The sequence below is a fragment of the Hyperolius riggenbachi genome, chromosome 11 (assembly GCF_040937935.1).
Source record: "Hyperolius riggenbachi isolate aHypRig1 chromosome 11, aHypRig1.pri, whole genome shotgun sequence".
Lineage (NCBI taxonomy): Eukaryota > Metazoa > Chordata > Amphibia > Anura > Hyperoliidae > Hyperolius > Hyperolius riggenbachi.
Window position 1 is genome coordinate 246943112 of NC_090656.1, and position 71777 is coordinate 247014888.

Consider the following 71777-nt stretch of genomic DNA (forward strand, 5'->3'; position numbering starts at 1 on the left):
CCTGTCACTACCTCTGGCTGCAGCTGTGCCGTCACTCCTCTCCTGTCACTACTTCTGGCTGCAGGTGTGCTGTCACTCCTCTCCTGTCACTACCTCTGGCTGCAGGTGTGCTGTCACTCCTCTCCTGTCACTATATCTGGCTACAGCTGTGCATTCACTCCTCTCCTGTCACTACCTCTGGCTGCAGGTGTGCTGTCACTCCTCTCCTGTCTCTACCTCTTGCTGCAGGTGTGCTATCACTCCTCTCCTGTCAGTACCTCTGGCTGCAGCTGTGCCGTCACTGCTCTCCTGTGACTACCTCTGGCTGCAGCTGTGCTGTCACACCTCTGTCACTACCTCTGGCTGCAGCTGTGCTGTCATTCCTCTCCTGTCACTACATCTGGCTGCAGCTTTGCTGTCACTCCTCTCCTGTCACTACTTCTGGCTGCAGCTGTGCCGTCACTCCTCTCCTGTCACTACTTCTGGCTGCAGGTGTGCTGTCACTCCTCTCCTGTCAATATATCTGGCTACAGCTGTGCTGTCACTCCTCTCCTGTCACTACCTCTGGCTGCAGGTGTGCTGTCACTCCTCTCCTGTCTCTACCTCTGGCTGCAGGTGTGCCTTCACTCCTCTCCTGTCAGTACCTCTGGCTGCAGCTGTGCCGTCACTCCTCTCCTGTCACTACCCCTGGCTGCAGCTGTGCTGTCACTCCTCTGTCACTACCTCTGGCTGCAGCTGTGCTGTCACTCCTCTCCTGTCACTACCTCTGGCTGCAGGTGTGCTGTCACTCCTCTCCTGTCTCTACCTCTGGCTGCAGGCGTGCCTTCACTCCTACCCTGTCAGTACCTCTGGCTGCAGCTGTGCCGTCACTCCTCTCCTGTCACAACCCCTGGCTGCAGCTGTGCTGTCACTCCTCTCCTGTCACTACCTCTGGCTGCAGCTGTGCTGTCACTCCTCTCCTGTCACTACTTCTGGCTGCAGCTGTGCCGTCACTCCTCTCATGTCACTACTTCTGGCTGCAGGTGTGCTGTCACTCCTCTCCTGTCACTATATCTGGCTACAGCTGTGCTGTCACTCCTCTCCTGTCACTACCTCTGGCTGCAGGTGTGCTGTCATTCCTCTCCTGTCAGTACCTCTGGCTGCAGCTGTGCTGTCACTCCTCTCCTGTCAGTACCTCTGGCTGCAGGTGTGCCTTCACTCCTCTCCTGTCAGTACCTCTGGCTGCAGCTGTGCTGTCACTCCTCTGTCACTACCTCTGGCTGCAGCTGTGCTGTCACTCCTCTCCTGTCACTACCTCTGGCTTCAGCTTTGCTCTCACTCCTCTCCTGTCACTACTTCTGGCTGGAGCTGTGCCATCACTCCTCTCCTGTCACTACCTCTGGCTGCAGGTGTGCTTTCACTCCTCTCCTGTCACTACCTCTAGCTGTAGGTGTGCTGTCACTCCTCTCCTGTCACTACTTCTGGCTGCAGCTGTGCCGTCACTCCTCTCCTGTCACTACTTCTGGCTGCAGGTGTGCTGTCACTCCTCTCCTGTCAATATATCTGGCTACAGCTGTGCTGTCACCCCTCTCCTGTCACTACCTCTGGCTGCAGGTGTGCTGTCACTCCTCTCCTGTCTCTCCTGTCTCTACCTCTGGCTGCAGGTGTGCCTTCACTCCTCTCCTGTCAGTACCTCTGGCTGCAGCTGTGCCGTCACTCCTCTCCTGTCACTACCCCTGGCTGCAGCTGTGCTGTCACTCCTCTGTCACTACCTCTGGCTGCAGGTGTGCTTTCACTCCTCTCCTGTCACTACCTCTAGCTGCAGGTGTGCTGTCACTCCTCTCCTGTCACTACCTCTGGCTGCATCTGTGCCGTCACTCCTCTCCTGTCACTACATCTGGCTGCAGGTGTGCCGTCACTCCTCTTCTGTCACTACCTCTAGCTGCAGGTGTGCTGTCACTCCTCTGTCACTACCTCTGGCTGCAGCTGTGCTGTCACTCCTCTCCTGTCACTACCTCTGGCTGCAGCTGTGCCGTCACTCCTCTCCTGTCACTACTTCTGGCTGCAGGTGTGCTGTCACTCCTCTCCTGTCACTATATCTGGCTACAGCTGTGCTGTCACTCCTCTCCTGTCACTATCTCTGGCTGCAGCTGTGCCGTCACTCCTCTCCTGTCACTACATCTGGCTGCAGGTGTGCCGTCACTCCTCTTCTGTCACTACCTCTAGCTGCAGGTGTGCTGTCACTCCTCTGTCACTACCTCTGGCTGCAGCATTGCTGTCACTCCTCTCCTGTCACTACCTCTGGCTGCAGCTGTGCCGTCACTCCTCTCCTGTCACTACTTCTGGCTGCAGGTGTGCTGTCACTCCTCTCCTGTCACTATATCTGGCTACAGCTGTGCTGTCACTCCTCTCCTGTCACTACCTCTGGCTGCAGGTGTGCCGTCACTCCTCTCCTGTCACTATATCTGGCTACAGCTGTGCCGTCACTCCTCTCCTGTCACTACCTCTGGCTGCAGCTTTGCTGTCACTCCTCTGTCACTACCTCTGGCTGCAGCTGTGCTGTCACTCCTCTCCTGTCACTACCTCTGGCTGCAGCTGTGCCGTCACTCCTCTCCTGTCACTACATCTGGCTGCAGGTGTGCCGTCACTCCTCTTCTGTCACTACCTCTAGCTGCAGGTGTGCTGTCACTCCTCTGTCACTACCTCTGGCTGCAGCATTGCTGTCACTCCTCTCCTGTCACTACCTCTGGCTGCAGCTGTGCCGTCACTCCTCTCCTGTCACTACTTCTGGCTGCAGGTGTGCTGTCACTCCTCTCCTGTCACTATATCTGGCTACAGCTGTGCTGTCACTCCTCTCCTGTCACTACCTCTGGCTGCAGGTGTGCTGTCACTCCTCTCCTGTCACTATATCTGGCTACAGCTGTGCTGTCACTCCTCTCCTGTCACTACCTCTGGCTGCAGGTGTGCTGTCACTCCTCTCCTGTCTCTACCTCTGGCTGCAGGTGTGCTATCACTCCTCTCCTGTCAGTACCTCTGGCTGCAGCTGTGCCGTCACTGCTCTCCTGTGACTACCTCTGGCTGCAGCTGTGCTGTCACACCTCTGTCACTACCTCTGGCTGCAGCTGTGCTGTCATTCCTCTCCTGTCACTACCTCTGGCTGCAGCTTTGCTGTCACTCCTCTCCTGTCACTACTTCTGGCTGCAGCTGTGCCGTCACTCCTCTCCTGTCACTACTTCTGGCTGCAGGTGTGCTGTCACTCCTCTCCTGTCAATATATCTGGCTACAGCTGTGCTGTCACTCCTCTCCTGTCACTACCTCTGGCTGCAGGTGTGCTGTCACTCCTCTCCTGTCTCTCCTGTCTCTACCTCTGGCTGCAGGTGTGCCTTCACTCCTCTCCTGTCAGTACCTCTGGCTGCAGCTGTGCCGTCACTCCTCTCCTGTCACTACCCCTGGCTGCAGCTGTGCTGTCACTCCTCTGTCACTACCTCTGGCTGCAGCTGTGCTGTCACTCCTCTCCTGTCACTACCTCTGGCTGCAGGTGTGCTGTCACTCCTCTCCTGTCTCTACCTCTGGCTGCAGGCGTGCCTTCACTCCTACCCTGTCAGTACCTCTGGCTGCAGCTGTGCCGTCACTCCTCTCCTGTCACAACCCCTGGCTGCAGCTGTGCTGTCACTCCTCTGTCACTACCTCTGGCTGCAGCTGTGCTGTCACTCCTCTCCTGTCACTACCTCTGGCTGCAGCTGTGCTGTCACTCCTCTCCTGTCACTACTTCTGGCTGCAGGTGTGCTGTCACTCCTCTCCTGTCACTATATCTGGCTACAGCTGTGCTGTCACTCCTCTCCTGTCACTACCTCTGGCTGCAGGTGTGCTGTCATTCCTCTCCTGTCAGTACCTCTGGCTGCAGGTGTGCCTTCACTCCTCTCCTGTCAGTACCTCTGGCTGCAGCTGTGCCGTCACTCCTCTCCTGTCACTACCCCTGGCTGCAGCTGTGCTGTCACTCCTCTGTCACTACCTCTGGCTGCAGCTGTGCTGTCACTCCTCTCCTGTCACTACCTCCGGCTTCAGCTTTGCTGTCACTCCTCTCCTGTCACTACTTCTGGCTGGAGCTGTGCCATCACTCCTCTCCTGTCACTACCTCTGGCTGCAGGTGTGCTTTCACTCCTCTCCTGTCACTACCTCTAGCTGCAGGTGTGCTGTCACTCCTCTCCTGTCACTACTTCTGGCTGCAGTTGTGCCGTCACTCCTCTCCTGTCACTACTTCTGGCTGCAGGTGTGCTGTCACTCCTCTCCTGTCAATATATCTGGCTACAGCTGTGCTGTCACCCCTCTCCTGTCACTACCTCTGGCTGCAGGTGTGCTGTCACTCCTCTCCTGTCTCTCCTGTCTCTACCTCTGGCTGCAGGTGTGCCTTTACTCCTCTCCTGTCAGTACCTCTGGCTGCAGCTGTGCCGTCACTCCTCTCCTGTCACTACCCCTGGCTGCAGCTGTGCTGTCACTCCTCTGTCACTACCTCTGGCTGCAGGTGTGCTTTCACTCCTCTTCTGTCACTACCTCTAGCTGCAGGTGTGCTGTCACTCCTCTGTCACTACCTCTGGCTGCAGCTGTGCTGTCACTCCTCTCCTGTCACTACCTCTGGCTGCAGCTGTGCCGTCACTCCTCTCCTGTCACTACTTCTGGCTGCAGGTGTGCTGTCACTCCTCTCCTGTCACTATATCTGGCTACAGCTGTACTGTCACTCCTCTCCTGTCACTAGCTCTGGCTGCAGGTGTGCTGTCACTCCTCTCCTGTCACTATATCTGGCTACAGCTGTGCAGTCACTCCTCTCCTGTCACTACCTCTGGCTGCAGGTGTGCTGTCACTCCTCTCCTGTCTCTACCTCTGGCTGCAGGTGTGCTATCACTCCTCTCCTGTCAGTACCTCTGGCTGCAGCTGTGCCGTCACTGCTCTCCTGTGACTACCTCTGGCTGCAGCTGTGCTGTCACACCTCTGTCACTACCTCTGGCTGCAGGTGTGCTGTCATTCCTCTCCTGTCACTATATCTGGCTACAGCTGTGCAGTCACTCCTCTCATGTCACTACCTCTGGCTGCAGCTGTGCTGTCACTCCTCTCCTGTCACTACTTCTGGCTGCAGCTGTGCCGTCACTCCTCTCCTGTCACTACTTCTGGCTGCAGGTGTGCTGTCACTCCTCTCCTGTCACTATATCTGGCTACAGCTGTGCTGTCACTCCTCTCCTGTCACTACCTCTGGCTGCAGGTGTGCTGTCATTCCTCTCCTGTCTCTACCTCTGGCTGCAGGTGTGCCTTCACTCCTCTCCTGTCAGTACCTCTGGCTGCAGCTGTGCCGTCACTCCTCTCCTGTCACTACCCCTGGCTGCAGCTGTGCTGTCACTCCTCTGTCACTACCTCTGGCTGCAGCTGTGCTGTCACTCCTCTCCTGTCACTACCTCTGGCTGCAGCTTTGCTGTCACTCCTCTCCTGACACTACTTCTGGCTGCAGCTGTGCCATCACTCCTCTCCTGTCACTACCTCTGGCTGCAGGTGTGCTTTCACTCCTCTCCTGTCACTACCTCTAGCTGCAGGTGTGCTGTCACTCCTCTCCTGTCACTACCTCTGGCTGCAGCTGTGCCGTCACTCCTCTCCTGTCACTACATCTGGCTGCAGGTGTGCCGTCACTCCTCTTCTGTCACTACCTCTAGCTGCAGGTGTGCTGTCACTCCTCTGTCACTACCTCTGGCTGCAGCTGTGCTGTCACTCCTCTCCTGTCACTACCTCTGGCTGCAGCTGTGCCGTCACTCCTCTCCTGTCACTACTTCTGGCTGCAGGTGTGCTGTCACTCCTCTCCTGTCACTATATCTGGCTACAGCTGTGCTGTCACTCCTCTCCTGTCACTACCTCTGGCTGCAGGTGTGCTGTCACTCCTGTCCTGTCTCTACCTCTGGCTGCAGGTGTGCTATCACTCCTCTCCTGTCAGTACCTCTGGCTGCAGCTGTACCGTCACTGCTCTCCTGTGACTACCTCTGGCTGCAGCTGTGCTGTCACACCTCTGTCACTACCTCTGGCTGCAGGTGTGCTGTCACTCCTCTCATGTCACTATATCTGGCTACAGCTGTGCTGTCACTACTCTCCTGTCACTACCTCTGGCTGCAGGTGTGCTGTCATTCCTCTCCTGTCTCTACCTCTGGCTGCAGGTGTGCCTTCACTCCTCTCCTGTCAGTACCTCTGGCTGCAGCTGTGCCGTCACTCCTCTCCTGTCACTACCCCTGGCTGCAGCTGTGCTGTCACTCCTCTCATGTCACTACCTCTGGCTCCTCTCCTGTCAGTACCTCTGGCTGCAGCTGTGCCGTCACTCCTCTCCTGTCACTACCCCTGGCTGCAGCTGTGCTGTCACTCCTCTGTCACTACCTCTGGCTGCAGCTGTGCTGTCACTCCTCTCCTGTCACTACCTCTGGCTGCAGCTTTGCTGTCACTCCTCTCCTGTCACTACTTCTGGCTGCAGCTGTGCCATCACTCCTCTCCTGTCACTACCTCTGGCTGCAGGTGTGCTGTCACTCCTCTCCTGTCACTTTATTTGGCTACAGCTGTGCTTTCACTCCTCTCCTGTCCCTACCTCTAGCTGCAGGTGTGCTGTCACTCCTCTCCTGTCACTACCTCTGGCTGCAGCTGTGCCGTCACTCCTCTCCTGTCACTACATCTGTCTGCAGGTGTGCCGTCACTCCTCTTCTGTCACTACCTCTAGCTGCAGGTGTGCTGTCACTCCTCTGTCACTACCTCTGGCTGCAGCTGTGCTGTCACTCCTCTGTTACTACCTCTGGCTGCAGCTGTGCTGTCACTCCTCTCCTGTCACTACCTCTGGCTGCAGCTGTGCTGTCACTCCTCTCCTGTCACTACTTCTGGCTGCAGTCGTGCCTTCACTCCTACCCTGTCAGTACCTCTGGCTGCAGCTGTGCTGTCACTCCTCTGTCACTACCTCTGGCTGCAGCTGTGCTGTCACTCCTCTCCTGTCACTACCTCTGGCTGCAGCTGTGCTGTCACTCCTCTCCTGTCACTACTTCTGGCTGCAGGTGTGCCGTCACTCCTCTTCTGTCACTACCTCTAGCTGCAGGTGTGCTGTCACTCCTCTGTCACTACCTCTGGCTGCAGCTGTGCTGTCACTCCTCTGTTACTACCTCTGGATGCAGCTGTGCTGTCACTCCTCTCCTGTCACTACCTCTGGCTGCAGCTGTGCTGTCACTCCTCTCCTGTCACTACTTCTGGCTGCAGCTGTGCTGTCACTCCTCTCCTGTCACTACTTCTGGCTGCAGGTGTGCTGTCACTCCTCTCCTGTCACTTTATCTGGCTACAGCTGTGCTGTCACTCCTCTCCTGTCACTACCTCTGGCTGCAGGTGTGCTGTCATTCCTCTCCTGTCTCTACCTCTGGCTGCAGGTGTGCCTTTACTCCTCTCCTGTCAGTACCTCTGGCTGCAGCTGTGCCATCACTCCTCTCCTGTCACTACCCCTGGCTGCAGCTGTGCTGTCACTCCTCTGTCACTACCTCTGGCTGCAGCTGTGCTGTCACTCCTCTCCTGTCACTACCTCTGGCTGCAGCTTTGCTGTCACTCCTCTCCTGTCACTATATCTGGCTACAGCTGTGCTGTCACTCCTCTCCTGTCACTACCTCTGGCTGCAGCTGTGCTGTCACTCCTCTCCTGTCACTACCTCTGGCTGCAGCTGTGCCGTCACTCCTCTCCTGTCACTACTTCTGGCTGCAGCTGTGCCACCACTCCTCTCCTGTCACTAACTCTGGCTGCAGGTGTGCTGTCACTCTTCTCCTGTCACTATATCTGGCTACAGCTGTGCTGTCACTCCTCTCCTGTCACTACCACTGGCTGCAGGTTTGCTGTCACTCCTCTCCTGTTACTACCTCTCCCTGCAGCTGTGCCGTCACTCCTCTCCTGTCACTACCACTGGCTGCAGGTGTGCTGTCACTCCTCTCCTGTTACTACCTCTGGCTGCAGCTGTGCAGTCACTCCTCTCCTGTCACTACATCTGGCTGCAGGTGTGCCGTCACTCCTCTTCTGTCAGTACCTCTGGCTGCAGCTGTGCCGTCACTGCTCTCCTGTGACTACCTCTGGCTGCAGCTGTGCTGTCACACCTCTGTCACTACCTCTGGCTGCAGGTGTGCTGTCACTCCTCTCCTGTCACTATATCTGGCTACAGCTGTGCAGTCACTCCTCTCCTGTCACTACCTCTGGCTGCAGCTGTGCTGTCACTCCTCTCCTGTCACTACTTCTGGCTGCAGCTGTGCCGTCACTCCTCTCCTGTCACTACTTCTGGCTGCAGGTGTGCTGTCACTCCTCTCCTGTCACTATATCTGGCTACAGCTGTGCTGTCACTCCTCTCCTGTTACTACCTCTGGCTGCAGGTGTGCTGTCATTCCTCTCCTGTCTCTACCTCTGGCTGCAGGTGTGCCTTCACTCCTCTCCTGTCAGTACCTCTGGCTGCAGCTGTGCCGTCACTCCTCTCCTGTCACTACCCCTGGCTGCAGCTGTGCTGTCACTCCTCTGTCACTACCTCTGGCTGCAGCTGTGCTGTCACTCCTCTCCTGTCACTACCTCTGGCTGCAGCTGTGCTGTCACTCCTCTCCTGTCACTACCTCTGGCTGCAGCTGTGCTGTCACTCCTCTCCTGTCACTACCTCTGGCTGCAGCTTTGCTGTCACTCCTCTCCTGTCACTACTTCTGGCTGCAGCTGTGCCATCACTCCTCTCCTGTCACTACCTCTGGCTGCAGGTGTGCTTTCACTCCTCTCCTGTCACTACCTCTAGCTGCAGGTGTGCTGTCACTCCTCTCCTGTCACTACATCTGGCTGCAGGTGTGCCGTCACTCCTCTTCTGTCAGTACCTCTGGCTGCAGCTGTGCCGTCACTGCTCTCCTGTGACTACCTCTGGCTGCAGCTGTGCTGTCACACCTCTGTCACTACCTCTGGCTGCAGGTGTGCTGTCACTCCTCTCCTGTCACTATATCTGGCTACAGCTGTGCAGTCACTCCTCTCCTGTCACTACCTCTGGCTGCAGCTGTGCTGTCACTCCTCTCCTGTCACTACTTCTGGCTGCAGCTGTGCCGTCACTCCTCTCCTGTCACTACTTCTGGCTGCAGGTGTGCTGTCACTCCTCTCCTGTCACTATATCTGGCTACAGCTGTGCTGTCACTCCTCTCCTGTTACTACCTCTGGCTGCAGGTGTGCTGTCATTCCTCTCCTGTCTCTACCTCTGGCTGCAGGTGTGCCTTCACTCCTCTCCTGTCAGTACCTCTGGCTGCAGCTGTGCCGTCACTCCTCTGTCACTACCTCTGGCTGCAGCTGTGCTGTCACTCCTCTCCTGTCACTACCTCTGGCTGCAGCTGTGCTGTCACTCCTCTCCTGTCACTACCTCTGGCTGCAGCTTTGCTGTCACTCCTCTTCTGTCACTACTTCTGGCTGCAGCTGTGCCATCACTCCTCTCCTGTCACTACCTCTGGCTGCAGGTGTGCTTTCACTCCTCTCCTGTCACTACCTCTAGCTGCAGGTGTGCTGTCACTCCTCTCCTGTCACTACCTCTGGCAGCAGCTGTGCCGTCACTCCTCTCCTGTCACTACATCTGGCTGCAGGTGTGCCGTCACTCCTCTTCTGTCACTACCTCTAGCTGCAGGTGTGCTGTCACTCCTCTGTCACTACCTCTGGCTGCAGCTGTGCTGTCACTCCTCTCCTGTCACTACCTCTGGCTGCAGCTGTGCCGTCACTCCTCTCATGTCACTACTTCTGGCTGCAGGTGTGCTGTCACTCCTCTCCTGTCACTATATCTGGCTACAGCTGTGCTGTCACTCCTCTGTCACTACCTCTGGCTGTAGGTGTGCTGTCACTCCTCTCCTGTCACTATATCTGGCTACAGCTGTGCTGTCACTCCTCTCCTGTCACTACCTCTGGCTGCAGGTGTGCTGTCACTCCTCTCCTGTCACTATATCTGGCTACAGCTGTGCTGTCACTCCTCTCCTGTCACTACCTCTGGCTGCAGGTGTGCTGTCACTCCTCTCCTGTCACTACCTCTGGCTGCAGCTGTGCTGTCACTCCTCTCCTGTCACTACCTCTGGCTGCAGCTGTGCCATCACTCCTCTCCTGTCACTATATCTGACTACAGCTGTGCAGTCACACCTCTTCTGTCTCTACCTCTGCTATAACTACTCTCCTGTGACTACCTCTGGCTGCAGCTGTGCTGTCAATCCTCTGTAACTACCTCTGGCTGCAGGTGTGCTGTCACTCCTCTCCTGTCACTACTTCTGGCTGCAGCTGTGCCGTCACTACTCTCCTGTAACTACTTCTGGCTGCAGGTGTGCTGTCACTCCTCTCCTGTCACTATATCTGGCTACAGCTGTACTGTCACTCCACTCCTGTCACTACCTCTGGCTGCAGCTGTGCTGTCACTCCTCTCCTGTCACTACCTATGGCTGCAGCTGTGCTGTCACTCCTCTCCTGTCACTACCTCTGGCTGTAGGTGTGCTGTCACTCCTCTCCTGTCACTATATCTGGCTACAGCTGTGCTGTCACTCCTCTCCTGTCAGTACCTCTGGCTGCAGCTGTGCCGTCACTCCTCTCCTGTCACTACTTCTGGCTGCAGGTGTGCTGTCACTCCTCTCCTGTCACTATATCTGGCTACAGCTGTGCTGTCACTCCTCTCCTGTCACTACCTCTGGCTGCAGGTGTGCTGTCACTCCTCTCCTGTCTCTACCTCTGGCTGCAGGTGTGCTATCACTCCTCTCCTGTCAGTACCTCTGGCTGCAGCTGTGCCGTCACTGCTCTCCTGTGACTACCTCTGGCTGCAGCTGTGCTGTCACACCTCTGTCACTACCTCTGGCTGCAGGTGTGCTGTCACTCCTCTCCTGTCACTATATCTGGCTACAGCTGTGCAGTCACTCCTCTCCTGTCACTACCTCTGGCTGCAGCTGTGCTGTCACTCCTCTCCTGTCACTACTTCTGGCTGCAGCTGTGCCTTCACTCCTCTCCTGTCACTACTTCTGGCTGCAGGTGTGCTGTCACTCCTCTCCTGTCACTATATCTGGCTACAGCTGTGCTGTCACTCCTCTCCTGTCACTACCTCTGGCTGCAGGTGTGCTGTCATTCCTCTCCTGTCTCTACCTCTGGCTGCAGGTGTGCCTTCACTCCTCTCCTGTCAGTACCTCTGGCTGCAGCTGTGCCGTCACTCCTCTCCTGGCTGTCACTACCTCTGGCTGCAGCTGTGCTGTCACTCCTCTGTCACTACCTCTGGCTGCAGCTGTGCTGTCACTCCTCTCCTGTCACTACCTCTGGCTGCAGCTTTGCTGTCACTCCTCTCCTGTCACTACTTCTGGCTGCAGCTGTGCCGTCACTCCTCTCCTGTCACTACCTCTGGCTGCAGGTGTGCTGTCACTCCTCTCCTGTCACTATATCTGGCTACAGCTGTGCTGTCACTCCTCTCCTGTCACTATCACTGGCTGCAGGTGTGCTGTCACTCCTTTCCTGTTACTACCTCTGGCTGCAGCTGTCCTGTCACTCCTCTCCTGTTACTACCTCTGGCTGCAGCTGTGCAGTCACTCCTCTCCTGTCACTACATCTGGCTGCAGGTGTGCCGTCACTCCTCTTCTGTCACTACCTCTGGCTGCAGGTGTGCTGTCACTCCTCTGTCACTACCTCTGGCTGCAGGTGTGCTGTCACTCCTCTGTCACTACCTCTGGCTGCAGGTGTGCTGTCACAAGCCAAAGACATAATACACAAATAGTGGCCCAATAGGCAACAAAATTGAATCACATCAGCCTAATCTAAGTGTTTGGGAGTGTCTGTATTTATATGTCCATATAGGATTAGGCTGAATTTGTTCTATTGTGTTGCCCAGACAATTGGTCTGGGAGTGTATGAAGAGGTAGGCAATAACTATGCTAAAGCTGGCCATACACTGGCCTGATTTGCCGCCGTTTCGACAGCAGATTCGATCACTGGGATCGAATCTGCTGCCAATCGTTTGCGCTACACGCCGTATTTCGATCCATTTCGTCCGGTCCCGTCGATCGTTACGTGTGGAAAATTACCGTTGATCACCCGCGGGTAGGGAGCACGTCGCTAGCGGCGTTTGAGTGCACGATGACCGACGCAATAGAGCGGCAATACATAACCTGCTCCGCCGGCGCGACTACCCCCGGTCACCGCTGCTCCGTGTCCGCGCTGGTCTCCGGTATGCTTCAGTTCCTCAGGAAGTTTAAACAGTAGAGGGCGCTCTACTGTTTAAACTTCCTGCCGGGCAGGAAGAAGTAAAGCATGCTGGACCTGGAGACCAGAGCGGAGAAGACAGCGGAGACCTGGGGACTGGAGTCGCGCCGGCGGAGCAGGTAATGTATGCGGGCATGCGGGCGGGGGGGAGCGGCGGCAGCACCACCACCACAGATTGTGAACGGTTTCAGGCTGAAATCGGTTCACAATCTGTTTGCAGTAAAGGTAGCCATACGATCCCTCTCTGATCAGAGAGGGATCTATCTGTTGGTCGAATCTGATGGCAAATCGACCAGTGTATGGCTACCTTAAGTGGCAAAAAAGAGTTTATGAATGATTCTTCATATGGAAATAATGCTTTGTGACCAGTAGTTGACAAACAAACTCCAAACAATTCAAATGGGGTTTATGAGAGTGAACAAATAAAACATCAATTAAATTAATTGGATAGGAGTGTATAGAACAGGGCTGCCCAATGCCTCGATCAACATCTACCAGTAGGTCATGAAGGACTGCTAGGTAGATTGCGGTTAGCTCTCCTATCACTGTGCTCTGCTCCTCCGGCAGCAGGTGTGCCATCACTCCTCTGCTGTCACTTCCTCCGGCTGCGAGAGAACTGTCACTACATCTGGCTGCAGGTGTGCTGTCACTCCTCTCCTGTCACTACCTCTGGCTGCAGGTGTGCCGTCACTCCTCTCCTGTCACTACCTCTGGCTGCAGCTGTGCCGTCACTCCTCTCCTGTCACTACCTCTGGCTGCAGCTGTGCCGTCACTCCTCTCCTGTCACTACCACTGGCTGCAGCTGTGTCGTCACTCCTCTCCCGTCACTACCTCTGGCTCCAGGTGTGCCGTCACTCCTCTCCCGTCAGTATCTCTGGCTCCAGGTGTGCCGTCACTCCTCTCCCGTCACTACCTCTGGCTGCAGCTGTGCCGTCACTCCGTGTGTGTGTGTGTGTGTGTGTGTGTGTGTGTGTGTGTGTGTGTGTGTGTGTGTGTGTGTGTGTGTGTGTCCAGAGCCGGCTCTAGACTTTTTTCCGCCTGAGGCAAATTTTGAAAAAAAATTGATGGGGGGGGGGGGGGCGTGCCGCCGCCAAGCTGGAGGGGGTAGCGGGCGGGGGTATTAGGCCTAGCGGCAGGGAGGGGGGGGTTCGGTTTCCCCCCTCCCTCGCCTGGGTCCTCCGTTTCCCTCCAGCCTTAAATACATCAGAAGCTCAACTCTCGTAAGAGGCAGTGGGCGGGGAGGACTCATCTCTTCCTTGCTCGATCCAGCGTGCGCTCCACTGACGTCCCTTCCTGCAGCGCCGTCCATTTACAATACAGTGGGCGGCGTTGCAGGAAGTGACGTCAGTGGAGCGCACGCTGGATCGAGGAAGAGGTGAGTCCTCCCCGCCCACTGCCTCTTACGAGTTGCGCTTCTGATCGGAGCGCAGAACGGGGGACCCAGGCGAGGGAGGGAGGGGGGGGGGGTGATGTTTTTGCGCTCCTGTCATTTTGGCTGCGCTGCTTCCGCTTCGCAGGTTGTTAAATCAACCTCAGTGCCTCACCCAAGACAATTGTATTACTTGTAAATATGTGTTTGTTTTTTTTTTCAACAGGTCAAGTTTCATTTATTCATATCGTTCTTAGTTGTTTTTAAAAAAAAGTTGTACAATGTTTTTTTTTTTTTTTAGATGTACACTTATAGATTTCATTTTTACCTTACAAAGAAACCACTTTGGCTTTGTTCTCCTTTGCAGCAGCCCATTTCCATCAGAGCACAAGTCAGTCTTTAGCCTACATTTCTCCCAGGGCGATGATGTAAAAACCGTGGCCTCCTCTCCCACCACCCACCCACACCTAACATAGTTTTGCTCTTTTCATGTTCAATATTGTTCTTCCAGGAATGTTACTGCCGCACAACCCATAGGATTTTATTTATCATTCTAATTAGAAATCTTGTGGAAAGACCACATTTTTAATAAAACAATCGATAGGATGGGGCACAAAAATTTAAGATTCAATTAAGGGTTGACAAAGGTGGAGTTTCTCCAACTAGAGAATCTAAAAGTGTATATTCAAATTTAAACAACAAATAAGACAGTTGAAACAGCCATTAGTGGATCGCCCAGAGCCGGCCCGCCCATGAGGCGGGGTGAAACTTTTGCCTCAGGCGGAACTTCTGGGGGAGCGGCACCCGCCCCGTGGGTGTGAGGGGCCGCCCGAGCTGGAGGGGATAGCGGGCAGGAAGGGGGTATTAGGCCTAGCGGCGGGGGGGGGGGGGTCCCCCCCCCCTCACCTGGGTCCCCCGTCCTCCACTTCCCTCCAGCTTTAAAGAGTTATGTCGCTGGCTGCATTGTAAGAGGCAACGGGCGGGGATCACTCACTTCTTCCTCGTTCCAGCGTGCGCTCCACTGATGTCACTTCCTGCTACGCCGCAGGAAGTGTCGTCAGTGGAGCGCACGCTTAACAAGGAAGAGGTGAGTGATCCCCGCCCGTTGCCTCTTACAATGCAGCCAGTGACATAACTCTTTAAAGCTGGAGGGGGAGTGGAGGACGGGGGACCCAGGTGAGGGAGGGGGGGTCTGACCCCCCTCCCCGCTGCTAGGCCCAATACCCCCTTCCTGCCAGCTATCCCCTCCAGCTCGGGTGGCCCCCCCCACACCCACGGCCTGGAGGGGGGGGGGGGGGCGATTTCTTTCAAGATTGCCTCAGGCGGCAAAAAGTCTAGGGCCGGGCCTGGGATCGCCTAACAGGGATCAGAAAGGATTTTTTTTCCCCATGCTATACTTATATTGTCCTTTTAGTGTGTCATGGGTTTTTTCGCCTTTCTCTGGTTTAAGTCTTATTTTTTTTCTTTTTTTGAGGGTTTCCATATTGGTCTATTAAATTTTCCAAATTACATTGTAATGACATGTTAGATGGTTTGTGTTAGTGTTCTGAATAAATCTATTACAAAACCCTCAGAATCTGTGTTTCTGTGTAAATTTGATCACAACATGAATATAATGGAGAGATATAGATATATATATATACAGTAATTCTAAATATATACAGTACATTCTAGATAGATATCTAGAATGTACTGTATTTCGGGGATTCCCTGCCTGTGTGCGTCCTCGTCTCCTCCTCCTGTCTAACCACCTGTCACTTCTGTCCTCGCCAAGGTCCTCCTGTCCGCCAGCGGTGAAATCAGCTGCAGCCGGTAGCATATAGGCAGCCCCGGGTCCTCACAGCTAGGGAAGAACGGAGAACAGGGGCCAGCAGGACATGGAGCGGGGACAGTGGAACAGAACGCAGAGCAGGGGACAGCGGCACAGCACTAAATAGGTGAACTTCGGGCCTTGGCCAGCCACATGTAGTCAGAACGCGTTCTGGCTGGCCAAAGTCCGAAATTGTGCAGCATTTTGTACATTGGCCGCATCAGGCAGCCACTTCGCATTGTGACCGGCCAGAACTTGAAGTGGCCAGACTTCGGGTTCTGGCCGTAACATATATAAAAGAATCCAGTGTACACATCATATATACAGTCACAATCAGATATGTTTATTTACTTTAAAAATATGGGGACTACTTTATTGAAGCAGGACAAGTAACTTTTTTTATTGGTGTATTTCATTTTTGTGGGCTATACACAGCTATTGCTGTATATATAATTTATGATGACTATTATCTGAGAAATAGAACATTTTATCATATTTTCTATTTTAATTACAGTTTAAATTCATTAGGCGTCTGAGTCGGTGCATTCTACTTCGCGTATTGGAAAACCAACAGTATTAAAAAATGATAATACAAATAAAGCTTGACTTTTTATTAGGAAGTAAATATTTAAAACAATTAGTAATCAAGCATTTCAGCCGCATCAAAATCGTTGCCATAATAAAACCCCTTGTAAATTCCCTGAGGGTCTGGAAAAGTGTTTCACACACTTTTTACGGTGCAAGATGGGATTGGACGCCTCCTCCCTTTCCCAAGATAGCCATAAATCCATGACGCAAAAGAACGATATGCGGTTCTATGGAGTTTTCTGAAAAATAAAATTGTAGTTAATGAAGAGTACACTTCTTTATAGAGAAGAAGAGAACTGTAAAGGTAGCCATACACTGGTCGATTTGCCATTAGATCGACCAACTGACAGATCCCTATCTGATCGATTCTGATCAGAGAGGGATCGAATGGCTGCCTTTACTGCAAGCAGAGTGTGAATCGATTTCAGCCTGAAACAGATCACAATCTGTTGAGCTGCTCCTGCCGCCTGTCTCCCCCCCCCGTATATATTACCTGAAGCTAGCTCCGGGTCCTCTTCTCCGTGCTGCACCGCATCCCAGCGTACACTGTGTCACTCCGTGACCAGGATGTTCAAATACAGCACCCTCTATTTGAACTTCCTGGTCACTGGAGTGACACAGGAAGTTAAGCTAGCCATACACTGTACGCTGGGATGGAGCAGGAACAGAGTGGTGCAGCGTGGAGAAGATGCCCGGGAGCCAGCGTCAGGTAATGTATACCTGTATCAGATCGGCCGCCGCTAGCGACGCGCTCCCTACCCGTGGGCGATCGATGTTAATTTCCCGCACGGCGCGATTGATGGACCAATCCGATTTCGGGAGGAAATCTGGTCGGCGGGTGCGTTTAGCGCGAATGATTGGCAGCAGATTCGATCCCAGTGATCGAATCTGCTGTCAAACGGCGACAAATCGGGCCAGTGTATGGCCAGCTTAAGGATAGAGATTAGTTACCTGTGATATACATCGGCAGGAGGATGAGTTGTATTGTTCGGATGAGTCCTAAAAAGAGCTTCCACAATAATTGGGTTTGTGCAAAGGTGATGAAAGTCTGAGATTTGTGTAATACATTGTAAGTCATCAGGTATGAAAGACTTGACGTCCTCGGCATCCTGGCAGCAGATGCTTTCTATTTCCGTTGGCATGGAAATACAGTTTCCACATAAACACCAGTTGCTGTTCCCAATTCTACCTGTAACTGGTGCATGGTCAGATGTTGATGCTTCTGACCCTTCATTGTCTGTCTGTAAGGGCCTTCTTGGATTGAATGGGAAGCTGCAATCTTCATCAAAATATGGGAAAGTAGCGTAGATCTCGTCCATAACCATTTGTGTCTAAATTAAGAAAACACACACATTACACTCTATAAAAGTACTAAAATTGATATAGACTTTGCAAATGATAAAAATAGCAAAATAATTAAACGGGTATAAAAATACTGTTTGTGGCCAACAAGATCCTTCCATTCATTCAGGTTTCCGAAGCAATTGAATTACCTTTCTAAACCACTATACATTTTTTCAACCACAATTGTCATTTTCACTAAATTAGGATCTCTTCTGCTCCATGCTTGTGGTGCGTTTCTACTGTTTGGTGAAGGGTTAAGGGCGCTGCCACATGATATATATTACTATTCCGTTATCGAATTGCATTTATTTCCCCATTGCAAGTACACTGGGCCATCACAAGACCACCCTCATCAGTGGTGCGTGGTTTATTTCACTTTACAATTGCAGTGTCTGATGCAGTGTTGCTGTGTTTGTCAAGTCAATGGGAGTGCATGCAACTCGCATTGCAAACATAGTGTTATGCGATTTGTACTGCGATTTCACATTGGGAACATTTTACATCAACCTTTGCATGTCAGGAAACACAATAGTGCACACAGATCAAACATGAAACTCACTGTGAAACATGCACTTGCCAGGAGCTGCTATCACAATGTCATTCTATGTCATCATGACATCACTAACGCAGAGCTAGTGATAGGCCCACTGCACCTGATGGGGTGCTGGCAGGCAGAAGGATACTTTCCAAGCCTCCAGTAACATCTAGCAGCCTTGCTCTAACTCCTCGTGGTGTCTTTATCGGGTTCCAGCATCCAAGTACATAAGCTGGCCTGTCACCTGACCCAATGCGGGTCATGTGCGGGAGAAGATGGAAAGATGCTTGCAAGGAGATACATAAAGGCTGCTACTAGATGTCACTGTATGATCAGTGACTATTTCAGGGTGATTTTTTTTTTCCCTGGATGCTCAAGCAACTGGCATGCACATATATCTTTCATCAGGCTATCCCTGCTTATGCCAGATGCTCGGAACTCTACTGTATGATACAAAGTAACCTTACCCTTTGTGCTCTCTCCTCAGCAGTCATTTCTGAATCCACATATTCCGGTCATCCTGCTGCTTGGAATTCAGTCTGAAAAAAGATTATGTAATAAAAAAATTAAATAAAAAAAGTATATTGCTTGATAAAGATACATACATTCATGTGTATTTAAACATACTGTCACATGAGCCAGGACCAAATGGATTGGGAAACATTTAGGGGTCCCCAAAGTATACAGCATTCCTCTGATTCACTGGCCAACCCATGCGTTGGAGAAGCATGCATGGGTTGGAAAGAAATAGACTTCCACATTACAAACAGTGGTTCCGGGCTGTCTTGGACTTATGGCCCATACTCACGGGCTACAATTGTCACCGCAACCACGTGGCACGCGTGTTGCGGCAACAGGTCACCCATAAGCATGGCGTGCGCCCCCCCGAACCATCACTGTTGTCACCAGGCGATTGGCGCGGTCAATCGCCTAGCGACAGTTGGCGCCGCAAATGCCGCTAGTCCGCGTGTGTATGCTGACTAGCGACAGAAACCTAATAGCCGGAGCACTGAGTTTCTGGCGGGGGGGGGGGGAGGAACGTCGGCAACAGCTTCCGCCGCATCACTGATCCCTCTTCCGCGGTATGTATGCGGAGGGACCTGGTGACGAGCTGTCGCCGAACTGTCGCGCACACGCTCCCGTGTGCTAGCGACAATCTACAAAAGTAGCCCGTGAGTATGGGCCATTACTTAGCCCTGTGATGTCACAGGCCCTTGGAAGGTGCCAACATGGCTGGAGACATTTAACACCTTGAGAGACAGTGTGTCTCTAAAAGACTATAGGTCCAGGAAGATGATCACCTGATTTAATTATCTCTGTGGGGAGCCGTTGTAATGTGTACAGTAGTGTATTCCAGGTGCTGGACCTTATTGTGTACAGATAGATAAGATAAACTGTTTAAAAGATAAACTGGTTGGGATGGACAATCCTTCCCAAAGGTGGGGGCTCTGCTGTTGGGTATAAAATGTCTTGTTTGACTGAATAAAGGGAGTTACTGTTTAGAATCACAGAAGTTCAGAGTGCTGTCTCTTGCTGTGGGCTTGCTTAAAGTGAACCTAAAGCCTGGAAAAAAAAAAAAAGTTGAGATTAACTCACCTGGGGCTTCCCTCAGCCCCCTGCAGCCGATCGGTGCCCTCGCAGCCCCGCTCTGACGCTCCAGGACCCGCCGACGAACACTTCCGGTTTGGCCGTCACCGGCCGACAGGCATGGGAACGTGAGTGATTGTTCGCGTGTATGACTCATCCAGATTTACTAGATATCCAAGAGTTTCTGGTTCACATTCAGTACTGGAACTTGACATTTTGAACCTATTGGATGATAATCTTACACGATTATAGATTTTTTTTTTTTAAATTATTTTTCAAAAACCAGTAATTATATGCCCCGAACTACAAAGATAAGTAACATATATGGCATGTTAGTACAATGTGTTTCTCAAACACCTGCTTGATAGTCAAACACAGTACACTATTTTCCACTCACCAGTTGGGCTAATTTGACACTGGGCTATTTTTATTCAGAGAACAGGGTTACAGTGTAGGTAGAAAAGGCATATTGAGTGCGTTTTGCACACCAATACAACGGATACATGTCAATGCATACTACGCCACCATGGGCAGCATGGTGGCATAGTGATTAGCGCTCTTGCCTTGCAGCGCTGGGTCCCTGGTTCAAATCCCAGCCAGGTAAACATCTGCAAGGAGTTTTTATGTTCTCCCGTGTCTGTGTGGGTTTCCTCCGGGCACTCTGGTTTCCTCCAGCACCCCAAAACATACAGAGAAGTTACTTGACTTCTCCCTAAATTGGGCCTAGACTACAATACATATATACTACACGATCGATGCATAGACATAGGACTATGGTAGGGATTAGATTGTGAGCTTCTCTGAGGGACAGTTAGTGACAAGACTATATACTCTGTACAGCGCTGTGGAAGATGTCAGCACTATATAAATACTAAATAATAATAATGCTACTGTAAAGGCTTCTGCAGGCAGTGGATGCACCTGCACAGCCCACGTGCTTGGTACTAGCGCTTGACAGGAACCCCCTCTCTGCCCCTAGAGTCTCACATCTGAGCGTGGCCGCAGCCAGGCTCAAGTGAAACAAGTTGTGGTCCTCTGCTGCCAGGTTACTTCACCACTTGACACGCGTGGTGCTACAACCGTTGCCATATGGCTGTATTATCATTGAAAGGCAGAGACTAGCAGAGACGGAACTAGACTACAGGTTATAAACCTGTTCTAGTCATATGGTGGAGGGCTGGTGGCACCAACAGAGCACCACAAGAGTGATGTTATGTGGGGGCTGGATAGTGGGGAGAACCAGGGCAGATAGTCCCCCAGTATATGTAGCCACGCATGGGAGCCCCCAGTATAGGTTAGCCAGGAATAAGTGCTCCTGGAGGATGTAGCAGTAGGTGAGCGTGGGCACAGAGCAGTTACAAATCACCTCCTGGCATGCACACTGCATCCATCTTCTCCCTCCTAGGCATCCATTGCATTTGTAACAGGCCCCCGTGAGGTCATACCTGCATGTCATCACAGTGGCCACGCGTGTGTGGATCCCGGAAGGTAATATGTAACTGCTCTGTGTCCACGCTCACCCACCTCTACACCTCGGTCAGTCGCCCACTCCAGCTACCTCTACAAATGGCCATGGGGAGAAAACCACTCAGCCAATCGACCCAAGTGATCCACCAGTTTGCCAAGCAGCGGATGAATCTTGCCCGAGTCGTCCAATAACGACTGCCTGTGCTGGGAATCCAGCATTTGCATATTATTATTAATTTATTTAGCGCCTACATCTTCCGCAGCACTGTACAGAGTATATTGTCTTGTCACTAACTGTCCATCAGAGGAGCTCACAATCTAGTCCCTACCATAGTCATATGTGTATGTATGTATCATGTAGTGTGTGTATCGTACTCTAGGGCCAATTTAGGGGGAAGCCAATTAACTTATCTGTATGTTTTTGGAATGGTTGAGGAAATCGCAGTGCCCGGAGGAAAATCAAGTCGATACAGGGAGAACATACAAACTCCTTGCAGATGTTGACCTGGCTGGGATTAGAACCTGGGACCCAACGCTACAAGGCGAGAGCGCTAACCATGACGCCACCATGCTGCCCATGTCAGCCCCTGATGTGCAAATGTTGCATTCCCGGCACAAGCAGTCCTTATTGGACAACTCGGTCAACATTCATCAAGCTTGTGGACAGAGCTTTACAGTATAGCAACATATTCAACCACACTGCTAGCAAAGGTGTGTTCAAACATGGGCATTAAATAACAGCAATTGAATATTTGAAATTTTTACATTATTATACAATCCACTATTGTAAATTATCGGGTAATTTACTGATATTCTACCATCACCCTCTGTACTTCACACTATGCAATGTGACTATACAATCTTACAAACATCCATGTACTATAAACACCAATAAGTTTCAGGTAGTGTCTTATACTACATAAAAGTAGTAAGATTGGAGATTGATTGTACAGTCAGACTGCATACAGTGTGGCCATCCTTTACTCTCAAATGAACTCTCCTCTATCTAAAGCCTAATACACACAATGAGATTTTATTGCCGATTTACTGCCAGATCTAGTATGTCCAGCATGACCCTTCTTATTTCCAATCGATTTTCCTTAGACGTGAATGGGAAATCAATCGGAAATCAGATCGGCCATGCAGTGACGTAGCTAGAAACCTCTGGGCCCCGATACGGAATCTGGATGTGGGGCCCCTCCCTCCCGGCAACAACAGCCCCCCCCTCGCAACACCCGAAGCACACACATATCCAAATCCCCATAGCTGTGCATGGCTATATCAATTCCGCTTTCCAGCAGCATGGCTGCCATGTTCAATTTGCAAACATACGCAGCACCCAGAGGAAATAGGGCAATTAGTAGCAAGATGCCAGTCTGAAGGAAAATAATTGTTATGTGCGCAGCATTCACCAGAAAATAATCGTTATGTCGGGGCAGTCACCAGAAAACAATCGTTATGTGGGGGCAGTCACCAGAAAATCATCGTTATGTGGGGACAGTCACCAGAAAATCATCGTTATGTGGGGACAGTCACCAGAAAATCATCGTTATGTGGGGACAGTCACCAGAAAATCATCGTTATGTGGGGACAGTCACCAGAAAATCATCGTTATGTGGGGACAGTCACCAGAAAATAATCGTTATGTGGGGGCAGTCACCAGAAAATAATCGTTATGTGGGGGCAGTCACCAGAAAATCATCGTTATGTGGGGGCAGTCACCAGAAAATAATCGTTATGTGGGGACAGTCACCAGAAAATAATCGTTATGTGGGGACAGTCACCAGAAAATAATCGTTATGTGGGGACAGTCACCACAAAATAAACCTGTACAAATAAAAAAAAAATTCACTCACCTGGCCAGCCTCTGACGTGAGCTCCCCGACGTGCAACCAGCCTCCCTCGTGCAGCTCCTCCAGCGACGATCCTGCAGCGGAGCAGCCAGTTTCTCCCTAGCTGACAGGCAGAGTGCAGGGCTACGGGAAGATGGCGCCCGAAGCCCTGTACTGGAGACACAAATAGTCTCTAGTGCAGGGCTTCGGCAGCAATCTTGCCGTAGCCCTGCTCTGCCTCCGGGAGCCAGTCCCCGCAGTGCGCTGCGGGGATTTCAACACCTGGGGGGGGGTCCAGGCCCCTGGGCCCCTCCCCTGCCTCTTTAGGAGGCAGGCCCAGCCGCCACCGCGACCACTACGCCCATGCTGGAAATAGTTTATCTGGCAGCACATCTGCCGGAAAATCTCATTGTGTATATTAGGTATTAGCCTAAAGCCCAATCTACAAGATATAATTCTTTATTCAATTACGATTCTATTTACGATCCGATTAAATCCGACATGTCCGATCGGGATTCGATTGTTTTGCAATGGCAAATCAAATTGAATAGAATCCAGAACGGACATGTCGGATTTAACCGGATCATAAATAGAATCGTAATTGAATAAAGAACCGTATTGTGCTGATTGGGGTTAATACGAACCAAACACACTACAGCCCGGAGTACGAACTACAATGTAGCCTACCTCTGCTGCACTACTTCTCCCAGCAAGTTACTATCGATCCGCACATCCACTGCAGCAGCAGCACGATTATTCAATTCTACCATTCCCCATATGCTCTCTCCCGCACACCTCTGGTATTTATAGCCAGAGAAGTGTTGGTGATGCTATAGATGACAATGTAAAGGCATACCAGTAAATTCAGGAGGTGCCTGATAAAGTAGCACTGCAAGATCCCCTAATGAATAGCCTCCATTTTCAGGCTCAGGTGACCACTATCTGTTGACCTAACATCTCCGGCACATCGATTGTAGTCGAACGTAGATTGATGGTCCATACCATTATAATAAATCATATTGGGTGGCAATCTATACTTGCATGGGCACCTCTATACAGAACACATCACATAACTGGATGCAACAACAGTTACAATTCACTCCTAGCTCTGCTGAGATGGACCGGTTCTGAAAAGACCTGCTGCCACCATTATAAAAATTAAAAATAAGCAGGAAAAAAAAAATCATTAGGTCACTGCAGAGTAATCCTATTATCTGGATTGTATAAAAAAAAAAAAAAAAGTTTTATAAATGAAAGTAGGTTTGGTAACCAGGATTAGTCTTACCTTGAATGTATCTGTGTAAATCCAGGAACAGATGTATCTGCAGGTATGTCTGTCTTCTTCCACAGTTTGTGTTCCAATACACTGCTTCTTAAGAACAAGCGACACCCATGCTAACCTAGAAATAAAAAACACATATATAAGTAGATAAATACTACTTCTACTTGCATAACAGATGTATTGTGCTATCCACGTACTGATTCCTGTGAATTTTATAAAGGAAAAGCAGAAAATTCTATTCAAGGCAGTGGCCATCTTGCCAAGCTAATGCTGACATCATATCCTCCCCGACTTGTTTTCCCCCCTCCCTTCTCTTGCTCATTATGTATTCATTAGCTGCCCTCCTCCCAGAGTCTTCAGACACTCCCACTGAGGTGTATACTAGGAACTACACTGTCTCTTCCTCCAATCGCTGATTCACCTCAGCCTTGCTTGTAAACACAAGTGAGCAGAGGTGTTTCAGATAAGAAAGCTAGGCAGGGAAATAAATGGAAGAGGAGGAATATATTATAGATAAAAAGAACTCCCAGCATTCAACTCTTTGGCACTGTTTGGCACATTGTTCATACATTGCTTTCAACTTTAAAAATGATAGTAATTTCACGTAACTATCACTTAAAATATTATTGATATTTCATTTAGTATTACATTCACTGCCTATTTATGAATAGAGATGGGCGGAACCTTTTTTATGTTCGCGAACAGGGTTTGCAAACTTCCGCTGAAGGTTCGGTTCGCGTTAAAGTTCTCGAACCACAATAGACTTCAATGGGGATGCGAACTTTGAAAAAAAAAATTATGCTGGCCACATAACTGATGGAAAAGATGTTTAAAGGGGTCTAACACCTGTAGCGGGGGGCATGGCGGAGTGGGATACATGCCAAAAGTCCCCGGGAAAAATCTGTATTTGACGCGAAGCAGCGTTTTAAGGGCAGAAATCACATTGAATGCTAATTTGGAGGCCTAAAGTGCTTTAAAACATCTTGCATGTGTATACATCAATCAGGTAGTGTAATTAAGGTACTGCTTCACACTGACACACCAAACTCACCGTGTAACGCAACGCAAACAGCTGTTTGTGCAGTGACGGCCGTGCTGGACTAGTGCGTGCACCATGGCGAGAGTGCAGGTTTTGGTGGCTTTACAGCCCATATGGTTCACTGAACAGAACAGGTATGCAGTGTCGGGTTCACAGAACAGGTATGCAGTGGCGGGTTAACTGAACAGAACAGGTATGCAGTGGCGAGTTCTGTGAAGAGATGTCTGCATACCTGTACTATTCAGTGAACAGGTATGCAGTGGCGGGTTCACTGAACAGAACAGGTATGCAGTGGCGGGTTCACTGAACAGAACAGGTATGCAGTGACGGGTTCACTGAACAGAACAGGTATGCAGTGACGGGTTCACTGAACAGAACAGTTGAACCCACCACTGCATACCTGTACTGTTCAGTGAACACGTCACTGCATACCTGTTCTGTTCAGTGAACCCGCCACTGCATACCTGTTCTGTGAATAGATGTATGTGAGGAGTGATCAGCAGTCTGTGGAGGAAGGTGACATGAGGACAAGTAAAGAGGAAGAAGAGGAGACATATGTGAGGAGTGACTGATCAGCAGTCTGTGGAGGAGGGTGACATGATGAGGACAAATAAAGAGGAGGAAACTGTTACAGAGAGCAATACAGGGTGGAGTCCCGGCATCAGGAACCTCTCAGAGAGTCGTCTCTCTGTATCCACAGACTGTACAACGAATGATGATGTCATTGGACAAGAGTCTCCTGCAGATATCCTGTTTACCCCAAATATTCTCCCAGACTCCCCTCATTTGTCTAACCCTGAAAGGCCCCATACCCAGCACAGCTCTCCCCCTGCTGGAGGGTCTCATTCCTGTTCCACATGTGGGAAATGTTTTGGAGAGAAAGGAAACCTTATCAGACATTAGAGATCTCCCACTGGTGAGAAGCGCTATTCATGAGCTGAGTGTGGGAAATGTTTTGGAGAGAAAGGAAACCTTATCAGACATGAGATATCTCCCACTGGTGAGAAGCGCTATTTATGTGCTGAGTGTGGGAAATGTTTTGGAGAGAAAGGAAACCTTATCAGACATGAGAGATCTCCCACTGGTGAGAAGCCGTATTCATGTGCTGAGTGTGGGAAATGTTTTGGAGAGAAAGGAAACCTTATCAGACATGAGAGATCTCCCACTGGTGAGAAGCGCTATTCATGTGGTGAGTGTGGGAAATGTTTTGGAGAGAAAGGAAACCTTATCAGACATGAGAGATCTCCCACTGGTGAGAAGCCGTATTCATGTGCTGAGTGTGGGAAATGTTTTGGAGAGAAAGGAAACCTTATCAGACATGAGAGATCTCCCACTGGTGAGAAGCGCTATTCATGTGCTGAGTGTGGGAAATGTTTTGGAGAGAAAGGAAACCTTATCAGACATGAGAGATCTCCCACTGGTGAGAAGCCGTATTCATGTGCTGAGTGTGGGAAATGTTTTGGAGAGAAAGGAAACCTTATCAGACATGAGAGATCTCCCTCTGGTGAGAAGCCGTATTCATGTGCTGAGTGTGGGAAATGTTTTGGAGAGAAAGGAAACCTTATCAGACATGAGAGATCTCACACTGGTGAGAAGCCGTATTCATGTGGTGAGTGTGGGAAATGTTTTGGAGAGAAAGGAAACTTTATCAGACATGAGAGATCTCACACTGGTGAGAAGCGCTATTTATGTGCTGAGTTATTATCAATATTATTTAAATATGTGACAATCAATGAATGTATTATGTACTGCGCAGGCGCAGAACCGGCGGACGTCCGATGACGTCAGCGCGCCGGCGTGGGACGTAGAAGTGCCAAGAAATGGAGCGCAGAAGAGCCCGACCTGGCAGCCGCCCTGGCCAGGTCGGGCACCGGAGACCACCAGGAGCCTGCGGAGCGGCGGCGAGGGCACCTCCTGCCTGCCACGGGCTGCAGGAAGCCCCAGGTAATTGGAAATTTATTTTTATTTTTTTAATCCCCTCCCTGAACCTTCCCTTTAAGGCAAATACAAAATTGATTCGAAAAGAAAACCTTCATAACTATATTTCATTTAAACAGTAGATGGCACTGTTTGTAGGATATATTAACACAATGAACACAAGTATTGAAATAGCAGCAAAAAAAAAAAAAAAAAAAAAGGCCATAGTGTAGTGGATTAGTCAGATGCCTGTGGTTAGCAGACTCGTAATTTTGCGAGTTCAAATCTCAGGAGACTTAAAAAAAATGTTTTAATATATATTTTAAAAACACAGAACATTCTTAAATAGATGCTTTTCATTCTATAATTATTTTCATAGAAAAAGATATATAAATAATAGATGATGCATAATATTTAATAAATTTCATGAACTGATTTAATTGATGTAAATAAAGAAGAGTAAAAATAATACATTCATTGATTGTCACATATTTAAATAATATTGATAATAACTACAATGGTTTTAAAAAATAAATAAATAAAAATTTGTTAACTAAGAAAGGACGAAAAATATCGTTTAGGAGAAATGTTTGCCAAAAAATTATTAGAAGGCGGGTCGAAATAAACTATTAAAGAACGAAAAATATCGTTTAGGAATTGAATAATTAGAAGATGGGTCGAAAGGAACTATTAAGGAACGACAAATATCGTTTTGGAGAAATGATTACATAAACTATAAATACCGTTCAAAACCACGGACTAATTGTCACCTAAACGAAAAATAGCGTTTTGGACGGCGGCGCCATTTTTTAACAGTATAAAACGAAAAATAACGTTCAATAATGCATTTATATGGGGCGCCATTTTTTAAAAACGGTAAATGGCGCCATTTTTAACTAGACGCGAGCAGAGGTGTTTCAGATAAGAAAGCTAGGCAGGGAAATAAATGGAAGAGGAGGAATATATTATAGATAAAAAGAACTCCCAGCATTCAACTCTTTGGCACTGTTTGGCACTAGGGCCAGTGCTCCTAAAGTATGTGATAATTCCAAACCATAATATAAAGTGACTGGATAGAGTACTGGTTAAGGGCTCTGCCTTTGACGTGGGAGACCAGCAGGGTTCAAATCCTGGCTAGGTCAAGTACCTATTCAGTAAGGAGTTCAAGGCAAGACTCCCTAACACTGCAGGGTGGCCTTTTGAGCGCGTCCCAGTGGCTGCAGCTCTTGAGCGCTGAGTCCGACAGGAGAAAAGCGCTATACAAATGTTCAGATTATTATTATTATTATTATTACAGAAAAAGTTTTGCAAGTTTTGAATGCAGGGTTAGCATCTTTAGGTGGGGGTGATGACTCCCTGGTGGGGGGGGGTGGCATCTGGGAGTCCCCTTTAACAAGGGGACCCCAGCCCAGATGCCCACCCCCTCCCAGCAGAAATGAGTATAGGGTTACAAAGTACCCCTTACCCATCTCCACAAAGGGTTAAATGAAATAAAAACACAACCACGAAAAAAATCCTTTAATGTTCTTAATTAACCAGAAATACTTACCTGTAGCTTTAAAAAAAAATTTCCCACACCAATATCCTCGGTAAATGATCCCACGAATACAGTATCCTCTTATCTTGCTATCTTCAATTAAGTTGATTGATCTCTGCCGCCCCCCACGTAGCAGAGAATGCGTTCTTTGGGACGCATAGCTGCCATCTCCCGCCGTCTCTCCCCACCTGCCTTCACCCGTCACCCTCACACCAGGTGCCAGCCTAGCCGAGGGTGACAGGTAAAGGCAGGTGGGGAGAGACAGCGGGAGACGGCAGCTATACGTCCTGCACAGGACGCATTCTAAGCTATACTAACGGTTCATGAATGATCCAGTTCTTTTTAATGAATCGGCTCTTTAATGAATCAGCTCTTTTTTCTTTGAAAAACTTTAAAATCGATTTTCTCAAAAAGTAGAAGGTCTTTTTGAAAAAAAAAAAAAAAATAAATAAATAAATAAATGTTCCTCTTGTTCCCACTGTTTTTGTGTTTTGGTGTTTCTAGCTTTTAAAGGAGCTTTGCTATTAACCACTAAATTCGGCAGGGGTTTAATTTTCTCACGGTAAGAAGTAGAATTTTAAAATAGATTTTCTCAAAAACTATGAGGTCTTTTTGACATTTTTATTTTCCCTTTTGTAGTCACTGAAAAAAACTCAGGTGTTACACCACTTGAAACATCTTTTCCATCACTTTTCTGGCCAGCATTAATGTTTCTAGTTTTCAAAGTTCGCCTCCCCATTAAAGTCTATTGCGGTTCGCAAAAGTTCATGCAAACCAAACTTTTGCGGAGGTTCGCGGTTCCGAACTGAAAATCGGCGGCCATCTCTAGTCCTGACAATCTTGGGAGTTGATGGGACTTATCTTCTTCTGAGCACTGTACTGTGGTCCAGGGCCGCACAAAAATCACATCAGCACGACCTCGCACAGAGCTGCCGGGTGGCCTTCCTCTGGGTTTGCCTCTACCTTTTTTGTCCATATCGGGGGGGGGGGGGGGGGTGAAGTGAAAGATGACTTTCACTGACTTGACTAATACAATGTGTAGTCACACAGGTGCAGTTAACAGGTATTCACAGAGTGGTATATCCCACTGCGTGCACTCACGTAGGTAGGTGGGTGGGTGCACGCAATATGCACCCACCCACCATATATGGTATATGCAGTGATGGGTATTACAAATGTGCACCTGGCACACGCACGTACCGTGAACAGGTACAGTGACTGGTGGTATTAAATATCACACTGCGTGCGCTCACTTAGGTAGGTGGGTGCACTGTGAACAACAGGTAGGTATATGCAGTGATGGATGGGTATTATAATGTACACCTGTCACACACAGACAAGTACCAGTCAGGCACAGTGACACTGCTTGCGCTCACGTAGGTAGGTGGGTGCACTGAAGTGAACAACAGGTAGGTGTATGCAGTGATGGGTATTATAATGTGCACCTGGCACAGTAGTAATTATACCACCAAGGAGCCAAAGGCCAGCTGCAACTGACTGACAGGGCTGTATATAATGCAAGTGGGCCACACACACACAAAAAAAAAAAAAAAAAAAAAAAAAAAAAAAAAACACAAGAAAAAGATTAGCTCTCAAAAGAGCTGTTCATGGGTGCTTTTTTGTGTGTGTGCAATAAGGATTAGCAAGGAGCAAGCTAACAAGCCTACAAGAGCCCAAGTAAGCTTTCCCTATAGGTCTCTGCACAGCAGCTCTCCCTTCTCTAATTACTGCAGGCACACAAGTGAATGAAAATCCTGACACTGCCTGCGTTTTATAAGGGGGTAGGGCTCCGGGAGTGTAGCCTGATTGGCTACAATGTGCCTGCTGACTGTGATGTAGAGGGTCAAAGTTTACCCTAATGATGCACTATGGGGGGGCCAATGAAACTTCCTGAAAAGTTTGCGGTTCTCCGTGATGGCGAACCACGGAAGTTCACCGGGAACCGGTCGGGCCATCTCTATTTCAAAATGTTTTCAAGTTCCAGTGGCTACAATGCAAAGTGTTATTAAAAAGATGTCCTGCACTGTAGAAAATCTCAGAGGACGTGGTCGAAAGCCAAAAGTGACACCTGTGCTGTCCAGGAGGACAGTGAGAGGTGAAAAACAATCCAAGGATCACCACCAAAGCCATCCTGGTGAATCTGGGCACTTCTGGTGGCAATGTCTCAAGGCAGACAATAAAACAGACACTGCACACTGCTGGGTTCCACAGATGCAGACCAAGGAGGACACCACTTTTCCAGATAAAGGCACACAAAAGCTCATTTGGCCTTTGCAAATGCTCATCTGGACAAAGAAGAAGACTTCTGGTCTTCTATGTTATGGTCAGACGAAACAAAAACACACAATATTTTATTAGCAGAAGTTGGCACTAAGGAGACTAGAACACCTAAGCTGCAAGTTCCAAAGAGGGGATCCCAGGACCCTCAAAAATCAACTATAAACAATTTATAAATAAGGAACACGCGCTAATGATGATGATTTAATCTATAAAATTCTCATGTACATAGATAAAATGCTAAAAAAAACCACACCTATAACAAAACACTCATGCCTTTCATACTATTCACAATCATACCATAAATTCATCAGGTGTATCAAAAACCTCTTCCTAACAACCTGAGCTAATTAAGATCTACACCTAGACTCTAGATTGCTTGTTGGCAGTCCTTAATAGCATAGGATTCCTGGAGCATAGAAAAAAGGCTTTTTTCATTTCTTTCTTTCCAGCAACTATTCCAAAAATAGATCGTATATTAAGAGCCTATTCATGAGAAGAGTTGATCAATTTTGTGCAATAAACAGGTGTCAGTTCCAACAGTGCATCACTCAGCCTCAGTGGATTCAGCCCGTTTGATATGTGCTGTCAGTTTTTCACACAGGCATCTTTTAAGACTTTATAAGTCACAATGCATAGATCAGCCTCAGTGGATTCAGCCCGTTTCATATGTGCTAACAGTCTCGTTTACAAGCGCTTTTTCAAGCGTGACTTTACAGCAAACTATGTTCAATCAGAGTACCTCTATGTCTTAGAAGCTCCTCTCCCAGATCTTCAAGCTATAGACTCAGCCGGGTACTTCAGAGCTCCCTTTTCCGTTCAGCTCTCGGCAATGCCTTCTTCAGGAGGATTGATTTTACTCGACATAGTTCATCCACTTTTTAAGTGGATGAACTATGTCGAGTAAAATCAATCCTCCTGAAGAAGGCTAACGTATTATAGCTGAAACGCGTAGAGGTTCTCTTGTAACTGAATAAACCGTTTCTGGAGCATTTAGGAACTAAACTGGCCACAATAGCGCTTAGCGACCATTTGCACATCAAAGGATCCTATTGCTTTAAGGTGACGTCACCAGAAAGAGCAGCTTACGGCTTGCTGGAACAGACAGCGGGCGTCACGCTGAACTTGTCAGCAGGAAGTGACGTATGCGACCAAGCATTGCCGAGAGCTCAACGGAACCCAGCAGTGTGCAGTGTCTGTTTTCCTTATTTATAAAAAACACACAATACATGAGAATTCTCAACGACAACATCAGGCAGTCTGCTTAGAAACCTGGCCTTGGGCACCAGTGGATATTTCAGCATGGCAATGACCCAAAACACACAGCAAAAGTGGTGAAGAGATGGTTAGTAGTGTTGGGCGAACAGTGTTCGCCACTGTTCGGGTTCTGCAGAACATCACCCTGTTCGGGTGATGTTCGAGTTCGGCCGAACACCTGGTGGTGTTCGGCCAAACTGTTCGGGGTTCGCCGAACTACTGAATGCATGGCCGAACAGGGCCCCTGTTCGGCCGAACAGGGCCCTGTTCGGCCGAATACTGCCCCCCATGGGGTCGCAGGCATAAGGGGGGAGCATGCCCCGATCGCGGGGGGGGTCGGAAATTCCCCCCACCCCCTCCGCTAGCGCTCCCCCCTCTGCCCGCTTCCCCATACAAAAAGTTTGAAACAAGTTCAATAGTACCTGGGCTGGTGGCACTGGCTGGCAGTGGAGTGAGGAGGAGTCCGAGTAGCAGAGTGACGTTGAGGCCGGGCAGCGGGCGGTTCAGCGCTAGTACCCTTGTGGTACTTCCGCCCTTTCTCTGACCTCACGTCCTCTGCATACGAGGGTACGCATCACGCGTACCCTCGTATGCGTCATCACGCAGAGGACGTGAGGTCAGAGAAAGGGCGGAAGTACCACAAGGGTACTAGCGCTGAACCGCTCGCTGCCCGGCCTCAACGTCACTCTGCTACTCGGACTCCTCCTCCTCCTCACTCCACTGCCAGCCAGTGCCACCAGCCCAGGTACTATTGAACTTGTTTCAAACTTTTTGTATGGGGAAGCGGGCAGAGGGGGGAGCGCTAGCGGAGGGGGTGGGGGGAATTTCCGACCCCCCCCGCGACCGGGGCATGCTCCCCCCTTATGCCTGCGACCCCATGGGGCCCCCAAAATGGGCATGTTCGGGGGTCCCATTGACTCCCATTGAGTTCGGCGTTCGGGCCGAACATGCCGAACATCTGGCCCATGTTCGGCCTGTTCGGCCCGAACCCGAACATCCAGGTGTTCGCCCAACACTAATGGTTAGCAGACAACATTAACGTTTTGAAGTGGCCCAGCCACAGTCTTGACTTGAATCTAATTGAGAATCTGTGGAGGGAGCTAAAGATCAGGGTGAGGCAAGAAGACCAGGGATGCTCATCCGGATCCGGGTACAATATCCGACCATTTTTCCGCTATCCGGGTCGGATCCGGATAACTGGGCCACTATCTGGATAGCACCCGGATACCTGGGCCACTATCTGGATAGCTGCATAATCCGGATACCCGCTGGTATCCGTCCAGATATTGTAACTAGTAAGGAGATGATTTCATTCTGCCAATCAGAGGGCTCCCAGCAGAAGCCCTAGCAACCAATCACAGAGGGGAACCCTGGCCAGCCCCACCTGACCTCATTGAGCCAATCAGAGGCCTTCAAGCCTAAGCCCTGGCACCCAATCACAGAAGGGAACCCTGGCCAGCCCCCCTGTATAGCAAGGAGGACTGGCATGATGAGACAGATCGTCCTTGCTTGTGTGGCTGGCTGGTCACTGACAGACTTGCTCCAGTGCTGGCTTAGCAAGTGCATCATACAGTGATAAACAAGCTTTGAGTGCTAAAATCCTTCACTACACTATTGTTCTATTGTGTTTTTAGCTAGCTAGCTTGTAATTGTTTGCTTTCATTCACTCAGGTCCTGTCTGTGTAGGCCAGCAGGACAGTATATGGAATAGGAGGATTACTGTGTTATTGTATTGTAGTTAGTACTGCAGTTAGAGATGTTATGGCGGCGGCCTGGCGGGTACACATGGTGCGTTCCCGCACTCGATTTCCTGCTCGATTCCCCTCGCCGACATGTCTGATTTGCGTTTCGATGGATCGTTAGGTCGATTCGCATGTAAAGTATGCCAAATCGACCTAACGATCCATCGAAATGCAAATCGGACATGTCGGAAATAATCGAGTCAACGGGAATCGAGCGGGAAATCGAGTACAGGAATGCACCATGTGTACCCGCCAGGCCGCCACCATAACACAGTGTGCACTGTCTGTCCTCTACTCTGCGGTCTGTCACTCCGTGCTGATTTGATGCAAAGTCCAACCCCGATTTTATTAAAGTAAGAGTACCCCACATCATCTGGTGACATCATCACGTATAAGTTGTACTATGTCTGCTGACACAGGCAGCTGGGGGAGGGGCAGCAAGGGCAAGAGGACAGGGAGCAACATTACAGCCACCCTCAGAAGATCTGCCGTGTCAGTATCGATCCCAGCGGGCAGCCTACCCTCAGTCAGCGAGCTTTTCGCTCCAGGCGCCGCGATTGAACTCAGGGCTGTTAGCCGCAAGGAGTTTGAGGAGGATGTTCTGGGTTTTGGAGGAGGGGGGGGGGGGGGTACGATGTTGATGATGGGATGAAGGACCGTGACTACCATCCACAGGATGGGGATGTCAGCTCTGACTGAGGAGGAGGATGCGTCGGTGGGTTTGGCACGGAGGATCAGCATTGCAGACAGTGGCCGTGGAATGCGGGACCCACCACATCCTTCTGCCGCTACCACCAGCCGCACCACTCAACCCCCACAGGGAGAAAAGCCGCAGCATCCCATTCAGGCCGCAGGGGAATCTTCACCTCCCCAATCTGGCCGCCATGGTGCCACAGGCCACTGCTGCTGATACCGCCACCTATATTCAACCCAAAAGACAATTGTGGTGTCATTTTTTTGGAGGTGTCTGGGCTGAAAACTGTCATGTCCCAGTTGTGCGATTGGACTTTGGACACAATGTGGTCTGCACGACCGCTGTCTGGAACCTAGTCCTGATGTTAATTGACAGTTTTTGTTTTGTTTTTTTCCCCATTTTATGTCCACCAAATAATTACTATTTCCCTTTAAAAAAAAAAAACCATGATGCTGCATGCATCATTTACCCTAAAAACCATTTTAAAGCTATTTAAAGGGCACTTCCGGGTTTTCTATCTGGATACCCGAATAGGTCGGGTACCCGCGGGTGATTTGGTCGGATATCCGGATCGGATATCCGGGTGGGAACTAAAAAGCACTACCCGAGCATCCCTGAAGAAGACCCTCCAACTTGAATGATTTGGAGCTTATTGCTAAAGTAGAATGGGCAAAAATACCTGTGGAGACATGCAAAAAGCTGGTCTGCAATTATAGGAAGTGCTTGATCGCTATAATAGCCAATGGAGGTTTTTCTATTGATTATTGAGAATGGTATGAATAATATTGGACTGGACACTTGCTCAAATGAAAATAAAAGCTGAGATTCTACCCCCCCCACACACACACACACACATACACACAATAATGCCTCTTGTACATAGTCTTATCCTTTGGGAGATGCATTTCCTGTCAAAAAAAAAAAAAACACTTGCTGGTTGAATAAAAGTAACTTTAAGTCAAAATTTGTCAGGGATATGAATAATTATGGGCAGCACTGTAAATAGCATCATCCTGATTCAAATCTTCTTGTATTTACTGATGGCTGACATGGTACAATACTCTACAGTCTATATCAGTGTCACCGGCCTTCAGAGAGCTTTCCCAGGCCAGGGTTTGTCTGACTTACCTTTGAAATGATAAAGAGGAATTTGAAGGTCAGGTGGAAGATAAGGCAAGGATGATTTATCCTGTATAAATTTCCAGCAGCAACTCCAACATCCACCCTGCAAGACAAAGCAGGACTACTATCACTGCACTGAGCCAGGAGAGAGGGGAGAGCTCTAGAGACTCCTAGTGGTAAAACATGAGTAATGCACCCATCAGCACACTGCTATGCAGGGCTTCGGACAAGCAAAACTCCCAACTCAGATTTCTTTATCCACAGCACTTCCAACCTCCTCCAATTACACATACATACAGGAAATAAATGGTAAATATACATTTCTTACCATAAAGGTGTGTTATCCCTGCCAGTGTGAATACTCCAGATAATATACAATCCTCACAAATGAAAGGCTATAGATGAGTCAGTGGTTAATAAGATGCAAATAAAACTGAGATTATGCAGAATTATGCAAATATATGCCATTTCAATGTTGCATAATTCGACATCAATGAATTATTTGAATCTTATTGGCTATTCAGTAACCTTATAACAAAGGACAGAGTTTGTATGTTCACCCGTGTCTATATGTGTTTCCTCCGGGCACTCCAGTTTCCTCCCACATCCCAAAAACATACAGACTATGATACATACACTACACAATATAGACGTGGGGCTATGGTAGGCATTCAATTGTGAGCCCCTCTGAGGGACAGTTAAATAGGAATTGTAGTGAAAATAATACAATTGCTTATTGTGAGTTTCTTAAACCTGTCCTTGTGGCTCCCCAAAAGTGCATGGATTGCAGGCAACCTCACTTATGCACAGGTGGGGTAATTAGTGTCTCAGCTACATGAAATCCACCAAGCGGAGACAGATTTAGTCAGTGTTGGCCCATTGTAAAATCTTTCCTCTCCCTGGTTAACATTCTGAAATATATCACTGGTGTTGACGTGTTCAGTTCTGCCAGGTGATCTATGCGGAATGTTCATTACTAAGAGTTCTATGCACAGAGTGAAATACTGCTTGCTTGGCCGTTGGAAAAAGCCGTTATTTCCCACAATGCAATGAGGTTCTCAGAGAGCAAACGGTTAAGACCATGGTCATGACATTACACTGTGGGAGGGGTTTCACCACAATATACAGACTCCCCTGATGATCTATTAGAGAAAAGGTAAAGCTTTCTCATGGGAAAGGGGGTATCAGCTACTGACTGGAATGGAGTTTATTCCTTGGTTAATGACAAGACACTATACTGTGTACAGCTCTGCGTAAGGTGTCGGAGCTATATAAATACTAAATAGTAATAATAAAAACTTTATAACTGAACGGGTTCACTTTTGATTACATACAAATTTTAATATGCATCAGAGTCAGAAATTGGTTCGAAACGTAAACACCATTATCCTGATCTGAACCCATGATTTGGATATAGAGATGAGCGTAATGACTTAAAGGGATACTGTAGGGGGGTCGGGGGAAAATGAGCTGAACTTACCCGGGGCTTCTAATGGTCCCCGCAGACATCCTGTGTTGGCGCAGCCACTCACCGATGCTCCGGCCCCGCCTCCAGTTCACTTCTGGAATTTCTGACTTTAAAGTCAGAAAACCACTGCGCCTGCGTTGCCGTGTCCTCGCTCCCGCTGATGTCACCAGGAGTGTACTGCGCAGACACAGACCATACTGGGCCTGCGCTGTGCGCTCTTGATAACATCAGCAGGATCGAGGACACGGCAACGCAGGCGCAGTGGTTTTCTGACTTTAAAGTCAGAAATTCCAGAAGTGAGCCGGAGGCGGGGCCGGAGCATTGGGGAGTGGCTGCGCCAACACAAGATGTCTGAGGGGGACCATTAGAAGCCCCGGGTAAGTTCAGCTCATTTTCCCCCGACCCCCTACAGTATCCCTTTAATTACGATTTTGCGAAATTTCGCGTAATTAGTGTAATTACGATTATGGCCGTAAGTACATAATCGTAATGAAGGATTTCGCGAAATTCCGCGCAAGCGTAATTTTCGCGTAATTTTCGCATTACAGTGGGTATTGTGAAATTACGTTTGCCTTGCATGCAACCGTTTGTAAGCGTAGTTACATAACATAATTTCGCGATAGTTCATATTACTGTAAGTGTTAATTTTCACGTCGTTTTCGCGTTACGGTATGCTATTTCGCATATAAAATTCGCCATGTAGTGATATTTCGCATCAAAATTCGCCATGCAGACGAAAATGCCTTTGGCGAAAATTTGCGAGCAACCCTGCTAACAAGTAATTACGAAAATCGTGAAATTACAAATAAATGCGAAATTACGTTATGGTTTAACGCGAAATTACGTTATGAACGAAATGCGAAATTACGCGTTGAAAATTACGCTTACGGTATTTTCAATTACGATTTTATTGGCAATTACGCTACCATAATTTCGCATCGTAATAGCAAATTTCGCATGCGTAATTATAGTAACACGAAATTTCGAAAATTTCGGCTCAACACTACTCGGATATGAACCCATGACTGACGCCATGACCTTGAACTGAACCCATGACTCAGTAGCCACGATCCTGATCTGAACTCACGACACTGTAGCCATGACCCTGTTCTGAACCCACGACTCGAAGGCATGACTTATCCGAGCCACTGACTGGAGTCCTGACCCTGATCTGACACCATGAACCTGATCTGAAGCAATGACTCTGTAGCCATGACCCTGATCTGAACCTATCACTTTGAAGCCATGATCCTGATATAGCGGCCCTGATCAAAGTGATCTGTGTACAAAGTGAAGTGTCAACTGGCTCCACACTGTTATTAACATTAGCAACATTTCTCTGCAGCCTGGAGGTGCCTTGCTGGCCCCGACTCTTGTCTATGGTAATGAAAATAACTTACCTAGATGTGGATCCAGAAGGTGAGGCTGCTCCTGATAATTGTCCATAATAACTACAATGAAAGAAGAGAGGATGGTGAGACTCAGACAAGGAACATACAGGCTTCTTGTCTCCTACCCCTGCCTAATCCCCAAGCGCAGAGTTCAATCTATTACCCCAGCAATCCCCCCTCCACCTCTACCCACAAACAGATTCTGGATCTGCAGGACTCACTATGTCCCGCAGTCACACACATATGGATCTAGCGATTCACAGTCTGGTTTGCTCACCTTTACACCTCTGTGCACACACCTCTCTGCTCACCGGCTCCATACAGGACATCTGCAGGTTGACAATCAGGTCTTGTGTGTTTGCTCTCTGTAAAATATCCCAAGATGTTACCGCTCAATACAATCTCCGGGCTGCCATCTTCCTCTCACTCAGCACGGTCTGCCGCCATCGTGAGGATTCTGAACTAGAGACGCTAACGGCTCCCATCTAAACACACAGAACAAAGGCTTTCCTGAGCAGTCATTATGTTGCTAGTTACAGTTGAATGACCTCTGTATGAGCACAGCACCATCGCAGGAATATAGTCTCCTCCACATCACACATTACAAAAGTCTAACTTGGTCAGGCAGATCTGGCTCCTGATTGGCTGCTACGGATGTCAGAATAATGTCAGCAGCTGCACATACAGAGGGGATTATTCAGTTCCAAACACATCCAAATGCCAGCAGGAAGTATGCGGCCCCTTTCACACTGCATGGGTTTCCATCTGATTATTGAGCCACATGCAACCGCAAGAACACCAGCGCTGATCCCAGATCCCGAGAACAGCTGATCCCAGTCTCTGAATGTGGCATTTGTGCCATAATGCCATACACCATTCAATACAACTTTTACTGCCGGTACAATTGCATAGTTTTGCCTGGTTCAAAAAGAGTGGAGAGAGACAATATAGTGTAGTAGGTCCTGAGGTCCTTTGTCTTAGCCATGACTGTCCACAAACCAACTGCAGAGAGCCACTGATTTTAATCTGTTCAGTAGATTACAGCAGCTGTTCCAAATTAATCAGGGTAATTAGGATGCTTTAGAACAGCTTGGACTATTTGGAATGGTATAGAACTTTGGATTTCCCCTCAGACTGACGGTTTGAAGGGTATGAATAATTTTGGACTGGTCACTTTCTGTTTAACTGTCTGTTATTTTTCCCCATAATGCCTCTTGTACATCAGCTTATCTTTTGGGAGACACCCATGTCCTTTCACATCAAAAAAAATTACTTGTTGGTTGAATAAAAGTAACAAAGTCAACATTTCCCAGAGGCATGAATAATTATGGGCAGCACTGTATATGACTAAACCTTGTTAGCAGTTGCCTGTGATTAGGAGTGGCTGAACAACACAACACATTGTGATGCCCCATTGACTAATGATAGGCAAATTTCTAAACCTTCACGGTATCCCTGCAGCCACAATTACTTTAAAAAAAAAAAAGTTTGCAAAGTGTCCAAAAACCCAGATAGAGTCACTGCAGGGGGGGGGGGGGGGGGGGGGAGGGAATCAAAAGCAAACATTTTAGCCAGTTGAGGACTACAGGCTTACACCCCCCTCGCGACCAGGCAAATTTTTTACACTTCTGCACTCTGCACTGTCTGCAGCTTTAACAGCTCGCAGCAGGGCCATACAACTTAGCAAACAAATTAATCTTCCCTCCATTTCTTCACACAAATTGGTCTTTCTTTTAGTGGTCTGTGATAGCTGCTGCAATGGTTTTTATATTGTTTGTTTAATTTCTACATTTCTCCCTCCACCAACCCCCCCCCACCCCCCCCCAATTGGCCCTAGGCTGCAAGAGCTGGCTGCTGCTGCTATGTGGTTCAGTGAGTCAGGCTGTAATTACGGTTTACTAATATGACCATGCCATACTAACGATCACAACAATGTGATGGACTCTGACCTGCTGGAGCATGGTTGGAGGAGATTTGTACAATTGAGAGATTGAGAGGTGAGAACCACTGGAGACGAGCAGTGGAGGCTGATATCCCATGGCAAGAGGGAGGAGCAGCAGATTAACATTACTGGCGCTGCAATAGGAACTGGGAAGCAAAGGTTTTATTTAAACAGACACACAGCACAAAATAGCCTTTATGGACGACCTGTCGACTCAACAGCACTCCAAGAGTTCAAAAAACACACTGCAGGTATCCACATTATTTTAGAATTCTGAAAAAGCAGCTGAAAATGCGCAGGCCTGGGGTGCCGACGCTGCGGACCGCGGGTCGGGGCCAGCGAGGCACCTCCAGGCCGCAGGCCTGGGGTGCCGACGCTGCGGACCGCGGGTCGGGGCCAGCGAGGCACCTCCAGGCCGCAGGCCTGGGGTGCCGACGCTGCGGACCGCGGGTCGGGGCCAGCGAGGCACCTCCAGGCCGCAGGCCTGGGGTGCCGACGCTGCGGACCGCGGGTCGGGGCCAGCGAGGCACCTCCAGGCCGCAGGCCTGGGGTGCCGACGCTGCGGACCGCGGGTCGGGGCCAGCGAGGCACCTCCAGGCCGCAGGCCTGGGGTGCCGACGCTGCGGACCGCGGGTCGGGGCCAGCGAGGCACCTCCAGGCCGCAGGCCTGGGGTGCCGACGCTGCGGACCGCGGGTCGGGGCCAGCGAGGCACCTCCAGGCCGCAGGCCTGGGGTGCCGACGCTGCGGACCGCGGGTCGGGGCCAGCGAGGCACCTCCAGGCCGCAGGCCTGGGGTGCCGACGCTGCGGACCGCGGGTCGGGGCCAGCGAGGCACCTCCAGGCCGCAGGCCTGGGGTGCCGACGCTGCGGACCGCGGGTCGGGGCCAGCGAGGCACCTCCAGGCCGCAGGCCTGGGGTGCCGACGCTGCGGACCGCGGGTCGGGGCCAGCGAGGCACCTCCAGGCCGCAGGCCTGGGGTGCCGACGCTGCGGACCGCGGGTCGGGGCCAGCGAGGCACCTCCAGGCCGCAGGCCTGGGGTGCCGACGCTGCGGACCGCGGGTCGGGGCCAGCGAGGCACCTCCAGGCCGCAGGCCTGGGGTGCCGACGCTGCGGACCGCGGGTCGGGGCCAGCGAGGCACCTCCAGGCCGCAGGCCTGGGGTGCCGACGCTGCGGACCGCGGGTCGGGGCCAGCGAGGCACCTCCAGGCCGCAGGCCTGGGGTGCCGACGCTGCGGACCGCGGGTCGGGGCCAGCGAGGCACCTCCAGGCCGCAGGCCTGGGGTGCCGACGCTGCGGACCGCGGGTCGGGGCCAGCGAGGCACCTCCAGGCCGCAGGCCTGGGGTGCCGACGCTGCGGACCGCGGGTCGGGGCCAGCGAGGCACCTCCAGGCCGCAGGCCTGGGGTGCCGACGCTGCGGACCGCGGGTCGGGGCCAGCGAGGCACCTCCAGGCCGCAGGCCTGGGGTGCCGACGCTGCGGACCGCGGGTCGGGGCCAGCGAGGCACCTCCAGGCCGCAGGCCTGGGGTGCCGACGCTGCGGACCGCGGGTCGGGGCCAGCGAGGCACCTCCAGGCCGCAGGCCTGGGGTGCCGACGCTGCGGACCGCGGGTCGGGGCCAGCGAGGCACCTCCAGGCCGCAGGCCTGGGGTGCCGACGCTGCGGACCGCGGGTCGGGGCCAGCGAGGCACCTCCAGGCCGTTCTTGGTTCCTGTCTGAAATGTAAACCCCAAACGTGTTGTGTTGTGTTGTGTTGTGTTGTGTTGTGTTGTGTTGTGTTGTGTTGTGTTGTGTTGTGTTGTGTTGTGTTGTGTTGTGTTGTGTTGTGTTGTGTTGTGTTGTGTTGTGTTGTGTTGTGTTGTGTTGTGTTGTGTTGTGTTGTGTTGTGTTGTGTTGTGTTGTGTTGTGTTGTGTTGTGTTGTGTTGTGTTGTGTTGTGTTGTGTTGTGTTGTGTTGTGTTGTGTTGTGTTGTGTTGTGTTGTGTTGTGTTGTGTTGTGTTGTGTTGTGTTGTGTTGTGTTGTGTTGTGTTGTGTTGTGTTGTGTTGTGTTGTGTTGTGTTGTGTTGTGTTGTGTTGTGTTGTGTTGTGTTGTGTTGTGTTGTGTTGTGTTGTGTTGTGTTGTGTTGTGTTGTGTTGTGTTGTGTTGTGTTGTGTTGTGTTGTGTTGTGTTGTGTTGTGTTGTGTTGTGTTGTGTTGTGTTGTGTTGTGTTGTGTTGTGTTGTGTTGTGTTGTGTTGTGTTGTGTTGTGTTGTGTTGTGTTGTGTTGTGTTGTGTTGTGTTGTGTTGTGTTGTGTTGTGTTGTGTTGTGTTGTGTTGTGTTGTGTTGTGTTGTGTTGTGTTGTGTTGTGTTGTGTTGTGTTGTGTTGTGTTGTGTTGTGTTGTGTTGTGTTGTGTTGTGTTGTGTTGTGTTGTGTTGTGTTGTGTTGTGTTGTGTTGTGTTGTCTTACATACCCTAAATTAATGTCCAGTGCTGCATAATATGTTGGTGCTTTATTAATACAATAAATAAACATACATAGATAGACATATATACATACATACATACATACAGTGATGTGAAAAACTATTTGCCCCTTCCTGATTTCTTATTCTTTTGCATGTTTCTGCTTATCAAAAACCGTTAACTATTAGTCAAAGATAACAATTGAACACAAAATTCACAACAGTGGAGTCGTGAACACTGACCTTAATTGAGGCAAGTGAGGCCTGCAGTTCTTGCGATGTTGTCCTCGGGTCTTTGGTGGCCTCTCGGATGAGTTTTCTCGGTGCTCTTGGGGTAATTTTGGACGGCTGACCACTCCTGGGAAGGTTCATCACTGTTCCATGTTTTTGCCATTTGTGGATAATGGCTCTCACTGTGGTTCGCTGGAGTCCCAAAGCTTTAGAAAGGTCTTTATTTCCTTTACCAGACTAATAGATCTCAATTACTTAATAATTCATTAATAATGATCTTTTGAATGTGTACAGGCATCTTTGTGTGCAGCATCTTGCAAAGATTTTATCTGATGGGGAGTGCAGCTCCATAGAATAGACTGTGTAGAGTATGGCTCTCATACTACATGGAAGGGGGTAAAATTGGTCTGTGATCTTTCATTTTCCAAAGACTTATCTCAAGTGTGTATGTAGCACAAGACAGATTCAGCGCAAATTCAGGGCAAACAGAAGCAGTTTTAAAAAAATGCACATGTAATGGGAATCTGGGGCTGCCTCTTCTGTAGTAACGCTGTCTCTGGAGGAGAAAATGTATCAACTCAGCAGCTTCTAGTGTTTCCGCAAGCCTACCAACTGCCTAGAGCCAGCCTAGTTCGGGAAAATACCGCAGTGCTATCGCAACTGTAAACATTTTTATGAATGAGCACACAGAAGTCTAAAATACTGAATGCGATATTTTCACACACAGATTTTCTTTTTACTGCAATGCTTTTATGAATGATAGCCAATGTGGGCTGCACTGCCGCTGTCTGGAACCTAGTACTGATGTTAACTGACAGCTTTTTTTTTTAATGTATTTTAAGGCCTCGTTCACATCAGGGCCGTTTCTGTGCGCGTTTTACAGCGCACTGCCCTCTGCGATCAGCAAGGTATTTATTTTCCCATGTAACTAAATGTAGCTGGTGAACATCTATGCGCTGCGCTGAGCAGCGTTACAGAAACGTAGGGTTGCATGCATTTCTGTGCGTTGAGCTGGAAAGCGCACATCAATGCAAGTGAATGGGTGCGTTTGTAGCGCATAGAAGCGCGTACAAGCGCATGGAAGCGCATGCGTTTTTTACCCCTAATTGGAGAAAAAAATACATTTACATACAAAAACAAAGTTTTATTGACAACTGCTGCTGGTACAACAAGCAAAACGTGCTTTAAAGAAGCGCAGCGCAACGCACAGAAACGCGCACTAAAGCGCATGCGTTTTTTACCACGTGCTTTCACGCGTTTTTCAGCGCAGCAGATGTGAACGAGGCCTAACTCCCCACATAATCAATTAGCGTTTCTCTTTAATAAAACATGATGATACATGCATCATTTACCCTAAAAAACGTTTTAAAAGCAATTGAGACCACTTCTGGTTTTCTATGCGGATATCTGAATAGGTCGGATATTCGCGGATAACGCGTTCGGATATCCACATGAACGCGAATAGCAGAACGTTTGGATGCGGATATCCAATCCAGATATCTGGGTATCAGGATCAATTCGGATTTTGAAAAGGAGTATCAGAGCACCCCTGAAAACCAATAGAAAGTGTATTATATTGATCCAGGCCCCATATAATATACACACACACTTAATACAGACCTGTTATCCACCACAGCAGCATATCCACCATGTGTACTGATGTATAACCCACCTGCCTTCCAAAATAACACATCACCCCTCCCCCTCCCCCCCCAAAAAAAACAACCTTTAGGAATGCACTTCACACCAGACCAATTCCCCTGGTAGTCAGAAAACAGCTTATAGTTGGAGCTAAGACCACCTGTGTGCAGGAGGCAGGAACTCCCACAATGCAGTAGTAGGGAGGGTCAATAAGATGCAAATGCTAACAAGTTTATGCAGGATCATGCAATTTTATATGCAAATATATACAGCTTGGAAATTGGCCAGATAAATCCTGCCATGGTGATTATCCATTTTCAAGATGCATACATTTGCATGTAAATTTTGCATAATACTACACCAGCTTGCTATCATTTGCATTTCATTGCCGATCCCTAGTCAGGGACTCTGTAACAAATACTGGCTATATTTTAATGGTCAAATTCTAAGCAGCAAAAAATTGCCTCCAATCAATATAAAATTGACATCAACACAAAATTGTTACCATTTCATTGACCAGGGGCATTGCTAGGGGCCCTGGGAGATCTGGGGCACCAGGCCAGAGTCAAGCTGTAACACGTGTTCCCACATAGAAATACCATAAACAGGCAGCATTTTACAATAATGGCAGAGCTTCTGTGTTGGCCTGGGTGTTGTGCTCGGCTGGCCTGCCGGTGATGTTGTGCTGGCTGGACTGGCAGTGATGGGAGCAGTGCTGGCTTAACAAGCTTGTGGTACTGTGCTGCCTGGCTTAATGAACTGCTGATGCGGACTGTGTTGTGTCAGCTGGCTGAGTGACCAACTGACCTGGTGATGCTATGCTGTGTGAGGCCCAGTGCACACCAAAACCGCTAGCAATTTTTGGTGCAGATTTCAGAGATTTGGCCCAGTGCACACCGAGCGGATTTGGATGCGATCTGCCGGCCACATCCGCCTGTAAATCCGCTTTGCTATTGTATGTCAATGGGCTGGTGCAAACCGGCGGTTTGAGGTTTTTAGCAAACTGCAAATGTGCAGCAGGAGGCACGTTTGCAGTTTGGCAAAAAAAAAAAAAACACGCTGGTGTGCACCAGCCCATTAAAATACATTAGCCAAGCGGATTTACAGGTGGATGCGGCTGGCGGATCGCATCCAAATCCGCTTGGTGTGCACTGGGCCTGACCTAAAGTACTGCAGGATGGCTGACCCATACCAACTGGCAGGCAGCAGACGGTACAGTGAACGGTTCTTTTCCCTTAGCTGGGCACATCCTGTTGGAGGCAACAAATCTCGGTACTTATCCGTTAGCCGGGCGCATCCTCTAGGTGGCGACAAAACTCCACCAGAGTTACATCTTTCCATACTATCCATGTCGGCCTGGAGGGGGAATAGTAATTAGCGCCACTGCCGGATGCGCTCGGCTAACGGATAAGTACCCAAATCTCTACCAGAGTTACATCTTTCCATACTATCCATGGCGGCCTGGAGGGGGAATAGTAATTAGCGCCACTGCCAGATGCGCCCGGCTAACGGATAAGTACCCAAATCTCTACCAGAGTTACATCTTTCCCTACTATCCATGTCGGCCTGGAGGGGGAATAGTAATTAGCGCCACTGCCGGATGCGCTCGGCTAACGGATAAGTCCCCAAATCTCTACCAGAGTTACATCTTTCCCTACTATCCATGGCGGCCTGGAGGGGGAATAGTAATTAGCGCCACTGCCGGATGCGCTCGGCTAACGGATAAGTACCCACGGAACTGCCCAACAAGCACACAGTTCAACCTCCTGTTTGTAATTAAGGAAACCCAAGACTTCCAGACTGCAAGCATTTATAGTTACCTGGGTGCTTTCTCCAGCCGTGGGCTTCCTCACCATCCTCCCAGTCCCATCCATTTATCTGCTGTCCAGCTCGGTAGTCTGGAAGTTCTGCAAATGCATGACTGTGAACATCCGTGGCCGCACTCCTGTGGCTAGGAGTATTCTGCGCAGACAACCGGCCACAGAAGCACCATTGGGGCTGCACACAGTCAGGTATACACAGGGGAACATGACTGAGCCCAGTCACAGCTTTAAAGGGAACCTAAACTGAGAAGTATATGGATTTTCCCTTTAAAAATAATACCAGTTGCCCGACTCCCCTGCTGAGCCTATGTCTCTAATACTTTTAGCCACAGCCCCTGAACAGACATGCAGATCAGGTGCTCTGACTGAAGTCAGACTGGATTAGCTGCATGCTTGTTTCAGGTGTGTGATTCAGCCACTACTGCAGCAAAAGAGATCATCAGGAGTGCCAAGCAACTGGTATTGTTTAAAAGGAAACATCCATACCCCTCAGTTAAGGTTCCCTTAAACCAGGCCAGCCAGCGGAGGAACGGAGCAGCCCTGGAGGATGGCGAGGGAGCCCACAGGGGGCTGGAGGAAGTGCCAAGTATAAATGCTTGTACACTGTAAAGTAGGGATGATCAATGAGATGCAAATATTTGAGTTCATGCAGATTTATGCAGAGCTGTGGAGTAGCTACAAAAATCATCCAACTCTGACTCCTCAGTGTAGTGAAACCAACGATTGCAGGTATCAAAATTGCTTCAACAGACTTCGGCTCCACAGCTCAGGATGTATGTAAATTTGTATGCAAATATATTCAGCTTGGAATTTGACCAGTCAAGTCCCACACAGGTTCAATTGATTGGTTCATTTTCAAGCTGCATATATTTGCATAAACATTTAGACAAATACGCATGAACTTATTTGTGTTTTATTGATCATCCCTACTTTAAAGTAGAGTGGGCTCTATTCAGAAAGCACTATTGCATTTGTTAATGCTCAAAACAGCTGATTTTTCTGATCACCTTAATAAATTACAATTCACTAAACTTGTTACCACAGAAACAAAAACAGAAACAAACCAGTTCCCGACTAGTGAGGTAAATTACCGACTTATGCCGGGAAATGTCAATTCACAATGCTTTGCACACTTCATTTACCGGACAAAAGCGTTTGGTAATTTTCTCCAGCCCACAGCAGCCAACAACCTGCTCTCCTCATGCTGTCTCTGTGCAGTAACTTGACAGACAGCCTTTGGGGAGAACCTTGCAGCCAATAGGGAGAGCCACACAGCCTGCTTCTCATGCTAATTGGATGCAGGCCCGTTTCTAGGGCCGTGCGGGTGCCCTGGGCGCCGAAGGACTGTGGGCACAGTAACGGAGGGGGGAGCCGCTGCTGCGGGGAGGGCAGCCCGACCTCTCCCTCCCTTCCTCTCCGGGCGCCCTCCGTGCTCCCCCCTCCGAGTCTGTCTGCACAGGAAGCGCTGTATACAGAGCGCATTAGCACAACTCACCTCCCTCCCTGGTTCCAATCGCCGCCGGTCTCCTCTTCTCTTCATAGCCGCTCATACACACGCTGCTTCCTGTTTACCTGGAAGCAGCGTGTCAGCGGCTATGAGGAGAAGACAGAAGAGGAGACCGGCGGCGATTGGAACCAGGGAGGGAGGTGAGTTGCGCTAATGCGCTCTGTACACAGCGCTCCTGTGCAGTCAGACTCGGAGGGGGGAGCACAGAGGGTGCTCGGAGAGGAAGGGAGGGAGAGGTCGGGCTGTCCTCCCCGCATCTGCGGCTCCCCCCTCCATTATGGGGGGCAGCTTCCTATCTAACCTATACTGGGGGGCACCTACCTAATCTAACCTATACTGGGGGGCACCTACCTAATCTAACCTATACTGGGGGGCACCTACCTAATCTAACTAATACTGAGGGGCAGCTACCTATCTAACCTATACTGGGGGGCACCTACCTAATCTAACCTATACTGGGGGGCACCTACCTAATCTAACCACACTGGGGGGGGGACCTACCTAATCTAACCTATACTGGGGGGCACCTACCTAATCTAACCTATACTGGGGGGGCACCTACCTAATCTAACCTATACTGGGGGGGCACCTACCTAATCTAACCTATACTGGGGGGCACCTACCTAATCTAACCTATACTGGGGGGAAGCTACCTATCTAACCTATACTGGGGGGCACCTACCTAATCTAACCTATACTGGGGGCACCTACCTAATCTAACCTATACTGGGGGGCACCTACCTAATCTAACCTATACTGGGGGGCACCTACCTAATCTAACCTATACTGGGGGGCACCTACCTAATCTAACCACACTGGGGGGCACCTACCTAATCTAACCACACTGGGGGGCACCTACCTAATCTAACCTGTATTGGGGGCACCTACCTACCTAGCTTATACTGGTGGCAACTATACTGCCTACCTGTATTGGAGGCACCTACCTAACTAACCTATACTGGGGGCACCTACCTATCTAATCTAGGATGGAGGCAACTATTCTGACTCCCTATATTAGGGGCACCTACCTATCTAACCTATACCGGGGGGCAACTATACCGGCTACCTATACTGGAGGCACCTACCTGGCTAACCTATACTGGGGCACCTATGCCTGGCTACCTATACTATGCCTAGCTACCTATACTGGGGGGACCTATAGCTGGCTACCTATACTGAGTGCAACTAGACCTGGCTAACCTACACTGCGGACATGCACTGGCTTCGCGGGAGGGGGGGGGGGGGGCACAATTTTAACCCTCGCCCTGGGTGTATTTTAGCCTAGAAACTGCCCTGATTGGATGCAATAGGTATGCAGGTAGGACTTTCAGTGTATCAATGCAGAGACAAGCTACAACTCTGCCGACATGCATTTAGATGTGCATATTTGTATTTTAGCACATAGAAGAGCTCCCCCTGGTGGCTCCAGCACATCTACAGGAATGACAGGCGGCACAGTCTGGAAAACCTCTGAGTCACACACACAGCTCCCTGCCTGCTGCCCTGCTAGAAGGCTGCTAAGTGACACTTACTGACCAGGGCTTAGTGGATTGAGGCAGTTTGTTCGGTAAATTACCAAACTTCTGCCTCATGGGAGAAAATGTTTGTGGATTTGGAATAAAATGTGTAAAATACCGCATGAGGTATTTTATCTCCAATTTTTTTTTTTTCTTACCGAACTGCTTATTGTGAATAGAGCCCATCGAGCACTAATTCATAAAAAAGATAAACCTCTATTTTCTTGCAAACAGAATTACCATAAGTGAGGTTCCTAACTTAGTATACTTTGGGGTGGGGGTGTTAAGGGCAGCACCATGACTTACCTACTGGGGGCTGCTTCAAAGAATCCCGCAGTAGAGTACACTCCCAGCCACAATGCATGCCGCAATGTATACTGGGAGCTGTATGCTGTGCGGCCAGGAGCACACTCTACAGTGGGATTCTTTTAGGTGCGGCAAGCTGCAGCTGGCAATCATCACAGGAACAAGGGGCTATACGAGCAGCCCCCAGGTAAGAAATGGTGCTCCCTAACCCCCATACCAAGTTCCAAATCTCCCTTATAGAGAGGTTCCATTTGGTACAAAGATTCTACAGGTGCACTTAAAGGAAACATGAGGCAAATGAAATCAATGTAGCTTTACTTACCTTGGGCTTCCTGCAGCTCCTAGAAGTCTGTGTCCCTCGCAGCAGTTCTGTTGTTGCCCAGTCTTCTGCTGTCCACTCCATAGTAGTCACTGGCTTCTGCACATGCATGGGTGCATGCACCGCTCATGCGCCTGTGGCTGGGAATGTTCTGTGCAGTAGTAATGCCCTTGTGCAGAATGCTCCCAGGCATGAGAACTCAGGATTGCACACACACACCCGTGCTTGCACAGAAGCCACTGCTGAGGGGGACAAATGAAGAATGGGTGGCAGCAGAACTGCAGAAAGGACTACACAAGACTTCTAGTCCTGGAGGAGGCTCCAGGTAAGTAAAGGTAAACTGATTTAAAGGAGGAACTGTAGTGAAAATGACAACAGAATTACTTATTGTTTACAATATTCATCTATTGATAATTTAGCAAGTGGTTTCCCATTGTAAAATATTTCCTTTCCCTGATTTACATTCTGAAATATATCCCTGGTGGTGAGTGACATCTTTAGTTCTGCCAGGTGATCTGCGCGGAATGTTCATTACTGACTTCTATGCACAGAGGAAGATATTGCTTGCTTGTTGGTTGGAAAAAGCCACAATTTCCCACAATGCAATGAGGGTCAAAGACAGCAAACTGTAAGGACATCACACTGTGGGAGGGGCTTCACCACAATATCCACCATACAGACCCTCCTGATCTATTTGAGAAAAGGTAAATATTGCTTGTGGGAAAGGGGGCATCAGCTACTTACTGAAATGTAGATAAATCCCTGATTTAAAAGGAACCCAAGGTGTGAGACCTATGGAAGCTGACATGTAGTTCCTTTTAAAAAATGCCAGTTGCCTGGCAGTCCTGCTGGTCTATTTGGTTGCAGTAATGCATGAATCACACAAGAAACAAGCATGCAGCTAATCTTGTTAGAACACTCAGAACCACCTGACATGCTGCAAGCTTGTTCAGGGTCTATAGCTAAAAATATTACAGGCAGGGGATTGGCAGGATAGCCAGGAAACTGGTATTGCTTAAAAGGAAATAAATATGACAGCCTCCATATACCTCTCACCTCAGGTATCCCTTTAAGCGGTGCTGGTGGCTACTCTTGCTGTGCTAAGCAAGCTGACACAAGCCCAGTCCTAATGCAGTTGGCCACTTACCTACACTTTTAAACTCAGCTCTCCTCTCCCTGTGTGATGGGAGGCGGCTGCTTTGTGATGGGGAAGGGGGCAGATGCAGCTTCTGTGTTACTGGGGAGCTGCTGCTGCTGGCTGTGTGCTGGGGGCTGCTGCTGGCTGTGTGCTGGGGGCTGCTGCTGTTGCTGGCTGTGTGCAGCTGCTGGCTTTGTGCTGCTGCTGGCTGTGTGCTTGTACTGCTGCTGGCTGGGGGCTGTGTGCTGCTGCTGCTGGCTGGGGGCTGTGTGCTGCTGCTGCTGGCTGGGGGCTGCTGCTGCTGCTGCTGGCTGGGGGCTGCTGCTGCTGCTGCTGGCTGTGTGCTGGGGGTGGCTGGCTGTGTGCTGCTGCTGCTGCTGCTGGCTGTGTGCTGGGGGTGGCTGCTGCTGTTGTGCATGCACAATCAGTGTCCCTCTCCCTCCCCATAACAGAGAATATGTGAGCTCTGCTAGTTAGGCCTCCTTTCCACTGACCGCTGATAGGCAGTGAAATGCCTCTCAAACTCTCTCAACTGCTCACTTCTGCCTGGTAAATGCTTGCTGAGGCATGAGGCTAGCTTCTGCTGCTGGTGCAGGGGAGACAGGCAGCACGCTGTGGGATTCCACTCCAAAGGAATCTATTTCAAACAAGTCAAGTGCAGGAGGAAGAGCTATTCAAGCTTTTTCCTATCTCCCTCCTTTTGACATCAAATCCACGCCCCCTGCCAGTGATTGGCCAAGTGGGCAGTGGAATTTATTGTGACAGGCTCAGCCTCAGCCCATAGTGATAGCTGCAGGCTGATGCTAGTGCCAAGCCCCGCCCAAAACATGTTACAATGGGCTCTATTCATAAAACATTTGCAGTAAAAAAAAAATCTTGGAGGGAAAACACCACATTGGTATTTTAGATTTTTGTGTGCTAATTCATAAAAATGTTTACACTTGCGATAATAGGTGGGGTAAATCCCCACTAAACTGGCAGTACTGGCTGAGTTGTTACATTTGCTGGCTGAGTTGATACATTTTCTCCTGCAGAGACAACTAGTATAAAGGAGGCAGCCCCAGCATCCCTTTACATGTGCATTTTTCTGCCTCTCCTCCTGAATCTGCGCTGAATCTGTCTATTAGTCTTCCTAATCAATCTATTTAATTGCTGCAGCTTAGAAACAGTTCCAGAAATGTTACACATGCAGGCTTTCTGATGTGAAATTTATCTGAAAACAGGTACCCAAGGGGTTAAAAAACACAGCCTTGGTATTCCTGAATGCCTTGTCTGCTCTCCTCTCACTGCAGCTGCCTGGGAGGTCTGTCTCTCCATTAGCTTGCCTGTCATTGCTGGCTTATGCCTTATCTAAACAGCGGGGTTTCTCTGCACACATTCCACCTGCTCTAATCTTTATAAATTAACCTTCAGTGACATGTGTTGTGATAAATATCTCCGCACAAGGCGGTAATTTCCCGTAGTGCACAGAAATGTCAGATTTTCATGCGGAAACAGCCTTTATGAATGCCCACTTTGCTAAATGGTCGGGAAAGTCAGCTGTTTTGAGCGGAAAACTTGCGGTAAAGTTTTATGAATAGAGCCCATTATGAGTTCCCTGCTGTATGAGACAGTCCCACCCCTCAGTTTAGCCAGTTACTGCAACCCAGCCTCAGCCTTTGTCCCTCCCCTTGGCCAATGATCTCTCCAGTTTATTTTTCCCTCCGATTTGGCCCCATGAGGATGTGGTAGCATGAGGATGGTTATGTGAGTGGCTGACTGCAGGAGCATTTCCCAGCATTGCAGAGGCTAGATTGGATGGCTAAGGAAGCTTTTGTATAGACAATGTTCTCTTTGCTGCAACTCACATTTCAATGGCAGCCCTGATAATAGAGAGGCTGCAGCTGGGATATCACACACACAGAACCTGTAAGTTCGGGGGAGGGGGAGGGTGACTTACCTCGGGAGGGGGAAGCCTCTGGATCCTATCGAGGCTCTCCCTGTCCTCCATCCCACAGTGGCTGCGCTGGGCCCCAGAAATCACAAGGAAAGTCGGCTGTGGCAATATTAACCTTCCCCAGTGAAGGCGCAGTAGCGGCTCTCTGCTCGGGATCAGGTGGAAATAGCCGATCCTGATCGGGACCACTCTACTGTGCAAGCGAATTGCGTCTGTGCAGTAGAGCAGATCCGATTGGGATTGACTATTTCCACATGACCCCGAGCTTAGAGCCGCTACTGAGCTGGAGGCGGGAAGGTAAATATTTACATGGCTGCTGTTCGGGGACTGCTAGCACTGCGAACGTGGGATGGAGGAGGATGGGGAAGCCTCAATAGGATCCAGAGGCTTCCCCCTCCCATGGTAAGTACCCCCAGGAAACATTTTTTAAAGTTACAGGTCCTCTTTAAGGTGTCCATACATCAAGCAGTGATGGGCAGATTTGACCAAGGGATAGATCGCTCTCTGATCAGAGAGAGATCCATCAGCTGCCCATAAACCACAGGCCGATTTCCATTCAATTTCATGCTAAAATCTTTTGAAAATGGACCCAGTGCGCAGCCTTGCCGCTGTTCCCTAGTGTACACGAGTGCATTTATACATTACCTCTGCTGTGTCGCAGTACCATCCAGTGTCCCAATCCACCGCTCTTCCATCACACATACTGATGGCATATATGGGGCTGATGGGAAAAGGGGCAGGACACCGTGACACGGGACAGGTAATGTATAAACGTACACATTTTTACAATGTGGAAACCGCTCCGGGGGTTTCATCGCTCTTTGTTACTGCCGCACACCCGATCGAGGAAGTCGGCCCTACACCTTGCAGCTTGTCTGACCAATTCATGCACCAATTTCAGGACCAAATTAATCGCATCATCGATTGGGCGTGCACTTGGCAGCACAGATTTCCGTCCGATTTGATTATAATTGAATCGGATGATCGATTGGCCACCAAGTCCCCTAATGTATGGCCACCTTTATGGATCGTCGATAAATATATGGTAACATTTGTAACAGTCATGGATCCATTGTTAAAACTGTTGTAGTCACATTGGTTTATTTTGGAGGGAAACCGTTGCCAGATCATGTGTATGTTGGAGGGAATCTGCCAGATTACGTGCATTTTGTGTGAAATGCTGTCAGATTATGTATATATTGGGGGGAAACACTTTGGCGGTGCTCAAACTTCCTCCGTAGGAGCACTTACATGGCTGCTAAGGTCATGTATGTTTGGTACCACTCATGACCGAGCCCATATTCTTTTGTATTGCCACACCCATTTTACAGCTGCATGGGGTGTCACTCTTCTCCTGTCACTACCTCTGGCTGCAGGTGAGCCGTCACTCCTCTCCTGTGACTACCTCTGGCTGCAGCTGTGCTGTCACTCCTCTCCTGTCACTACCTCTAGCTGCATCTGTGCTGTCACTCCTCTCCTGTCACTACCTCTGGCTGCAGCTGTGCTGTCACTCCTCTCCTGTCACTACCTCTAGCTGCAGCTGTGCCATCACTCTGCTGCTGTCACTTCCTCCGGCTGCGAGAGAGCTGTCACTACATCTGACTGCAGGTGTGCTGTCACTCCTCACCTGTCAGTACATCTGGCTGCAGCTATGCCGTCACTCCTCTCCTGTCACTACTTCTGGCTGCAGCTGTGCTGTCACTCCTCTCCTGTCACTATCTCTGGCTGCAGCTGTGCTGTCACTCCTCTCCTGTCACTACCTCTAGCTGCAGCTGTGCCATCACACTTCTGCTGTCACTTCCTCTGGCTGCGAGAGAGCTGTCACTACATCTGACTGCAGGTGTGCTGTCACTCCTCTCCTGTCACTACCTCTGGCTGCAGGTGTGCTGTCACTCTTCTCCTGTCACTACCTCTGGCTGCAGCTGTGCCGTCACTCCTCTCCTGTCACTACCTCTGGCTGCAGCTGTGCTGTCACTCCTCTCCTGTCACTATATCTGGCTACAGCTGTGCTGTCACTCCTCTCCTGTCACTACCTCTGGCTGCAGGTGTGCTGTCACTCCTCTCCTGTCACTACCTCTGGCTGCAGCTGTGCCATCACTCCTCTCATGTCACTACCTCTGGCTGCAGCTGTGCCGTCACTCCTCTCCTGTCACTGCCTCTGGCTGCAGCTGTGCCGTCACTCCTCTCCTGTCACTACCTCTGGCTGCAGGTGTGCTGTCACTCCTCTCCTGTCAGTATCTCTTGCTCCAGGTGTGCTGTCACTCCTCTCCTGTCACTACCTCTGGCTGCAGCTGTGCTGTCACTCCTCTCCTGTCACTACCTCTGGCTGCAGCTGTGCCGTCACTCCTCTGTCACTACCTCTGGCTGCAGGTGTGCTGTCACTCCTCTCCTGTCACTATATCTGGCTACAGCTGTACTGTCACTCCTCTCCTGTCACTATATCTGGCTACAGCTGTGCTGTCACTCCTCTCCTGTCACTACCTCTGGCTGCAGGTGTGCTGTCACTCCTCTCCTGTCACTACCTCTGGCTGCATGTGTGCCGTCACTCCTCTCCTGTCACTACATCTGGCTGCAGATGTGCCGTCACTCCTCTTCTGTCACTACCTCTGGCTGCAGCTGTGCTGTCACTCCTCTTCTGTCACTACCTCTGGCTGCAGCTGTGCCGTCACTCCTCTTCTGTCACTACCTCTGGCTGCAGGTGTGCCGTCACTCCTCTCCTGTCACTACATCTGGCTGCAGGTATGCCGTCACTCCTCTCCTGTCACTACATCTGGCTGCAGGTGTGCCGTCACTCCTCTTCTGTCACTACCTCTGGCTGCAGCTGTGCTGTCACTCCTCTTCTGTCACTACCTCTGGCTGCAGGTGTGCCGTCACTCCTCTCCTGTGACTACCTCTGGCTGCAGGTAAGCTGTCACTCTTCTCCGGTGACTACCTATGGCTGCAGCAGTGCCGTCACTCCTCTCCTGTCACTACATCTGGCTGCAGGTGTGCTGTCATTCCTCTCCTGTCCCTTCTTCTGGCTCCAGCTGTGCTCTCACTCCTCTCCTATCACTACCTCTTTTTGCGGCTGTGCCGTCACTCCTCTCCTGTCACTACCTTTGGCTGCAGCTGTGCCGTCACTCCTCTCATGTCACTACCTCTGACTGCAGGTGTGCCGTCACTCCTTTCCTGTCAGTTCCTATGGCTACAGATGTGCTGTCCCTCCTCTCCTGTCTCTACCTCTGGCTGCAGGTGTGCTGTCACTCCTCTCCTGTCACTATATCTGACTAAAGCTGTGCAGTCACTCCTCTCCTGTCAGTACCTCTGGCTGCAGGTGTGCTGTCACACCTCTTCTGTCTCTACCTCTGCTATAACTACTCTCCTGTGACTACCTCTGGCTGCAGCTGTGCTGTCACTCCTCTGTCACTACCTCTGGCTGCAGCTGTGCTGTCACTCCTCTCCTGTCACTACCTCTGGCTGCAGCTGTGCCGTCACTCCTCTCATGTCAGTACCTCTGGCTGCAGGTGTGCTGTCACTCCTTTCCTGTCAGTTCCTATGGCTACAGATGTGCTGTCCCTCCTCTCCTGTCTCTACCTCTGGCTGCAGGTGTGCTGTCACTCCTCTCCTGTCACTATATCTGACTAAAGCTGTGCAGTCACTCCTCTCCTGTCAGTACCTCTGGCTGCAGGTGTGCTGTCACACCTCTTCTGTCTCTACCTCTGCTATAACTACTCTCCTGTGACTACCTCTGGCTGCAGCTGTGCTGTCACTCCTCTGTCACTACCTCTGGCTGCAGCTGTGCTGTCACTCCTCTCCTGTCACTACCTCTGGCTGCAGCTGTGCTGTCACTCCTCTCCTGTCACTACTTCTGGCTGCAGCTGTGCCGTCACTCCTCTCCTGTCACTACTTCTGGCTGCAGGTGTGCTGTCACTCCTCTCCTGTCACTATAGCTGGCTACAGCTGTGCTGTCACTCCTCTCCTGTCACTACCTCTGGCTGCAGGTTTGCTGTCACTCCTCTCCTGTCACTATATCTGGCTACAGCTGTGCTGTCACTCCTCTCCTGTCACTACCTCTGGCTGTAGGTGTTCTGTCACTCCTCTCCTGTCACTATATCTGGCTACAGCTGTGTTGTCACTCCTCTCCTGTCACTTAGTGTCGGGCGAACAGTGTTCGCCACTGTTCGGGTTCTGCAGAACATCACCCTGTTCGGGTGATGTTCGAGTTCGGCCGAACAACTGATGGTGTTCGGCCTTTTAAGTTCGGGTTCGCCCCGAACTACTGAATGGCCGCCGAACAGGGCCGAACATGCCGCAATATGGCCCCCCTATGGGGTCGCAGGCATAAGGGGGGATCATGCCCCGATCGCGGGGGGGGGGGGGGGCGGTCGGAAATTCCCCCCACCCCCTCCGCTAGCGCTCCCCCCTCTGCCCGCTTCCCCATAAAAAAAGTTTAAGGCAAGTTAAATAGTACTTGGTGGCTGGCCTGGCACTGGCACTGGCAGTGGAGTGAGGAGGAGGAGGAGTCCGAGTAGCAGGGTGACGCGTTGAGGCCGGGCAGCGGGCGGTTCAGCGGTAGTACCCTTGTGGTACTTCCGCCCTTTCTCTGACCTCACGTCCTCTACGTGATGACACATACGAGGGTACGCGTGACGCGTACCCTCGTATGCAGAGGACGTGAGGTCAGAGAAAGGGCGGAAGTACCGCAAGGGTACTACCGCTGAACCGCCCGCTGCCCGGCCTCAACGCGTCACTCTGCTACTCGGACTCCTCCTCCTCCTCACTCCACTGCCAGTGCCAGTGCCAGGCCAGCCACCAAGTACTATTTAACTTGCCTTAAACTTTTTTTATGGGGAAGCGGGCAGAGGGGAGAGCGCTAGCGGAGGGGGTGGGGGGAATTTCCGACCCCCCCCCCCGCGATCGCGGCATGCTCCCCCCTTATGCCTGCGACCCCATAGGGCCCCAAAAATGGGCATGTTCGGGGGTCCCATTGACTTCCATTGAGTTCAGCGTTCGGGCCAAACATGCCGAACATCTGGCCCATGTTCGGCCTGTTTGGCCCGAACCCGAACATCCAGGTGTTCGCCCAACACTACTGTCACTACTTCTGGCTGCAGGTGTGCTGTCACTCCTCTCCTGTCACTATATCTGGCTACAGCTGTGCTGTCACTCCTCTCCTGTCAGTACCTCTGGCTGCAGCTGTGCCATCACTGCTCTCTTGTCACTACCTCTGGCTGCAGCTGTGCTGTCACTCCTCTGTCTCTACCTCTGGCTGCAGCTGTGCTGTTGCTCCTCTCCTGTCAGAACCTTTGGCTGCAGCTTTGCTGTCACTCCTCTCCTGTCACTACTTCTGGCTGCAGCTGTGCCGTCACTCCTCTCCTGTCACTACCTCTGGCTGCAGGTGTGCTGTCACTCCTCTCCTGTCACTATATCTGGCTACAGCTGTGCTGTCACTCCTCTCCTGTCACTACCTCTGGCTGCAGGTGTGCTGTCACTCCTCTGTCACTACCTCTGGCTGCAGCTGTGCTGTCAATCCTCTCCTGTCACTACTTCTGGCTGCAGCTGTGCCGTCACTCCTCTCCTGTCACTACCACTGGCTGCAGCTGTGCTGTCACTCCTCTGTCACTACCTCTGGCTGCAGGTGTGCTGTCACTCCTCTCCTGTCACTATATCTATCTACAGCTGTGCTGTCACTCCTCTCCTGTCACTACTTCTGGCTGCAGGTGTGCTGTCACTCCTCTCCTGTCACTACCTCTGGCTGCAGCTGTGCCATCACTCCTCTCCTTGCACTTTTTCTGGCTGCAGGTGTGCTGTCACTCCTCTCCTGTCACTACTTCTGGCTCCAGCTGTGCTCTCACTCCTCTCCTATCACTACCTCTTTCTGTGGCTGGGCCGTCACTCCTCTCCTGTCACTACCTTTGGCTGCAGCTGTGCCATCACTCCTCTCATGTCACTACCTCTGGCTGCAGGTGTGCCGTCACTCCTCTTATGTCAGTACCTCTGGCTGCAGGTGTGCTGTCACTCCTTTCCTGTCACTACCTCTGGCTGCAGGTGTGCTGTCACTCTTCTCCTGTGACTACCTCTGGCTGCAGCTGTGCTGTCATTCCTCTCCTGTCACTACCTATGGCTGAAGCTGTGCCATCACTCCTCTTCTGTCACTACCTCTGGCTGCAGGTGTGCCGTCACTCCTCTCCTGTCACTACATCTGGCTGCAGGTGTGCCGTCACTCCTCTCCTGTCACTACCTCTGGCTGCAGCTGTGCTGTCACTCCTCTCCTGTCACTACCTATGGCTGCAGCTGTGCCGTCACCCCTCTCCTGTCACTACCTCTGGCTGCAGCTGTGCCATCACTTCTCTTCTGTCACTACCTCTGGCTGCAGGTGTGCCGTCACTCCTCTCCTGTCACTACCTCTGGCTGCAGGTGTGCTGTCACTCCTCTCCTGTCACTACCTCTGGCTGCAGCTGTGCTGTCACTCCTCTCCTGTCACTACCTATGGCTGCAGCTGTGCCGTCACCCCTCTCCTGTCACTACCTCTGGCTGCAGCTGTGCCATCACTTCTCTCCTGTCACTACATCTGGCTGCAGGTGTGCCATCACTCCTCTTCTGTCACTACCTCTGGCTGCAGCTGTGCTGTCACTCCTCTTCTGTCACTACCTCTGGCTGCAGGTGTGCCGTCACTCCTCTCCTGTCACTACCTCTGGCTGCAGGTGTGCTGTCACTCTTCTCCTGTGGCTACCTCTGGCTGCAGCTGTGCTGTCATTCCTCTCCTGTCACTACCTCTGGCTGCAGCTGTGCCGTCACTACTCTCCTGTCACTACTTCTGGCTGCAGGTGTGCTGTCACTCCTCTCCTGTCACTATATCTGGCTACAGCTGTGCTCTCACTCCACTCCTGTCACTACCTCTGGCTGCAGGTGTGCTGTCACTCCTCTCCTGTCACTATATCTGGCTACAGCTGTGCTGTCACTCCTCTCCTGTCACTACCTCTGGCTGTAGGTGTGCTGTCACTCCTCTCCTGTCACTATATCTGGCTACAGCTGTGCCGTCACTCCTCCCCTGTCACTACCTCTGGCTGCAGGTGTGCTGTCACTCCTCTCCTGTCACTATATCTGGCTACAGCTGTGCTGTCACTCCTCTCCTGTCAGTACCTCTGGCTGCAGCTGTGCCGTCACTGCTCTCTTGTCACTACCTCTGGCTGCAGCTGTGCTGTCACTCGTCTGTCTCTACCTCTGGCTGCAGCTGTGCTGTTACTCCTCTCCTGTCACTACCTCTGGCTGCAGCTTTGCTGTCACTCCTCTCCTGTCACTACTTCTGGCTGCAGCTGTGCCGTCACTCCTCTTCTGTCACTACCTCTGGCTGCAGGTGTGCTGTCACTCCTCTCCTGTCACTATATCTGGCTACAGCTGTGCTGTCACTCCTCTCCTGTCACTACCTCTGGCTGCAGGTGTGCTGTCACTCCTCTCCTGTCACTACCTCTGGCTGCAGCTGTGCTGTCACTCCTCACCTGTCACTACCTCTGGCTGCAGCTGTGCTGTCACTCCTCTCCTGTCACTACCTATGGCTGCAGCTGTGCCGTCACTCCTTTCCTGTCACTACCTCTGGCTGCAGCTGTGCCATCACTCCTCTCCTGTCACTACATCTGGCTGCAGGTGTGCCATCACTCCTCTTCTGTCACTACCTCTGGCTGCAGCTGTGCTGTCACTCCTCTTCTGTCACTACCTCTGGCTGCAGGTGTGCCGTCACTCCTCTCCTGTCACTACCTCTGGCTGCAGGTGTGCTGTCACTCTTCTCCTGTGGCTACCTCTGGCTGCAGCTGTGCTGTCATTCCTCTCCTGTCTCTACCTATGGCTGCAGCTGTGCCGTCACTCCTCTCCTTTCACTACTTCTGGCTGCAGCTGTGCCATCACTCCTCTCCTGTCACTATATCTGGCTACAGCTGTGCTGTCACTCCTCTCCTGTCACTACATCTGGCTGCAGGTGTGCCGTCACTCCTCTTCTGTCACTACCTCTGGCTGCAGCTGTGGTTTGGCACAGTGGGAAACATAGGGGCACAAGAGGTGACCAGGGGGAAACATAAGGGTACAAGACGTGACCGATATGAGATATGATGTTATTTATTTGTTATTTTGGGGACATTTGCTCTAATGCTGGGAATACACAGTTCGTTTCTGCCATGCGTTTCTGCTCTCAAACGTTTTTGCCACTCGATTCTGCGGTTGAGTCTCTTATCTTCTGCTCGTTTTTCGTACTTTTTTTCCAGTTACTTCTAACAGAAAACTAGCAGCCATTTCATCGAAAGGGAAATCGGACGTGTCGGAAATTATCTATTGAACCATCTAATCAGCTAAAAAATGAACCGTGCATTCCCAGCATAAGAGGTATATTTCACAGGCATAATACACCAGAACCAAAGGCCTCATGGCAAACTTAGTACACAGAGGACCAATTCTCTGGGCCATACAATAGAACAAAAACAGCCTAATCCAATTTGGGAATGTAAATAGAGACAAGCCAAAGACATAATACACAAATAGTGGCACAATAGGCAACAAAATTGAATCACATCAGCCTAATCTAAGTGTTTGGGAGTGTCTGTATTTATATGTCCATATAGGATTAGGCTGAATTTGTTCTATTGTGTTGCCTAGACAATTGGTCTGGGAGTGTATGAAGAGGTAGGCAATAACTATGCTAAAGCTGGCCATACACTGGCCCGATTTGCCGCCGTTTCGACAGCAGATTCGATCACTGGGATCGAATCTGCTGCCAATCGTTTGCGCTACACGCCGTATTTCGATCCATTTCGTCCGGTCCCGTCGATCGTTCCGTGCGGAAAATTACCGCCGATCGCCCGCGGGTAGGGAGCGCGTCGCTAGCGGCGTTTGAGTGCACGATGACCGACACAATAGAGCGGCAATACATTACCTGCTCCGCCGGCGCGACTACCCCCGGTCACCGCTGCTCCGTGTCCGCGCTGGTCTCCGGTATGCTTCAGTTCCTCAGGAAGTTTAAACAGTAGAGGGCGCTCTACTGTTTAAACTTCCTGCCGGGCAGGAAGAAGTAAAGCATGCTGGACCTGGAGACCAGAGCGGAGAAGACAGCGGAGACCTGGGGACTGGAGTCGCGCCGGTGGAGCAGGTAATGTATGCGGGCGGGGGGAGCGGGGGCAGCACCACCACAGATTGTGAACGGTTTCAGGCTGAAATCGGTTCACAATCTGTTTGCAGTAAAGGTAGCCATACGATCCCTCTCTGATCAGATTCGATCAGAGAAGGATCTATCTGTTGGTCGAATCTTATGGCAAATCTAACAGTGTATGCATGGCCGGCCTTTGACCTGAGCGACCGGAGCGGTCGCTCAGGGCGCCGGCTTCCAGGGGGGCGCATGCTTTCCTCCCTCCATAAAAGTGTCTTCCCCTGCACAGCTTCCCTCATTCCCTCTGATTAATGTGCCCTGCTCTGAGCTCCCTTCCCTCCCCTCCCTCTGATGTAGAAGAGAACGGTACAGGCAGCAGTGGCTCTCACCTTCCATCTCGCAAACACCAGCAGCTTTGCTCAGCTCTTGGGGCATTTTTCTGAATGGTGGCTTTAAGGGTCCTCGCTTGGTGAGGTCATCAAGCAAAGCCCTTACAAATTAATTCAGAAGAATGCCCGGGGAGCTAAGCAAAGAGCTGTTTGCGACATGGATGGACAGTGAGGCTGCAGACAGTGCAGAGCGGCAAGTTTGGCTATAGCCTCTCTCAGCCAGCGATGGATCTGCACAGCAGGGGGAGAGAGATCGGAGTGCTGCAGCTGGAAGCTAGTCTAGCCGAGGTGAGAGTGGAGCTGAGAGCTGTGTAAGCTGCACAATTAAAACTAGTTTACTTTCTGTCTGACTTTGATCTGTTATCTCTGCAGCGTCCCCCTGAGCCCCTCCCCCTCTCTGCTTTCTCACTTCTCACCATAGTTTATTTAACCCTGCATGTCCCAGCCACACTGAATAAAGACTGGAGCACTAGTGAGAAACTATTCATCTCCTCTGCCTCTACCACTGTATCTTCCCTTCTTTCTGATGTGCCACTTTTTTATTTCTCACATCTATCTCCATCCCCATTCTCATGCCTCTCTCCCTTCCACACAGTCCTTAGTGTTTTTATTATAAGGTGCCCATACATGGGCAGATCGACTAAGAGACAGATCTCTCTCTGATCGGAGAGAGATCCGCCGGCTGCCCATACACCACAGGCGATTCTCTCAGGAATCAGTTTTGTGACGCCGCCTCTCTGTCCCCCCAATGTAAATATCCATCATGCCCCCCTCAATCCGTGGCTTGTGCAGTATACTTTAACTGTCAGTGTCTGCTGCTGGCTGTCTCCGCACTACCTTCCAAACACACACCCCACGTAGTTGCCGGCATGTACGTGGGTACATGCGCCATCAACCAAGTGGGACACGTGTATGAGAATGGACCTTAAAGCCAGGGGCGGCCACCGACAGGTAAAGTACACTACACAGGGCTGCGGGGGAGGGGGGCACATTTTACATTGAGGGGACAGCTCAGGGAGTTTTGCTCCTCATCCTGATATTGCACCCCATTGCTGCCGTGCACCTGATCGAGCATGCCAGCCCTACATCTTGCAGCATGTCCAATCGATACATGCAACCCATTTCATCCCCAAATTGGTTGCACTATTGATCAGGCATGTTCTTGGCAGCACCGATTTATCTATGGCGTGTGTGTGTGTATAATTTGCATATGTTTGTGAGATCTGCATGTGGGTGTGAGATCTGCGTGTGTGTGTGTGTGATGTGTGTGTGTGTTCTGCGTGTGTATTTGATCTGCGTGCGTGTGTGTGATCTGTGTCTGTGTGTGTGTGCGTGCTAGCATGCGCGTGAAGAGGATGGGGGGGGGGGGGGCACCAAAATCTGGTTACGCTCAGGGCGCTGTGAAACCTAAGGCCGGCCATGGCCACAATTACTTAAAAAAAAAAAAAAAAAAAAAAAAAGTTTGCAAAGTGTCCAAAACCCAGATAGAGTCACTGCAGGGGGGGGGGGGGGGGGGGGGGGGGGGGATCAAAAGCAAACATTTTAGCCAGTTGAGGACTACAGGCTTACACCCCCCTCGCGACCAGGCAATTTTTTACACTTCTGCACTCTGCACTGTCTGCAGCTTTAACAGCTCGCAGCAGGGCCATACAACTTAGCAAACAAATTAATCTTCCCTCCATTTCTTCACACAAATTGGCCTTTTCTTTTAGTGGTCTGTGATAGCTGCTGCAATGGTTTGTTTTTATATGTTTGTTTAATTTCTACATTTCTCCTTCCACCTACCCCCCCCCCCCCCCAATTGGCCCTAGGCTGCAATCCATCGTTTTTCCCCACTTCTCATTGGGCATTAGCATGGGGGGGGGGGGGGGCTGCGATTCTCATTCTCATTGTGTGCCGCAAAATCAATTCACGATTTGTGCTCCCAATGTGAACTCGCCCTTACAGAGCTGGCTGCTGCTGCTATGTGGTTCAGTGAGTCAGGCTGTAATTACGGTTTACTAATATGACCATGCCATACTAACTATCACAACAATGTGATGGACTCTGACCTGCTGGAGCATGGTTGGAGGAGATTTGTACAATTGAGAGATTGAGAGGCGAGAACCACTGGAGGACGAGCAGTGGAGGCTGATATCCATGGCAAGAGGGAGGAGCAGCAGATTAACATTACTGCCGCTGCAATAGGAACTGGAAAGCAAAGGTTTCATTTAAACAGACACACAGCACAAAATAGACTTTATGGATGACCTGTCGACTCAACAGCACTCCAGAGTTCAAAAAACACACTGCAGGTATCCACCTTATTTTAGAATTCTGAAAAAGCAGCTGAAAATGCGCAGGCCTGGGGTGCCGACGCTGCGGACCGCGGGTCGGGGCAGCGAGACACCTCCAGGCCGTTCTTAGTTCTTGTCTGTAATGTAAACCCCAAACGTGTAGTGTAGTGTAGTGTAGTGTAGTGTAGTGTGTTGTGTTGTATACACATACATACCCTACTAATTAATGCTCCAGTGCCTGCATAATATGTGGTGCTTTATAAATACAATAAATAAACATACATAGATAGACATACTATACATACATACAGTAATGTGAAAAACTATTTGCCACTTCCTGATTTCTTATTCTTTTGCATGTTTGTCACACTTAAATGTTTCTGCTTATCAAAAACATTAACTATTAGTCAAAGATAACAATTGAACACAAAATTCACAACAGTGGAGTCGTGAACACTGACCTTAATTGAGGCAAGTGAGGCCTGCAGTTCTTGCGATGTTATCCTCGGGTCTTTGGTGGCCTCTCGGATGAGGTTTTCTCGGTGCTCTTGGGGTAATTTTGGACGGCTGACCACTCCTGGGAAGGTTCATCACTGTTCCATGTTTTTGCCATTTTGTGGATAATGGCTCGCACTGTGGTTCGCTGGAGTCCCTAGCTTTAGAAAGGTCTTTATTTCCTTACCAGATTAATAGATCTCAATTAATTAATAATGATCTTTTGAATGTGTACAGGCATCTTGTGTGTGCAGCATCTTGCAAAGATTTTATCTGATGGGGAGTGCAGCTCCATAGAATAGACTGTGTAGAGTATGGCTCTCATACTACATGGAAGGGGGTAAAATTGGTCTGTGATCTTGCCTTTTCCAAAGACTTATCTCAAGTGTGTATGTAGCATAAGACAGATTCAGCGCAAAATTCAGGGCAAACAGAAGCAGTTTTAAAAGAAATGCACATGTAATGGGATGCTGGGCTGCCTCTTCTGTAGTAACGCTGTCTCTGGAGGAGAAAATGTATCAACTCAGCAGCTTCTAGTGTTTCCGCAAGCCTACCAACTGCCTAGAGCCAAGCCTAGTTCGGGAAAATACCGCAGTGCTATCGCAACTGTAAACATTTTTATGAATGAGCACACAGAAGTCTAAAATACTGAATGCGATATTTTCACGCACAGATTTTTCTTTTTACTGCAATGCTTTTATGAATGATAGCCAATGTGGGCTGCACTGCCGCTGTCTGGAACCTAGTACTGATGTTAACTGACAGCTTTTTTTTTTTTTTATGTATTTTAAGGCCTCGTTCACATCAGGGCCGTTTCTGTGCGCTTTTTACAGCGCACTGCCCTGTGCGATCAGCAAGGTATTTATTTTCTCATGTAACTAAATGTAGCTGGTTCACATCTATGCGCTGCGCTGAGCAGAGTTACAGAAACGTAGGGTTGCATGCATTTCTGTGCGTTGAGCTGGAAAGCGCACATCAATGCAAGTGAATGGGTGCGTTTTTAGCGCATAGAAGCGCGTACAAGCGCATGGAAGCGCATGCGTTTTTACCCCTAATTGGAGAAAAAAAATACATTTACATACAAAAACAAAGTTTTATTGACAACTGCTGCTGGTACAACAAGCAAAACGTGCTTTAAAGAAGCGCAGCGCAAAGCACAGAAACGCGCACTAAAGCGCATGCGTTTTTTACCACGCGCTTTCACGCGTTTTTCAGCGCAGCAGATGTGAACGAGGCCTAACTCCACACATAATCAATTAGCGTTTCTCTTTAATAAAACATGATGATACATGCATCATTTACCCTAAAAAACGTTTTAAAAGCAATTTAGAGGCCACTTCTGGTTTTCTATGCGGATATCTGAATAGGTCGGATATTCTCGGATAACGCGTTCGGATATCCACATGAACGCGAATAGCAGAACGTTTGGATGCGGATATCCAATCCAGATATCTGGGTATCCGGATCAATTCGGATTTTGAAAAGGAGTATCAAAGCACCCCTGAAAACCAATAGAAAGTGTATTATATTGATCCAGGCCCCATATAATACACACACACACACTTAATACAGACCTGTTATCCACCACAGCAGCATATCCACCATGTGTACTGATGTATAACCCACCTGCCTTCCAAAATAACACATCACTCCTCCCTCAAAAAAAAAAAAAAAAAACAACCTTCAGGAATGCACTTCACACCAGACCAATTCCCCTGGTGGTCAGAAAACAGCTTATAGTTGGAGCTAAGACCACCTGTGTGCAGGAGGCGGGAACTCCCACAATGCAGTAGTAGGGAGGGTCAATAAGATGCAAATGCTAACAAGTTGATGCAGGATCATGCAATTTTATATGCAAATATATACAGCTTGGAAATTGGCCAGATAAATCCTGCCATGGTGATTATCCATTTTCAAGATGCATACATTTGCATGTAAATTTTGCATAATACTACACCAGCTTGCTATCATTTGCATTGCATTGCCGATCCCTAGTCAGGGACTCTGTAACAAATACTGGCTATATTTTAATGGTCAAATTCTAAGCAGCAAAAAATTGCCTCCAATCAATATAAAATTGACATCAACACAAAATTGTTACCATTTCATTGACCAGGGGCATTGCTAGGGGCCCTGGGAGATCTGGGGCACCAGGCCAGAGTCAAGCTGTAACAAGTGTTCCCACATAGAAATACCATAAACAGGCAGCATTTTACAATAATGGCAGAGCTTCTATGTTGGCCTTGGTGTTGTGCTCGGCTGGCCAGCTGGTGATGTTGTGCTGGCTGGACTGGCAGCGATGGGAGCAGTGCTGGCTTAACAAGCTTGTGGTACTGTGCTGCCTGGCTTAACCTCCTTAGCGGTAACCCCGTGTGTGACACGGGGTAAGCCGCCGGAGGGTGCCGCTCAGGCCCTGCTGGGCCGATTTGCTTAATTTTTTTTTTGCTGGACGCAGCTAGCACTTTGCTAGCTGCGCCAGCACCCCGATCGCCGCCGCCGCGCGCCCGATCGCCGCTATCCGGTGCGGCGCGCGGCCCCCCCCCCCCCCCCAGACCCCGAGCGCTGCCTGGCCAATCAGTGCCAGGCAGCGCCGAGGGGTGGATCGGGTCTCCCAATGACGTCCCGACGTCGCTGACGTCGGTGACGTCATCCCGCCCCGTCGCCATGGCGACGGGGGAAGCCCTCCAGGAAATCCCGTTCTTTGAACGGGATTTCCTGATCGCCTATCGCCGGAGGCGATCGGCGGGGCTGGGGGGATGCCGCTGAGCAGCGGCTATCATGTAGCGAGCCCTCGGCTCGCTACATGATAAAAAAAAAAAAAAAAATTTAAAAAAAACTGTTGCGCTTCCCCCTGGCGGTATTTTTCATACCGCCAAGGGGGTTAATGAACTGCTGATGCGGACTGTGTTGTGTCAGCTGGCTGAGTGACCAACTGACCTGGTGATGCTATGCTGTGTGAGGCCCAGTGCACACCAAAACCGCTAGCAATTTTTGGTGCAGATTTCAGAGATTTGGCCCAGTGCACACCGAGCGGATTTGGATGCGATCTGCCGGCCACATCCGCCTGTAAATCCGCTTGGCTATTGTATTTCAATGGGCTGGTGCAAACCAGCGGTTTGAGGTTTTTAGCAAACTGCAAATGTGCAGCAGGAGGCACGTTTGCAGTTTGGCAAAAAAAAAAAAAAAAAAAAAAAAAAAAAAAAAGCACATTAAAATACATTAGCCAAGCGGATTTACAGGTGGATACGGCTGGCGGATCGCATCCAAATCCACTTGGTGTGCACTGGGCCTGACCTAAAGTACTGCAGGATGGCTGACCCATACCAACTGGCAGGCAGCAGACGGTACAGTGAACGGTTCTTTTCCCTTAGCTGGGCGCATCCTGTTGGAGGCAACAAATCTCGGTACTTATCCGTTAGCCGGGCGCATCCTGTTGGAGGTGACAAATCTCTACCAGAGTTACATCTTTCCCTACTATCCATGGCGGCCTGGAGGGGGAATAGTAATTAGCGCCACTGCCAGATGCGCCCGGCTAACGGATAAGTACCCACGGAACTGCCCAACAAGCACACAGTTCAACCTCCTGTTTGTAATTAAGGAAACCCAAGACTTCCAGACTGCAAGCATTTATAGTTACCTGGGTGCTTTCTCCAGCCGTGGGCTTCCTCATCATCCTCCCAGTCCCATCCATTTATCTGCTGTCCAGCTCGGTAGTCTGGAAGTTCTGCAAATGCATGACTGTGAGCATCCGTGGCCGCACTCCTGTGGCTAGGAGTATTCTGCGCAGACAACCGGCCACAGAAGCACCATTGGGGCTGCACACAGTCAGGTATACACAGGGGAACATGACTGAGCCCAGTCACAGCTTTAAAGGGAACCTAAACTGAGAAGTATATGGATTTTCCCTTTAAAAATAATACCAGTTGCCCGACTCCCCTGCTGAGCCTATGTCTCTAATACTTTTAGCCACAGCCCCTGAACAGACATGCAGATCAGGTGCTCTGACTGAAGTCAGACTGGATTAGCTGCATGCTTGTTTCAGGTGTGTGATTCAGCCACTACTGCAGCAAAAGAGATCATCAGGAGTGCCAAGCAACTGGTATTGTTTAAAAGGAAACATCCATACCCCTCAGTTAAGGTTCCCTTAAACCAGGCCAGCCAGCGGAGGAACGGAGCAGCCCTGGAGGATGGCGAGGGAGCCCACAGGGGGCTGGAGGAAGTGCCAAGTATAAATGCTTGTACACTGTAAAGTAGGGATGACCAATGAGATGCAAATATTTGAGTTCATGCAGATTTATGCAGAGCTGTGGAGTAGCTACAAAAATCATCCAACTCTGACTCCTCAGTTTAGTGAAACCAACGATTGCAGGTACCAAAATTGCTTCAACAGACTTCGGCTCCACAGCTCAGGATGTATGTAAATTTGTATGCAAATATATTCAGCTTGGAATTTGACCAGTCAAGTCCCACACAGGTTCAATTGATTGGTTCATTTTCAAGCTGCATATATTTGCATAAACATTTAGACAAATACGCATGAACTTATTTGTGTTTCATTGATCATCCCTACTTTAAAGTACAGTGGGCTCTATTCAGAAAGCACTATTGCATTTGTTAATGCTCAAAACAGCTGATTTTTCTGATCACCTTAATAAATTACAATTCACTAAACTTGTTACCACAGAAACAAAAACAGAAACAAACCAGTTCCCGACTAGTGAGGTAAATTACCGACTTATGCCGGGAAATGTCAATTCACAATGCTTTGCACACTTCATTTACCGGACAAAAGCGTTTGTTAATTTTCTCCAGCCCACAGCAGCCAACAACCTGCTCTCCTCATGCTGTCTCTGTGCAGTAACTTGACAGACAGCCTTTGGGGAGAACCTGGCAGCCAATAGGGAGAGCCACACAGCCTGCTTCTCATGCTAATTGGATGCAAGCCCGTTTCTAGGGCCGTGCGGCCTGTGCGGGTGCCCTGGGCGCCGAAGGACTGTGGGCGCAGTAACGGAGGGGGGAGCCGCAGCCGCGGGGAGGGCAGCCCGACCTCTCCCTCCCTTCCTCTCCGGTCGCCCTCCGTGCTCCCCCCCTCCGAGTCTGACTGCACAGGAGCGCTGTGTACAGAGCGCATTAGCGCAACTCACCTCCCTCCCTGGTTCCAATCGCCGCCGGTCTCCTCTTCTGTCTTCTCCTCATAGCCGCTGACACGCTGCTTCCGGGTAAACAGGAAGCAGCATGTGTATGAGCGGCTATGAAGAGAAGAGGAGACATACACACGCTGTTTCCTGTTTACCCGGAAGCAGCGTGTCAGCGGCTATGAGGAGAAGACAGAAGAGGAGACCGGCGGCGATTGGAACCAGGGAGGGAGGTGAGTTGCGCTAATGCGCTCTGTACACAGAGCTCCTGTGCAGTCAGACTCGGAGGAGGGAGCACAGAGGGCGCCCGGAGAGGAAGGAAGGGAGAGGTCGGGCTGTCCTCCCCGCAGCTGCGGCTCCCCCCTCCATTATGGGGGGCAGCTTACTATCTAACCTATACTGGGGGGCACCTACCTAATCTAACCTATACTGGGGGGCACCTACCTAATCTAACCTATACTAGGGGGCACCTACCTAATCTAACCACACTGGGGGGGGGGGGGGCACCTACCTAATCTAACCTATACTGAGGGGCACCTACCTAATCAACCACACTGGGAGGCCACCTACATAATCTAACCTATACTGGGGGGCACCTACCTAATCTAACCACACTGGGAGGGCACCTACCTAATGTAACCTATACTGGGGGGCACCTACCTAATCTAACCACACTGGGGGGGCACCTACCTAATCTAACCACACTGGGAGGGCACCTACCTAATGTAACCTATACTGGGGGGCACCTACCTAATCTAACCACACTGGGGGGGCACCTACCTAATCTAACCTATACTAGGGGGCACCTACCTAATCTAACCACACTGGGGGGGGGCACCTACCTAATCTAACCTATACTGAGGGGCACCTACCTAATCAACCACACTGGGAGGCCACCTACCTAATCTAACCTATACTGGGGGGCACCTACCTAATCTAACCTATACTGGGGGGCACCTACCTAATCTAACCTATACTGGGGGGCACCTACCTAATCTAACCACACTGGGGGGCACCTACCTATCTAACCTGTATTTGGGGCACCTACCTACCTAGCTTATACTGGTGGCAACTATACTGGCTACCTATATTGGAGGCACCTACCTAA

The 71777-nt window shown here is 50.1% G+C and overlaps 1 protein-coding gene across 2 annotated transcripts; it reads right to left on the reverse strand.

Moving 5' to 3' along the window:
• Positions 1-16861: 16861 nt before the first annotated feature.
• Positions 16862-43231, reverse strand: LOC137538260 (tubulin-specific chaperone D-like). 2 transcript variants are annotated; one of them, XM_068260322.1, is made up of 7 exons: positions 43091-43231; positions 38743-38830; positions 38475-38525; positions 35613-35709; positions 24025-24139; positions 18321-18392; positions 16862-17305 (listed from the first exon to the last, which is right to left on the reverse strand). In XM_068260322.1, exons 1-4 carry the CDS (start codon positions 43217-43219, stop codon positions 35669-35671), a joined length of 309 nt encoding a protein of 102 aa, XP_068116423.1. In that variant the 5' UTR covers positions 43220-43231; the 3' UTR covers positions 16862-17305; positions 18321-18392; positions 24025-24139; positions 35613-35668. The 2 variants fall into 2 exon arrangements, with proteins under 2 accessions (XP_068116423.1, XP_068116424.1); XM_068260323.1 differs by lacking the exon at positions 35613-35709.
• Between the last annotated feature and the right edge of the window lie 28546 nt (positions 43232-71777).

What these genes read in the sequence shown, in the direction of transcription:
- LOC137538260 (XM_068260322.1), bottom strand. Translation starts at nt 43,219, where the DNA reads ATGAACCTTCCCAGGAGTGGTCAGCCGTCCAAAATTACCCCAAGAGCA. An exon ending in GTGTGCACAGAGGTGTAAAG is followed by an intron (nt 38,526 to 38,742) that starts GTGAGCAAACCA and finishes CTTTCATTGTAG; the next exon opens with TTATTATGGACAATTATCAG. An exon ending in CCTTCTGGATCCACATCTAG is followed by an intron (nt 35,710 to 38,474) that starts GTAAGTTATTTT and finishes TTTGTCTTGCAG; the next exon opens with GGTGGATGTTGGAGTTGCTG.